The sequence below is a fragment of the Cibotium barometz genome, chromosome 55, assembly GCF_041138505.1.
Source record: "Cibotium barometz isolate CiBa-2024 chromosome 55, ASM4113850v1, whole genome shotgun sequence".
Taxonomy (NCBI): Eukaryota; Viridiplantae; Streptophyta; class Polypodiopsida; order Cyatheales; family Cibotiaceae; genus Cibotium; species Cibotium barometz.
In genome coordinates, this window is record NC_141100.1 from 19,231,143 (window position 1) to 19,292,090 (window position 60,948).

The 60,948-nt window shown below is 43.8% G+C and overlaps 3 protein-coding genes across 4 annotated transcripts; all 3 read left to right on the forward strand.

Annotated features, from left to right (window-relative positions):
- The first annotated feature begins 17,145 nt into the window (after nt 1-17,145).
- Nucleotides 17,146-23,188, forward strand: LOC147607469 (uncharacterized). 2 transcript variants are annotated; one of them, XM_086790260.1, is made up of 2 exons: nt 17,146-17,931; nt 22,528-23,188. In XM_086790260.1, the coding sequence occupies exons 1-2, from the start codon at nt 17,314-17,316 to the stop codon at nt 22,987-22,989; spliced, it is 1,080 nt and encodes a 359-aa protein (XP_086646386.1). In that variant the 5' UTR covers nt 17,146-17,313; the 3' UTR covers nt 22,990-23,188. The 2 variants fall into 2 exon arrangements, with proteins under 2 accessions (XP_086646386.1, XP_086646387.1); XM_086790261.1 differs by lacking the exon at nt 22,528-23,188 and adding an exon at nt 17,932-18,214 and having other exon boundaries at nt 17,159-17,806.
- A 20,231-nt stretch (nt 23,189-43,419) lies between these two features.
- Nucleotides 43,420-44,884, forward strand: LOC147607470 (methyltransferase FGSG_00040-like). Its single transcript, XM_086790755.1, has 2 exons — nt 43,420-44,712; nt 44,852-44,884. The coding sequence occupies exons 1-2, from the start codon at nt 43,420-43,422 to the stop codon at nt 44,882-44,884; spliced, it is 1,326 nt and encodes a 441-aa protein (XP_086646881.1).
- LOC147607471 (uncharacterized) lies at nt 44,492-46,025 on the forward strand. Its single transcript, XM_086790498.1, has one exon. It carries the CDS (start codon nt 44,940-44,942, stop codon nt 45,792-45,794), a length of 855 nt encoding a protein of 284 aa, XP_086646624.1. The 5' UTR covers nt 44,492-44,939; the 3' UTR covers nt 45,795-46,025.
- The last annotated feature ends 14,923 nt before the right edge of the window (nt 46,026-60,948 follow it).

Below are 60,948 nucleotides of genomic sequence, written 5' to 3' on the forward strand. Positions count from 1 at the left end.
AATGACGGACTACCAACCTCCAAGTTAGAACTAGTCATAGTTCCCACACAATCTCAGAGGCAAGTGAGCATGGCTCAGAGGCTAGTGAGCATGGTACAAATGACTCAGAGGCTCATCAAGCACGGCTCAGAGGCTCATCATGCATGGATGCATGAATAACTCAGAGGTCTAGACAACTGGAGCAACCTGAGATCCTATCAAAGCCAATACATGACTCCACAATACATCCCCCTCCTGACTCCATAACAGAATGGTGGGGAGTCAGACACGAAAAAACAGGAAAGATTACAACATTTTAGGAGGACAATCCAAGGCTGTGAACCTTTATTGACTCAACACACATGATTTATTTGCATTCATTTTAGGGGGACTCCCAAGGCAGAGTACCTTCAACACACTCAAAAAACAAAGTCAAGATCATCCGGTGCATAGACCTCTTCATCAAGAGAGAGATCTTGGATGTGAGCAGTGAGAGCATGATTTGGAGTAGAGGTGTCTGCATCGTCTTCGTCTTCGTTGGATATAGTCCCAACCAAGTTGGCATGGTCTTTAGATTGTTGTTTGGCCAGCTTCTGGAAGCAACGATCTTCGGTGTGACCAAGCTTTCCACAGTAAGTGCACTTGAAAGGTTTGAAGTTACCTTTCCCTTTAGGAAACCTCCCTTTAGAAAATAGTGCATTGGCGTCAGGAGTATCAATATGCCTTCTTTCATGATCAAGAAGCATAGCAACCATGTCATGGTAGCTCATGCTTGCCACTCTTAATGCTGGTATAATCTCCCGATACTTAGGAATTTCTTCAATGCTCGTGAGGAGCACCGCGACTTGGTCTTCATCCCCAACTGGGGCCTTCAACGCAGCAAGTTGAGTGATGAGAGACTCCATATGATTCAGATGAGCGAGAAGAGAGTCCTCATGCTTCATCTGGAGTTTGAAGAATTCTTGACGGAGGAAGACCTTAGAATTGATTACCTTATTGCCAAAGAGACCTTCAAACTTCTCCCATAATTCTTGAGCAGTGGAATCAAAGTCAAGATGATGAATAACTTCATCACCCAAACCCAAACCAATGAGAGAAAGGGCTTTGTCGTTTAAATTCTCCCAGTGTAGAATTTTCTTCTCATCCGATTGTGGCTTTTTATCCTTGCCACAAACAACATTCCACACCCCGTCTTTCATAAGGATAAGACGCAACTTTGTTTGCCATGTCGGAAAGTTCTTACCAGTGAACTTTTCAATGAAGGCACTTGTTTTCGAGGACTCCATGGCAATCACGGGTAGTTGGAGTAGATGAAGCAGGGCAGCGGCCTGTTGAAGATAAAGCAGGGCAGCGGCTTCATAAATTCGTGGGCAGCTCCATCATCACGAACAGATCAGCATCAATTCAGGACAGCAATGTGGGGCAGCTCCTGCATTGTCTCGAACAGAAAATTACGGGCAGCAGCTGGGCAGAGTGGCGGCCTGAACAGGAGCGGCAGCAGCACAGCAGAGTGTGGCGGCCTGAACAGGAGCGGCAGCAACAAACGGCTTGTTGCAGAAATTCGTGGACAGCAGCAACGGCCTGTAGAAGAGACAGGAGCGGCTTGCAGGGCAGCAACGTTGGGGCAGATGGTGGGCAGCAATTGGAGCAAACGTGGAGCAGAAATCGAGGCAGCCACTTGGAGAAGACGGGCAGCAGGTAGTAGAGGTCTTCAAGATGGAGGAGAGCATACTCTCTTGCACTTAGAGAAAGAGAGAGAGGGCATGGCTTCTCTTTTTGGCCTCCCTCTCCTCAATCTCTAGGAGCAAAGGAGCAGTGGCTCTGATACCACATGAAGGTACAGGAACGGAACGGAATGGAAATGAAATGACAATACAAGTGCAAAACAATGATAACCAAGAGTACTTACATGTAGACCAAGAGAGCTTGATGTTGATTGATTGTCTAAGACTAGAAAGTACAATGCCTTTATAGGATAGGCACACACACTCTAAGTGTCACATGTATATGGGATAAATCCCAATATGCCACATGGCACTTACACAAAGACTAGACATAAAACTCACTTTAGACACACTAGAACACTCACTTTGACTTCATGTTCTAACAATTTCAATGTAAGTTTTATGGAGATTTTAACAAGTTTATACCAACCAAAAGGGTAATTTTATTCAACTTTCAAAAAAAACTTGTTAGTTCATGAAGTAAATAGGGGTATGTTTATTAACTAATTTTTTTTAGTAAAGGGATTTTTTAAATACCCGTTGAACGCACGTTATGTGTAGGGTTTCTTAATAGTGAATCCTCCTGGGATATGACAAAGCACAGTTGACATATATTTATGAAGACAACTTTGATCGAGTTCATTTTCTGAATTGTTTTTTATGGATATCTATCTATTGAGATTTTGTTGTTATTGTTGTAGTTGACAGGAGTGATGTAACTCCTCATAAACATTCTTTGTAAATTCATTAATATAATATAGCGGTGGGTGTATAGAGCTGTGGATTTTTCCGTTGAGTCCCCAAGGGTTTTTCCATCCATAGTTAGGGACCTTTATTTGAGTGGGGGTGTTAGGCTTGTATATGATACAACTCTATGTGATGGCTTACATATGAAGCTACTCTATATTTGGCACTTGGGTCTTCTCTATATATACATCATCTCTTGTGTGTATTCTACATACTTTGGGGTTTTACTCTTCATGTATCGTTTCCCTATTCTTCTCCTTCTCTGTCTTCTACATAGCAAAGCCCACTTGTTTTGAGGATGGTGTTGGAGATCCCAAGTGGGATCAAGCTATAGAGATGGCTGCTAATGAGACATAGGTGTTTGTGCCATTGCCAGAAGGTAAGAATGTAATTGGATGTAAATGATTTTACAAGGTGAAGCACAATGGAGATGGCACGGTGAGCAAGTACAAGATTAGATTGATAACCATTGGTTATGCACAAACTTATGGCATTGATTATAAGGAGATGTTCAGCCCTACAGATAAGATGACTACTATCCATACCATAATTGACATGGCTGCAGCAAAAGGCTGAGTGTCGCATCAATAGATGTGAAGAATACCTTCTTACATGGTGACTTGCAAGAAGAGATGTATATGGAGTAGCTACAAGGATATGAGGATGAGAGACATACCGAATATGTATGAAAGCAAAGAAAATAATTTTATGGGTTGAAGTAAGCACCTAGAGCTTGGCATGTGAGGATTGCGGCCTATATGGTTAATATAGGTTTTTATATGGTTGATGCGGATCACTCTTTGTATGTGCGAGATAATGATGTAGGTATCGTGATCATATGCATCTATGTTGATGATTTGATTGTGGGTGGCAATCATGAGGCTAAATTTGAGCATGTAAATGGTCTCTTGAAGCAAAAATTTGACATAAAAGATTTGGGGGAGCTGCATTATTTCTTGGGCATTGAAATTATACACACAAAAGTAGGCATATGGCTGCCATAAAGGCAATATGCATTGTATGTGTTGTCAATGTATGGTATGGATGATTGTAAGCCTATTGCAATGCCCTTGGATCAAAATTTGAAGGTGCAAATTGATGTTGGTGATGTGCTAGAGAATGCCCCATGTACAGGAAGATTGTAGATAGCCTTATCTAACTAGCAATCTCACGGCCTGATTTGAGTTACACGATAGGACTTGAGAGTCAATTTATGTGGATTCCCAAGAAGCCACACTTGGATGCGGTGAGGTGCACATTGCGCTATGTGAAAGCTATCCTGGATTATGCACTCTTTTATGAGGTTGGCACACAGGCACAACACCATGGTTACATAGATGCAGATTGGGCTAGTAGTCTATTTGATTGGCGATCTACTTGCAAGTTCAAGTTTTCACTTGGGAGTGTTGCTATCACATACAGCAGCAAGACCCGGGGCATTCACCAAGTAAAATTTTCCTATATCACATGCGTTTGATAAATGGATTAAAAGTACCCCTTATAGGTCTTATGTACACATGTTTCTATAACTTTGCAAGAATATAAAATCCCTTCTATTGAACACACGTGCTATGTTGCATATACTTTAGTGAACTCCCCGGGTAACAAGAAGAAATCCATGGTTGCTTTGTCAAGCACAAAGGTTGATTACGGGGGTGCAAGGTGCTATACTAGCAGCATGTGAGGTAGCATGGTTGGAGATGCTACTTACACAGTTGGGTGTACAAGTTCATAGGCTAGTTGTCAACTACTACGATAACCTTAGCATCATAAAGTTAGCATGGAACCCAGTGTTCCATGTGAGGATGAAGCACATTGAGGTGCACTACCACTTCATCAGAGAGACAGGGTCTTGGCTAGTGACATCTATCTTAGGTACGTTAGGACAGATGAGCAGGTTGGGAACATTTTCATGAAGTCCCTGCTGGGAGCAGAGAAGTTGAGGCAATTTTGAGCTATGCTTGGAGTATGAGAGATGGTGTTGAGCTTGAGAGGGAGTGTTGAGATATCAAGCTCAACACATGGTATACCTGGATAGCTTTTGAGATAGCGGATATGAGAATCTTCACCGATGGTACTACAGCTAGTCTTCACCCACATGGTCTACCTACCAAGATTTAATGGATACAAGGTAGCGGATACAAGGATCTTTGTCAATGGTATCCAGTACAAGGGTCGCTTTGGTGGGTGAGAAGCTTGGGATCCAGCACATGTTTTCTTCTCTGTATCACCCTCAATGAATTGTTGGTCAAAATGGTTGGGATTTGCCAAAAATGCTGGTTTACAAGTGAATTTTGTAGCCCTCATTTTTGTGTCTCGCTTTACCGAGCATCACTCAGAGTTCAAACTGAGAAGACATGGGCATTTGAAGTTTTTTGAGGGCGGGTTTTGTTGCACTTGGATTGACTTTGGAGTGCATTTCAAGTTGATCAATTCAACTCATTGGTGCACTTTTTGGTAAACTTTGGTATGCTCTTCAAGTTGGGCTTTGTGAATGCCAATTGGATATGCGAGCAAAAAGTTATTGCGAGTTGAAGTTTGTACATGAAAGCGGAAAATATACTCGAGTTGATTTGCAAGTTTTTTTCGGTGTTGCTGGGTTGCATCTTGAATCTTGACAAGGGATTAAGTCATTAGAAATTAAAGACTTTGATGAGCTTTGCAAGCTAGGCTTTACAACTCCTTGATTGGAGCACCAAGCATCAAGTTGTGACACTATCAAGTTGGTGCCCAAAATTGGGGCTCCTATGAATTTGAGAATGAGAATTGAATGGTTGGAAGAGTGGGCATCAAGGCATGATAGCCTATTTGTTAGAGCCTTTGCATCTCAATAAAAGTTTGTTAAACCTTTAATTGATCACTTGGGTTAGCCAACCCTGGCTATAGCACCTTGGCTATGCCAGTAGCACACTTACACAGACAACAGACAGTATATGCAAAGTAACACAGCGAATACCCTTCATTTCCATAACTAGTAACTCCATAGATTAATACAAGAACCAGTGATGAAGCATGTCACTGCTCTAGACAGACACATACAGTGGCACACAGAGCTACCACACTCACACACCCAAGGCTCCAAGATGATTCTTCTCCCAAAACTCCGTCAACCCTGTTGCGCTAGATACTCTGGCTTTTTATCCTTCCCTGCACTAACCGTTTCTCTTTCTTGATTCTTGCTTCTTGACTCTTAATTGCCCATGGTTGTTAATTGACGGTTCTGGGTTCTCACCTTTAACACTAGTTCTGTAATTGGACACTAAAGTGTCCTGAGGACACTAAAGTGTCCTGAAAAGTTAGCATTTTTCTTGAATTTTTGTGGGCAATCTATTAAGAGTTTTGAAATGCTTAACATCCACAGATGTTTCTCAAGACCCAAAAAATCCTTGAGATTTTTTAAATTGCACTTTTCTTAGCTTTTGCAAGGCAATATTTTAATTTTCTTAGACACATGCTGATAAAACGCATGATTTTTGCTGTTTTCAAAATAGTAGTAATTTGGACATAACTTTTAGAAGGGACATAGTTTGATCATGAAACTTGGCTTGATGGAAAGCCCATGATGTAAACTAAATCCTGGAATCATCAAACGACAATTATTGGATAAATTTTTGACTCGCTAATATTGAAATTACGTTTTTTTTATACAGATGGAGCATGAATTTTTTTCCTTCCATATGCAAGCTAATAATGTAAAACTTGAGGTGCACCCATGTTATATAGGGTAAATACTACTTTGTTTTGAATTTTCCAAAACTTTAGAGCCACTTTTTGGACCTCTTCTCATACATGGCCTTTTGCGCAACCTGTTTTTAATACATAAAATGTCTAATTATATGAGCCTAATTTTGATTTTCATCAAAGGGGAAAGCTGTGTAAGTGCATTATTTGTTGTAACTATAGGTGTAGACTACTTGTGCAAGCATAGTTATGATTAGTTTTTGATAAAAGATGATCAAATTTTGTATTTTTATTTTTTACAGTTTTTTTAGAACTAGACGATAAGAACCTACTTAAGTGGAGGCTAAGTTAGTGTCATACACATCAAATTATGGCTTATTCATCTCATATCAAGCATGAAAACCAATAATCAACATTCTCATTGATAGGGCTACATTATTTTTTAGTGGCGTGATTGAGTTTTGATAATACGCGGCGTTACTTTTGCTGATTTTATGCAACTTTTTTGGAAAAAATTCTAGAAAAGGAAAATGATTTTTTTGGTGAACTTCTACCTCCTTGGACTGATGTATGCCTTGGAAAAAATGCTATTGATATCATTGGATTTTTTATTTGAGAGAATGATGCTTGCATATTTGGAAAAATCTTGAAAAAAGTTCATTTTCAAGACATATGCTACTTTGTTGCTTATGTACTTCCAAATAAAAAGGCATTTTATATGTTTAGCATTTTTTTCATAAGCATAGGGTTATGTTCTTCATGCCCAATGAAGCATTTTGGTTTTTAAAGCCTACATTAGGAGTTTGATTTTTTTTCGCAACCCCCAAAAAAGGACACTCAAGTGTCCTGTTTTGGTACCTAGTGTTAACATTCTTCTCGCTTTTGGTACCAAACTAGTGTTAACATTCTTCTCCCTTTTTTTGAATGAGCTTCTGCAGTATCAAATTTTCCAGGTTGAGACCAGTACATAAGGGTATCGTATATGGAAATCTAAAGAACTAGGTAGGTGACTGGAGGCTGGAGAGAGTAGAAGCCTCAAAAGGCCTTCCTCCATTTAAGAACCTGGTTTTTGAAGGACCCCTGAACAAGGTTATCGTACATGGAGACGAGACCCTACAGAGGTTTAAACGCAAGGAGGATATGCAGAACCAGAATCAGCGCACCAATGGCCCACTCCATCCCTCCTCCTCAGCCCTATCCTGAATCCCATTCCTCATCTGGCCGGTCTAGACCTCTCCATTTAGCCAAGTATTTAGCTCTCTTCCTGTTAGCCTCCGCTTCCTGGGTTGCTACAGCTTTTGATACAACATTGAGTAAATCTTGCTCATGTTCAGGGTGCAACCCTTCTGCTACTTGCTGATCATAAGGCTCTCCTTGTTCCCTCTCCACATCATCAGCTTTAATGATGGCTAGAATACTGGGTCGAGTGGACTTGCATATTTCAGCCGGTCTCATCTTCTCAAACAAATGAAGTTGCTGGTGTCAGCGCTTCCCATTCCTCATGAACTCTATTTCAACTGGGTATCCACTCAACCTGGCTCTGGCTAACTGGGTGCACCAGTATGCAATCAAGAACCATGAGCTGGTCGTTTGACCTCTACTCTTGCTTTCAGCAACCTTTCTACCAGCCACTGCACTTCCAGATCCATGACAGCTGTTTCCTACTTTTCTGAAGGTATTCTGTGATTAATAATGTGAGTTTGTAACATGTTGTTGTTGAAAGAACGGTAGAGGAGGAGGAGACACATACACAGGAGCAAACCCTAATGTATATTGCAAACCCTAACCATAGAGGGAAGCCATGTCCACTCTCACACAAAGCATAATGCACTAATCCATAATCCACACAACACACAATGAGTTGTGTCCACACTCTACTAACCCTAGCTAATGTCCACACACTATGACCAGCTGGACACGCGGTCATTTATGTCTCACACATGTTCCTACCTAATCTGCCAGCACATAGCATAGCTCGCTCACACTGACATCGAGCTTGAATCTCAACAGCCCCTCTCAAGCTCATGATGTACTGCTGATGAAGATGTAGATGAGCTTGGGATATTAAGACTCTCAACACTCCCCCTCAAGCTCATCCCATGTACTCCCAACATAGTCCGGAAGTACTCAAACTTCTCCCTGCTAAGTGGCTTCGTAAAGATATCAGCCACCTGCTCATCAGTCTTCACATACTGAAGATCAACTGTACCATCCAGCACCTTCTCTCTGATAAAGTGATAATGGACCTCTATGTGTTTGGTCCTCGCATGAAATACTGGATTCTTTGCCAACTGTATACTGCTCATGTTGTCACAATGAATGACAACTTTGCCATCAAGAGGCTCACATAAATCTGCCAAGAGACTCTTTAACCATATAGCCTCACAAGTAGCAATGGTTGCACCCCTGTACTCAGCCTCTGTACTGGATAAAGCAATTGTAGGTTGCTTTTTGCTACTCCAACTCACCATGGCACTTCCAAGTGTAAAAGCATATCCACTAGTAGATCTCCTGTCATATGTGCTACCTGCCCAATCAGCATCTGTGTAGCCATGTATGTCCAAGCTTTTACCACTCTCATAAAATAGACCATAATGTGCTGTGGTCTTCACATATCTCATGATGCGTCTCACTGCATCCAAATGTGGTTTCCTGGGGCTCTGCATAAACTGGCTGACTAGCCCCACAGCATAACTCAAATCCGGGCGTGTGATAGTCATGTATATGAGACTACCAACCATCTTCCTGTACATAGAAGGATCATCCAATTCCTCGCCATAATCAGCCTGCAACTTCACATTTTGCTCCAATGGTGTACTCATAGGCTTACACCCTGTCATGCCATACTTTGCCAACATATCCAATGCATATTGGCGCTGTACTAACCAAGTACCTGCATGATCTTTCACCACTTCAATTCCAAGGAAGTATCTCAACTCACCAAGATCTTTCATGTCAAATTGCCCACTCAAAGCTTTCTTGACATGCATCACATCTGCACCATGATCACCTGTGATAATCAAGTCATCCACATAGATGATTAGTAAAACAATCCCATGCTGTGTCTTCTTCACATAGAGTGAAGAATCTGCTGTAGAAATCTGAAAACCAAGTGAGATAAGATACCTGCTCATCTTATCACTCCAAGCACGTGGTGCTTGCTTCAAATCATACAATGCCTTTTTCAATCTGCATACGTGAGTGGGATATCTAGGGTGTACATACCCTTTTGGCTGTGCCATGTACACTTCCTCTTGTAGATCTCCATTCAGAAATGCATTCTTGACATCCATCTGATGCATTTCCCATCCATTAGCTGCAGCCATAGCAATGACTGCTCTCACTGTGCCCATCTTAGCCACTGGACTAAACGTCTCATCATAATCCAAACCTTGGGTCTGTGCATAACCCTTTGCTACCAATCTTACTTTATGTCTCTCAATAGAACCATCAGATTTGCACTTCACTTTGTAAACCCATTTACATCCAATAACATTCTTGTCCTTTGGTGGTAATGCAACCAAGTCCCATGTATCATTATGGACCAATGCGTCCATCTCTACATCCATTGCTTTCTCCCATACATGCTCTTCAATAGCCTCTGTATAGCATGTAGGTTCCACATGCTTCACCATAGATGTCATATATGCATAGTGCATAGCAAAATCTCTATATGTCAATCTGTCAACAGGATATCTGACTCTCTGGGATCTCCGTAATGCCTGCGGGTCACTCTGAACACCTGTAACTCTAGCATGTGGTGGCACATATCTGTCCTGCCTAGCACCAGGTGTGCGTAAAACAGGTATGCCAAGCTCTTCATCCAAACTCTCAGAACTAGATGACTCATAACCTGTGATTCCAATTCCTTCGACTTTCTTTTTACCTTTATCCATAGCACTACTCCCACTGCTCACACTCTCATGCCTCAAACGTCCTGACCATGGACGTACACTGCTACTCTCAGCTTCTGCTGCTGCTGCTGGCCCAGACATAGTAGTAGAACTAGAACCTGCTTGTGGTGGCAAGTTCACATGAACATCAGCCTCAAGTGACTCAATAACACCCTCATCTTTTGCTTTGTACCAACTAGCACGCTCATCAAACACCACATCACGTGAGATGACAACTTGCCTAGTTTGAGGATTATAACATTTGTAGGCCTTTCGATCCTGTGCATATCCAACAAATACACATTTCTCTGCTTTAGGATCCAACTTTCTTCTTCTTTCATCAGGCACATGTACATAAGCTATGCATCCAAAAACTTTAAGATGTCCAATGTCTGGCCTGTAACCTGTAAGCCGCATCTCTGGTGTGCTTCCATGAATGGCTGCTGTAGGTGTTTTGTTCAGAATATACACTGCAGTAGCACATGCTTCTGCCCAATAGTAATCTGGCATGCTCTTTTCATTAAGCATTGCCCTTGCCACTTCACATATGACTCTATTCTTTCTCTCAGCCACACCATTCTGCTGAGGTGTATACCTGCAAGTCAATTGTCTTCTTATTCCATGCTTCCTCAAGAAATGCTCAAAAGCTTTTGAGGTGTATTCACCACCTCCATCTGTCCTCAGACATTTAATCCAACAGCCATATTGCTTTTCTGCAAAAGCTTTGAAATCCATGAACTTTTCCAACACTTCACTCTTCTCTTTGAGAAAGTATATCCATGTCATCCTGCTAAAATCATCTATGAATATAACATAGTATAAACTGCCTTTGATAGATGGGTTTTGTGCAGGACCCCATACATCACTATGTACGATCTCAAGTGGCCTGTTACTCATATTTCCTTCTCTAGGAAACCTCAACCTTGCCTGCTTTCCAAACTGACAGGCTTCACAAACATGCATATGTCCATTATATTTGAACCTAGGCAATCCATTGACAATGCCTCTTGTTTGCATGTTCTTTAATCTCTGTATATTGACATGTCCAATCCTCTTATGCCACATATCAATGTCATGTACCACATTTCTGCTCTTTGAGAACATGGCTGATTTTAGCTCAGGAATTCCAGCATCCAGCTTAAACAATCTTCCTTCTTTCTTGCCTTTAGCAATCACTCTACATCCATGTTTGAAATCTTCAACGAAGCATCCATGCTCGTTGAAACGAACCTGTAATCCCTGTTCCACCATTTGACCAACTGAGGCCAAGCTTTTAGTGATCGAAGGCACATACAACACATCTGACATAGACTTTGTCTGACCATTATGCATGACCAATGGTACACTTCCAACATGTGTAATGACATGCTGGGTATCATCACCTGTTTCCACATAGCCTTTTACATCCATAGGCTTCATATGCTCAAACCATTCACCATGACATGTCATATGGTTTGATGCTCCTGAGTCCATATACCATGTATCATCATTCTCAGCATTTGTAGTCATAGAACCCACAACATGCTTCATGGCAAACAAATGATTTGCAGTTCCATCATTGCTGCTTGATGCATAGTTACCACCATGTTGTGCATAGTTTCCACCATAATGACCACCACGTTGTGCTCTTCCCCCTCTCAAATCATTCTGTTTGCGGAAACAATCTCTCGCCATATGACCATATTTGCCACAATAATGGCATTCCATATCTTGCATAGAATTTTGTTGGCCTTGCCAACGTCCTCGACCACGGGGGTACCTCTGCCTCGCTGAGGTGCATAACCACGACCACCTCGAGCACCATATGAAGGCTGAAAATTTTGTTGTGGAGGCCTATCCTGCCATCCACGACCATTACCACCACGTCCACGTGATGCAAATCTCTCCCTGCCTCTAAAGCCTCTCTGTGAGTAGAAAGCCTGATTTCTGCCATCATCATGGCTAGTAGATGCATCCAGAAATGAATCACTGAGCTTGATTTCCTCAACCAACAAGAGTGAAACCAACTCATCGAAGTCGGGTAAACCTGTACTCCTTACTGAGATAGATGTATCAAATGATTTATATTCCTTGCCAAGACCACGCAAGGTAATATCCACCAAATCATCATCAGGCATGGGGACATTTATTGTGGCCAATGCATCTGCAAACTTCTTGATTTCTTGCACATAATCATGTATGCTCCTTTTATTCCTTTTCACATTATGTATCTGCTGTCGCAACTGAGACTTGCGAGCACTCGTATCTGTATCAAACATCTTAACCAAAGTATCCCATGCATCTTTGGGATTCTCAGCATCCTAAATGTGTATGAGCATAGCATCAGAAATACATATAGACAAATAATGTAGCACTTTGAACGCTCTCTCTGACCATTGCTTATGAGCAATAAGCTGCTGCTGTGTAGGTTGTCGAGGTAGCTCTGGCTCTGGCTCAGCACCTGTAATGAGATTCCAAAATCCTTTCCCTTTCAAGAAACTCTTTATCCTGTACTTCCATGCCTGGAAGTTCTTCCTATCCAGCTTCTCACCAACAATCTGAACTGGATTATCCGACATGTTGCTCAATGCGTACACCTTCCACACACTTCAAATCTGTAAATGAGCCTTCCTCAGCTCAACCACACTCCAATGAATGTTCCAGATACTCCAAGATAGCAAACAAACTCCAAATTTGATGTAGAAAATCAATCTGTAATCATCCAAGATGAACTGACTCACTCAGTGCGGGATACCCTGAATTGACACGCCTTCCAAGGCTCCAAATCGCAATGTAATGGTGCAATCAAGTCTAGGCAACTTGCATTGACACCTAATGAACCTCAATGTTGAGTATCAACTCCATCTGACATGTGTAATTATCAATTTTTGAAAACTCATTTCTCTGTTTTTGAAAAAACCAAAAAAATCAGAAAAACCAGTAATGATTTGGCTCTAATTTCTTCAATATTTCACCAAATTGAGCAACCAGGCATTCATTGGCTTAGCAATAGTGTCCATCAACTCCATGTAAGAGAAATTTGTCCAATTGTAAAACACCAAAGATTAATTGCTCAATTAAAATGCTCTGTTTCTCTGCAACCAGTGGACAGCCTGTTTTAATCAGCTCATTCCCAGCTCAATTAGGTATCATTGACCAAACAAATCACATAGCCCTCTTCTCCAAAGTGTAAAGCATCCAATTGCTGAAGTAAACTTGAAAGGTATCAACCAACCAATGAGAATCGGACCTCCTCGTAGTCAAAAAACCAGAAAACAACTCTGTTTCTCTGTTGCTGGCTGCGCCGCCTGCTGTAGGGGAGTTTGGGAGGGTTTGTGATGCTAATTGAAGATGGTTTGAAGTCCCCAAGACACCTAGGCATGTGTGACCCATCAATGCTTTGATTTTTACCAAAAATGTGCTCCAAATGCTTCAATTTTTGACTTGCTTTTCACTGTTTTGTGTGAGCTCAAAAAACCAGTAATTTCACTCAATCAAATGCATGTAAATTGCTCCAAATTTTGTTCAAGGCTTGCACATGGGTTGCCAATACATCCCTCTTTGTCAAATACATATGTCTTTTGCCAGAATCACACGTATTTCCACCATACATCAATGTTCCCAAGCTTTAATGGAAAGCTTCAAAAACCAGAATTTCTCTTTGCTTTGATTTGCTCTATTTTGCTTTGTTTTTGCCTGTATCACCTGCAATCCGCTCAAGGATGTTTAGAAGACCTTACCCGGTAGGCCAAGCTTTCAGATCTGATAGTATTTGGTGTGCTCCAAGCTTCACAGCTCCAATGGCCAGCTTCACAGCTTCTTTTCACAGCTTCTTCTTCTCCCTCTTCACTCACTCACTCATAAACCCTAATAAACAACACAAGGCTCTGATACCATGTTGAAAGAACGGTAGAGGAGGAGGAGACACACACACAGGAGCAAACCCTAATGTATATTGCAAACCCTAACCATAGAGGAAAGCCATGTCCACTCTCACACAAAGCATAATGCACTAATCCATAATCCACACAACACACAATGAGTTGTGTCCACACTCTACTAACCCTAGCTAATGTCCACACACTATGACCAGCTGGACACGCGGTCATTTATGTCTCACACATGTTCCTACCTAATCTGCCAGCACATAGCATAGCTGGCTCACACTGACATCGAGCTTGAATCTCAACAGTTGTTACATAACCTCACCAAATTATTCTGGTGTTGGGTCAAGTTCTAGAACATATCTTTGTAAATTTCTTTCTCAGAGCCTTCCTGCGCTTGGATCATCTGCTCCATAGCTTTATAGTTCTCTTCCATTTTACTTCGCTAGCTATGGAACTCCTATACCAGCACCACGTATTCCTCGGCGTCAGTTGGCTCAGTCACCTCTGGATATAACATTGGATAAAATTGAGGCAGGGCATCGGGGGAGGTGCCATTGCATACAATAAAATCGGATTATCAAGCAGTTTCTTGATGCACGTTTCCAAGAAATTCATCTCCTCCCTAGCTAGCTGGTACCAATGTCTGAGTAGTTCACTGAGTCTAATCAGACACTCCTCCCATTTCTAGGGACTTTCTAGACCTGGCTGAATCTCCACTACATGCAACTCTCTTTCCAATTCTCTCCTCATCAAACTCATCTGTGCCTTGATAACCTGAATGGCCTGCCTACAGTCATCCATGCATGCATACTTTGGCCTGTCTCCCAATAGTAGCTCTACTGGTATCACCAGACTCTGAAGACTGAACGTTGTCGTTTTGAGTGTTGGACCCATTTTTGGCGTTGGTTCAATCTCAGGTGGCCTTTCTAGAACTTGAATGCATGCAAGATGTGGCGGTAATTGACATTTATCCTTGTTGTGCGGATACTTGCTGGGCCATCCCTTGAAAAAATTCCTGACCAGTTGTTTAAAATCTGCCAATTTGTGCTCATACTTCATGCCCTCCCTGGTCAGGTTGCTAAGCCTCCAATCCCTTTTGTATCTTTTCAGCTCCTTGTGCTCTCCCTTCAATTTGCAGATCAGATTTACTATGAATGGTTTCTTTTCACACCAGAGATCTGCATGCTCCTCTTTGCTCTCTTGTTCACCCCCCTTTTCCTTTTCAGCAGCCTTTTGCTTGCCCTGTTTTTCCCCCTTCCTCTGGGTCTTTCTCTGATTTGTCTTTCTTTTTGGCTTGCTGGCTTGACCCACCTTGCCCACCCCCCAGTCTTTGTCATTGCTATTGTCCGAATCTTGATCATCATCGTTGTCGTCATCATCCTTCTTTGATTCCTTCTCATTCTCAGTCTCTTCCTCCTTTTTGGAATCTTCAACCTGGGTCTGAGCTTTACCTTACCGTACTTGCTCGAGTAGCTCTTGGGTATGCTGATTTATCATGGTTAAGTGGTTTCCCATGATATTCTGCAATTTGTCTGCATCTAGCCAAAGCCCTTCCGCTGGAACAGCTTTCATTCCTTCAATTATTTTCAAGAGCACTCCCAAATTGAAATACTCTCAGCATTCTTTTGCCTTGGCAGTCTCTTCCTGGACTAATTGCCTCTGCTTGGTAGCTTCTTTCTGGGCATGAACTACCTGTTTCTTTAGTTTCTTTTTACTTTTTTTCCATTTCCTCTTCTTGCTTTCAAGAGCCTCTTTGTGAATCATGGCCTCCCTCGTTACGCTAGCCAGCTGCCCTTCCAATTGGCAAATTTTTACTTTTGACTGCTCATTCTCCTCTTTGGCCTTGGAGTTTGCCTGCCCAGCTGCTGCTGACTGATAGAGTTGTTCCACCTGGAGGGACATGGTGTTAAGAGCAATCATGCTTGGCCTCCAACATGTTTGATGGGCTTGCTTCTTCCCTAAGAGCTACTACTGGCATAGGTGGGAATGGCAGCCCTACTGGTTATTCCACGCCTCATCCTGAGAGTTGCTGAAGGCTCCGTTAAGCTTTGACGTTGCGCATCACAAGTCTTGAAAAGACTTGGCCCTTCTAGAGACTCCTTGGTCTCTTGATGACCCTGTTCCAGCTGCTTTTCCTCTTGAGCCCTTTTTTCCAGTTTTTGAGAAGGTTTAACCAGTGTTCCAATCAAATTCTTCAGGCTTTTCTGAGCAGTAACCTGAGATTGATTGGTTGCTCCTTTCCAAAAATATTGGAGCAACGCCAGAGCTCCTAACTGAGAACTGGTCGTTGCCTGGCTGGTCTCTTCAGAAGTTCAGGCAGGTGGCTCCATCCCAGTTTTAGCTTTCTTGATTGAACTCTCCGCCTTACCCTGGCTATCGATTTCTCGAGACCTTTTCTTCTCAGTGGTCCCATCTCCTTGGGTTTGCTTGTATAACTGGGTGCACAGGTGTAGAGCTTCTGGCCTTTTTTCTTGATTGTTGTTATCTGGGTGGCCATGGCTTTGTCCAACATTTTTGCCCAGTTGCACCGTCCCCCTGTGAAAACTATGGCCGCTTCCATGAATGCCTGCTTTGCCAGATATTTGTCATCTTTCTTCAGGCATACTGCCTGAGCCACAAATCTCATGAGCTTGCCATGTTCTTTCAATTGCTGAGTTGGGACCCCTTGTGCTCCTTTCTTCCTCTTGGCTTTTTCTTCTTCTGTTTCCCCTAGGTGCTGAGCCACCATCTCAGAGGTCCAGGCTTGTCCCTCTGCTAACTCTGATAAACCCAAATGCTTACTTCGTATCTCCTTGGTGGCCCTCACCGTTACCCCTTTAATCCTTGTCTGTTGTGCATCTTTGTCATAGTTTTGCACTGCTTCTACTGCAATCGCTTCATCTACTTGCTGCTGCATAATTTGGTAAAATTGCCATAACCCTGCTGCTTCAAACTCTGCTTTGTCCTCTTTCTCAAGCTCTGGTAGTTTGATTTTAAGAGCTTTGGGGATCGGAGAAGAAGAAGAAGAAGCCATAGTTCATTGTTTTACAAAAGCGGGAGCTTGCGATGTCATAGAAATGAGAGGAGACAAACATGAGAAGATGGTAGACACAAAATAGCTACACAGAGAAAGAGAGTGCAAGAGACAGAGCAAGTGAGAAAACACTTAGGTTATCATACGTGTTTTGTTCTTGACCTTGGTTAGCTTTCCCCTCACCCGCGCGCACAAAAAATCCCATCATGATCAAGAATAGAATCCCTATAAACGAAATGGTGGAGCTCGCATGCAACGGCTATCTGTTGAGAACCACCAGGTGTCGCCCATGCCATAGCCCTCTGCATGCTAACCCCCCTGCGCTTCTTCCCTGATTCCCTCGCCATTCTCTCTGCTGAGCTTCCGGGCGCTACTCCTCCTCCCCCCGAGAGGGGGGAACTCTGTTCAAGATGTCCTTGCAAGATGTCGTCCTTGCTGGGTCCGCATCCTCCTCGTATTCCAATCGTGAAGCTGCTATTCCTCCGTCTCTGGTCCTGCATCAGGTTCCTTCAAGGCCTTTGGAGGGCTCGATCGCTACACGCAAGACATCTGCTCCTGTCACTCGTCAACACAAAGGGCCGGAAGGTCTGGTCGTTTCTGAAGGTTCCCGGGGGTCCCTTCTTGACGGCCCCCCGCAGAGCCATGCTGGCCAGGCACGTCCGTCTCCTCCGATTTCTTTCGCAGAGGCTGTACGCCTGCCTCTATCAGGTCACTTCGTTCCACCTTATCCCCCTAAAGTTGTTGTTGATAATCCAATGTTTAATCTGTCACAGAACCCTACCTTTGAGGAAAAAACCAGTGATGTTGTTGTGGACAATGATGGTGCTGTAATGTGCGATGATGACGAATTGGCAGCGTGGCAGGACCATCTGTCTTCCCACGCTCTGATTGGGCTATGTCATGGTGCGAGACCGCCTGTAGACACCCTGAAATTCTGGATTAGATCTAATTGGGAACAAAAGGGAATCAAAGTTGCCTCTGTACAGCATCTGCCTAACGCGTATTATATGTTCATTTTTGAAGATCAGGTAAGCGCCTCTGCTGTTATAAATAGTGGACAGTGGATTATCAGAAATACCCCCATTTCCTTTTTCAGATGGTATGATTCGTTTGACCCCAAAGGACCAAAACCAACTAAAATTCCGGTCTGGGTAGAATTTACAGATATGCCCACCAAATTTTCCATTTGGGCTAAGAGGATAGGAGGTGCCGTAGGCAAGGTCCTAGGCCAAAAACCTTTTCAAGTCGTGAATCCTCAATGGGCTCATCAAATGCTCATTGAGGTTGACACCTCTAAGCCACTCAAAGAAAAAGTTCCCCTAAAAAACAGAGAAGGACAGATTATCTATGAGCAAATTTTGACCAACAAGAACCTCCCGAACGCATGCTTTAATTGCAATAAACAAGGGCATCTCATTAGAGACTGCCCTGATCTCGTTCATCCAGCTTCCAATGATAAGACCCCAGCCAAAGAGGAGGCCTTTGTCCTGCCTCAGAGGAAACATGTGTCCAAGGCTAAAAACAACAAATCTAATTGGCATATCCCGGCCAACAGGTATGCCCCCCTCTTAGCTGAGGTACAAGACGGTCTAGAAGTTCAATTTCAGGCCAAAGAGGCTGGCTGCTCAGCCCATATAGGGGCTAACCAACCATCCCCGGGAAGAGTCCCTAACAAGGACCGCGTTTTAGTTAGCCAAGATCTTGATTCCCCGATGGAATCAGATGAGGATTTCATTGACAAAACCCAGCGCGTTGATGAAGTTTTCAAAACCCAACTGGACGAAGAAGATGCTTCTTTGATGAGGAGGATGTCCCTCTCACCAATGAAACAACATGATGAGGAGGACTTCTCTCCCCTTCTTATGGGGTCGAAAATGAAGAGGAAAAAGGAAAAAAGCCAAGATGTCCTAAGAACCTCCGTATCCGCGGGGAAACCTTCAAAAACAAGTAAGAAATGAACTCTCTGAACCTTCTCTCATTCAATTGTAAAGGCCTCACCAATCCGGAGAGGGCTGTAGCTATTAATATGTGGTTAAGGGACTCTACTTTTGATTATGACCTTATCAGTCTTCAAGAGCTCAAAATCGGGGGGCAGCAGCTTCATATGAACCTTCAAAAAATCTCTAGGAACTCTAGGTGGTTTTTTACCAATCACCACTCTGGGAAAGGTGGGACGGCGATTGGCATCCACATGAAGTGGGATCATGCCATTTTAGATGCTTGGTCTGATGTGAACCACTCTTGGACCGCTGTTAGGTTGAGCATCCCCTTCAACTTCACTTTGGTGTCGGTGTATGCCCCCTGCTTGGCTAGCTTGAGAGCCACTACCTGGCAGTCTATCACTCAGATTGTGGGTCCCATCTTTCTCATTGGGGACTTTAACATGGTTGAGGCCCAGGTTGACAGAAGCAGACTTCTTGGCAGTACCATTAGTGGTTATGAAAAGATCAAATGGGATGGGTTAAAGGGGGAGAAAGATCTCTCTGATCTTTCTTCTAAAACTGGTTTCTCTTGGTCTAACAATCAAAAAGGCTCCTGTCTCACAGAGCTGCCAGATTGGACAGACTGTATGCCTCGGGGAGTTTGATTGATATGTTTTTAAAAACCAAAGTCACTACGGACCCCTCTCTAACCATCTCAGATCACATCCCTTTGATCTGCAACCTGTCCCTAGGCCAGGCCAAGGGAAGGGCTGGATGGCCCCACCTTGACCCCTCCCTCTTCCGTCTCCCTTGCATCCAACAGATGATCAGAACCTCCATTGCTGATGCTTTCAATCAGTTTGTTTCCCCATCCAAGGGATGGGAAAGTTTGGTGAATAAGGTTCATTCTAGCTGCAAGGAGTATAAGAGGCAGGTTTCTACGATCCGCCTGAATCGTAGAGTTCAAATCAGGAACCAGATGCAAGACATTTATCGGTCTAAGAATGGTGAGGTCAACCACTCTTTGATTGAGCTAAAGAACCAGCTCAGACTCGAAGAGTTGTTAGCGGCTAAGGCCACTAGATTGTGGTTCAGGGAGGTTTGGGCGGGAAAAATTGATACTCCTCACCCTAAGATGTTTGCGCTCCTTAAAAGGAAAAAAGTTAGGGATCTCATCCCTATGGTCAAGAAGCCCAATGGCCACCTTGCTACTGATGATGTGGAAAACTTGCAGGTTATTAAGGAGCACTTTTCTAACTTGTTCTCCACAGCCCTCCCTCCCTCTCACGAAGTTTCTGCTGCTAGGGCCAAAATCGCCAGCATTAGAAAGAAGGTTGTTAACCCCACTTTGGCCTTTAAGCTTGACTCCCCCTTCTCTGAAAAGGAGGTCAAGGAGGCTATCTCTCATCTCAAAAAAGGCAAATCTCCGAGAGAAGATGGGATTCCCAACGAATTCTTTCTTGTTTTCAGAGATGATCTGTCACCTCACATCCTTGACATCTGGAGGGAAGCCATGAGAAAAGGAGGATTAGCTGAAAGGACAAATATGGGAGTTATCAAGCTGATTCACAAAAAGGATGAGAAAGAAGATCTTGGTAATTGGAGACCCATAACATGTCTCTCGTCCCTTTACAAAGTCTTTGCTCATATTCTGACTAACAGAATCAGCCCCTATATGGACGAGTGGATCCTCAAGGAGCAAAAGGGCTTTATAAAGGGAAGGTATATTCTTGATGCTATCATTAGTCTTTGGGAGGGTATGGAGCATGCTGAGAACTCCGGTCAGAACTACATCTTCCTCAAAATAGACTTTGATAAAGCCTATGATAGAATAGACTGGTCTTTCCTCTTCCAATCCCTGCAAGATATTGGGCTCAATAGGAAATTCATAAAGTATGTCCAAACCTTGCTTGGTAATGCTTCTTCCAAGGTGGCCGTCAATGGATCTCTCACTGGTGCCTTTCCTCTGAGGAAATCTATAAGACAAGGCTGTCCCCTGTCCCCTCTTCTTTTTGCTATTGTTGCGGATGCTCTGGGATGGCTTGTTAACAAGGATATTACTGATAATAATATCAAGGGTATTGAGATCCCCAACAGGACCGATCCTTTATGTCTTCAGCTTTTTGCTGATGACACGAATGTGCTGCTCCGGAACGATGTGCAGACTGCTGCCCACTTTATGTCCTGCCTCGAGACCTTCTGCCTGGCCAGTGGCTCTCAGGTTAACCACTCCAAGACCAGCGTCAGAGTCTTTGAAGGGGTGCCCCCCCCCTCGATTCTGTCCGCTGGTTGTAAGAATATCCAAGATGGTGTTGTGTTCAGGCTTCTTGGAATCCCCATGGGCTTTAACATCTCTTCCAAACAAAGGTGGGACTATGTGCTTGATAAACTCAAGAATCAGGTCAAGAAATGGAGTCACATCAACACAGGGGTTGCTTCAAGAGCGTTTGTCCTCAATCACTTCATTATCCCCTCGGTTGTTTACTTCCTGGCCTGTTGGAGACCCTCTGAGACCCAACTCCAATCCCTTAACTCGATCATGGGGAACTATCTGTGGGGGGGATCTCTGGGGAGTAAGAGGATCAGCAAAGTAGCTTTTCAGACATGTTGCTTGGAAAAAGATCAAGGGGGTCTCGGCATCATCAACATTGGTTTGCTTGCTGAGAAGCTTGCTGCTAAATGGGTTCATAGAGCCATCTTGTCAAACGATGTCTGGGCTGACTTACTCAAAAGGGATATTGATAAATTTTGGCTCAAAGGTAAAAGATCTTGGAAGGGTTTCTCTCTCAATGAAGTTTTGTTCTCAAAGGCCGATCTCTCCCCTATAGGCAGTAAACTGTGCTGTAGGATGTGGGAGTCGTGGATGAAATACAAAAGGCTCTTCTGTTTCCAAACCTTTACCAAGAGAGGTAGATATGCTTATGCAGCTGACTCTGTGTGGTTTGGTCATCTCGTGTCTCCGATCTCCAAGGAACAGGTCCAGACCAGTCTTTCATGTTTCAAAGCTGGTATTAAGGTTTGGGGTGACTTATGTGACTCAACTGGCATGTTAAACAGGGATCAAATCTGCAATAAATTCATCTTGTCCCGTGGCGGAGTTGAGTTGGTCATTCAGAGGTGTAATGCTCTTAAGGTTCCCATTCCCACGGGGCTGATTTGTGATTGTATAAACTTTTCTAAAGCCATCCGGTGGGGTGACTCCAGTAATCTGGGCAAGTTACCTAGCACTCTTCAAGCTAGAAATCTGATTCTCAAGCTCAATAAGAGATGGTCTTTGGCCTGGAACAAACATCAATGGGCCTTCCGATTTAAGCTCATTTGGGCCTTCGCTCATGAAAGAAAACACGCCATTTTGGCCTGGCTTGTCATTCACAAAGCTACATGGACCCTTGAAAAGGCCCTGAAGTTTGGGCATGGTAACGGCCTTTGTCCCCGCTGTAATTCCAAGCTTGAAACTGTCCCCCATCTCTTCTTCTCTTGCCCAGACACTAAACAATTCCTGGATGTTTTGAACAAGGCTTTTAAGAAAATTAGGAAAATCCCTTTGAGCTGGAAAGAAGTCCTCCTAGGAGAATGCCACTCACTGGACCCTTTAACGTGGCAGTCCGTCAGAATTCTGTTTCTTTGGCATGTATGGAAGCAACGTAATGAAGCTCTATATGAAAGTAAAACTAATCACCACTTTTATCTTTTTCTTGACAGTGTACTCAAGCTAATCCATCAGCTTCAGCCGAGTGGTGTTCCCATGGAGGTGGACCGGTGGCAAGACCTACCTTGGAGGAAATGGAAGAGATTCCATGTCTCCTCGCATGGCCAAACAAAGGAAACTATGATACAAGAGCTTCATCTGGAATGTCAAAGAAGGCTTCAGAATTCCGAGTACTTTGTCCAGGATTCAGGAAGCTTCTGTGGGGTTCCTTAAGCCCCCATGGTCCCAAGCTTCTGCTCATGTTTTTCTCCCAGTCTCTCGCCTGGAATAGAAGTCAGGCTAGCTCCAAATGGGGCTGGTTGGCCACTCCTCAGTCTTTGCTTCAGGTCTTGTATGTCAAACTGGGTCATCAGAGTTGTTATGCTGCAGTCATGACCTCAATCTCCTGCACACTATGTTTAACTATCCTCTCTCCCGGAATTGAAGAGGGGCTGGTCATCAGGATTTGTCTTTGAACTGTTGTACTCCTTTTTACATTTACTGCTGCTGGCCGAACTGTTTAGGATATGATGTAGCACAGTTCCTGTTCTGTTTCAGAGTTTTACCCTTTCTTTCTGAAGGGTTCATCTGGTCTTAGTGTCTCCCCATGGACCTTCCACATGGGCTCTTGTAACCTCATTTTTTTTTAATATATTCCGCTGTTATAACTAAAAAGAATAGAATCCCTGTAATCATTATGCATGAAGGCCACCTCTTTAATGCAACCACTCGCTCATTCATTGATTTATCATGATGCGTTTGGACCGTTTGAATTGTTGCCACGTCAGCAGCCTCCCTCAATTGCCTAGCCCTCTGTCTTGTAATCCTTTGCCAACTAAGAACTGCCTGGTGTGTCGTGGTGTGCACTTCCACCTATGTATGGTCCCCTTTTGAATCTTCACATCTGAACTTTCTTGCTTCTTCTGACTGGATCCCCTCTGAGTCTCTTGATCTTTCCCTTTCTTCCTGATCCTAAGCTCTCACCTGGTATCGTCTGAGTTTTTTGATATTCACCCTCTCAGGAAGTTCCAAACCCTTCAAGTCTCTCAGTATGGCTGAACCATTCTCATATAATGTGAACAATTCATATGGTCGAGCCCAGCTTCTTCTGACTGGATCCCCTCTGAGTCTCTTGATCTTTCCCTTTCTTCCTGATCCTAAGCTCTGACCTGGTATCGTCTGAGTTTTTTGATATTCACCCTCTCAGGAAGTTCCAAACCCTTCAAGTCTCTCAGTATGGCTGAACCATTCTCATATAATGTGAACAATTCATATGGTCGAGCCCAGCCTGTTGACAAGTTTTTTCTCTTTCCATTGATTTTCCCCGGGTACCATAGAACCAAGTCACCCTCCTTGATCCTTTTTTGCCTTCAAGCCCTGATCATGGTATGCCTTCATTCTTCTCTTGGCAATCTCTTGTTCCCACAGTGCTCTTTGCCTCTGCTCATCCAACTTTTCAAGCTCTAACAGACGATGCTGCAGATTTGCTTCTGGGTTCAGCTAATGCTGAACTGACGTTCTGAGAGCCGGTATCATGAATTCAAATGGCACAATTGCTTCTTGACCAAAGGCCAGTCGAAAGGGAGTTTGCTTTGTGGAGACCTTGAAAGCTGTCATGTATGCCCATAGCACTGAAGGCAAATGCACATCCCAGGACCCTTTCACACTCTTGGCCATTTTAGTCAATATGCTCTTCAGTGTTTTGTTGGTGCTCTCTGCCTAACCATTGCACCTACGATAATAAGTAGTTGCTTTCTTGTGCTTGGTCTAAAATTCGTCAGCCAGAGCCTCCACCGTTTTGTTCAAGAAATGAGTTCCTTGATCACTGACCAATTCTAGCAGGCAGCCATACCTAGTAATGATGTGCTTGTACAAGAACTTGGCTGTCTTTTTTGCCATGTTGTCTGTCAGTCGTCGCTCGCAGCTACTATGTACTTATGCTTTCCTGAATTCTTGAATGGTCCCATGAAATCAATCCCCCACTTCATGAAACGAGCCAGGGGTTGAATGGGTTGGAGTGGTCCCATTGTGCTGGGAAGCGGCGTTCCTATACGTTGACACACATCACACCCCTTGACCCATTGCTGAGCATCTTTGAACAGTGAATTCCACCAGTAGCCGGCCTGGAGTAACTTTCTGGCTGTTACTTCTCCTGGCATGTGCCCCCCAGCCTCATCCTCATGAGCTTCCTCCAGCAGAGCTAGCTGCTCTAAACTTGGGACACACCTTCTCAGTATCTCGTCCTTTCAGTGCTCCTGCTGTACATGTGTAATTTCTGGCTTGAATAATCAGCGCATGTTTTTTCCTCATGGGCCAGCCCGCTGGCAGCTCACCAGTTTGCAAGTAAGTGGCAATCTCTGAGTTGTCAGCATCCACGTCAATTCTACATAACATTGCATCTGGGAACTCATCCTGGATACTTGTCCTTTTTCCTACTTGCACTACCCTAGACAAGAAATCCGCTCCAAAGTGATTCTTTCCTGGTATGTGGATGATCTTGAAGTCAAATTTTTGTAGCAGCAGCATCCATCTAAATAACCGACTCTGAATGACGACCTTGTTGATCAAATGGAGCAATGCTTAGTGGTCTACATAAAAAAACAAAGAAATTTCCCAATAAGTAATGGCGGAACTTTTGTACTGCAAACACCATCCCTAGCGCTTCTCGTTCACTGGTCATGTATGCACATTCTGCCTGAGAGAATCTCCTACTGGCAAAGTAAATTGGGAAATCTGTATCCCCTTCAGGCTGAGCCAGTATAGCTCCCAAGGCAATCCCAGATGCATCCACATGAACATGAAAAATCAGGTCCCATTTAGGTTGTCGCAGGATAGGCTTTTTTGAAAGTATTTTCTTGATGACCTGAAATCCTTCTTGGCACTCCTGGCTCCAGCTGAATATGGTATCCTTCTTGGTTAAGGCATACATCGGTGTTCCCAGTTCAACCAATTTTTTGACAAATTGTCTGTGAAAATTAACATATCCCTGGAAACTAGAAACCTCGTTTGCATTCGTTGGTGCAGAAGCTTCCAATATGGCTTTTATCTTGTCCTCTGACATCTCAATTCCTTTTCTGGTGGAGACCACATGTCCCAGTACCATCCCTCTGTAAGCCCCAAACAGACATTTTAACGGATTCAGGCAAACCCTCTTTTCTGTGCCTCCATCATGTTAGAAGGCTGAGAGTAAATTGCTTTTTTTTTATATTTAACCCTTTCAAGAAAATTCAAGGGTGCAGTTCTCTTGCATTGTCAACTATTAGCTATCCTTTGAGACAAGATGGAAATACAAACAGCAACCATCAGGTGGACTATTGGAACTCAGACCTATGTCATTACTATTTACAGAGCCTCTTGCCACCAAGTTACAATCTCATCTATTTGAAAGGAATAATAAATGTAGGTCCAGAAAGCATGGAAGTTGAGACATTTGGAGAGTGGAACATAGAAGAAAACAAGCACTACGTTCTGGACTTGTCACTTTCCAAAGAATACTTGATACACCATTCAAGAGATTTGCTTTACATTTGAGATGGTGTGGTGAAAGTGATTATGCCCTGGGAGCAATCTTTGTGATCCAAGTGCACAAGAGGACTGTATTTGTCATTTGTCATTTTGCACTTACGGGCAGAGAAAGGGCCATTTATTTATGATCAAGTGATGATGAGGGTTCTACTACAATCAAATACTTGAGTTTGTCTTGGATTTTGAAGAGTAGTACATCTCCAAGGTTGAAAAATATGCTTATAATCACAAAAAATAGTACAAGTGGCTGAGATTCCTCAGGTGTATAATGGTGATATTTCTTTTGAGCTGCCCCAAGATTTGGATGGCTTGAAGAATATGGAAGGAATGGAGCAAAGATTTTATGGTCACATTTGGACGAGGCCACATAGGACAAATATGTCAATTGATTGTATTGTTCGTCTCAGTTACCATCTTAGGTTGTTTGGTTGCCATAGAGTTGTTTGTCCTTATTTTGAAATGAATAAAAAATTTAACAAGTGTTATTTTCATGGCTACTTGGGATAGGAAAGTCAGCAAGGGGCTTTTGTGTAAGAATTGTACTTGGCTTTCAATTAATATAAATAGTACTTTTGAGGACACAGAGACTTCTTGCTATGGTTAATATGCTAAAAAGCATTTCATGTGGCAGTTGTCTTTGATTAAGTATTGATGCAAGAGATGGAAAAAGCCAATGTGGTTTTTCCATATACTCGTGCTTGTTCTATCCTTTATGTGTCATTTAGTATGGTACCAAGGATGGAACCTTACTTTAATTCATGAGAGGATTGTCTCACAAGGACGTGCATTGTAGGCTCTTGCTATTTCTTCTTCTTGAAATGCATGGAAACAAGGAGTAGGTGATGGGTTCTAGGGAATCGGTACGTGTTTGTGGTATGCAATTAAAGGGATGGATTACATGCTTGTATTGTGCAATTGATAAAAAGTTGTAATCACGTTCTAATTCAAAGCAATTTGTTCATATCAACTATGAAAAAGATCTAATTTTTGGACAAAAGCTATAAATGAAAAGCTCTCAAAAAAACCACACTCGCCTCCCACATATAATTTCATTCTGCTGGCAGCATTTGAACAACTTGTCTCTCACATATAATTTCATTCTAGAGCAACCTAAAAAAATGATCAAAAGAAGTCCCACAACCTTTTTCACCATCCCACAACATTCCCTTGTGTGCATTGGGTACAAAAAATGGGGTTTTCCAAAAAGTGCCCAACACTTGCCACTTGACTACTTTCCGCACACTTCCATCCATCCATCACTATCCAGCCAAGATTCTTTGATAAAAAGGAATACTTCAACATTGCATTTTTTATTTTTTGATAAATGATTTTTATCACGTACTATGGCTTCTTCTTATAATGGGGGCCTTGAAAATGTGCATTTTTATTGGGGTTAAAAAAAAAGGTTAAATCAGACTACATACTTAACAACATCCTCATATCCCTCTGACTGCTCCATATACACCTCTTCTTGCAAGACACCATGCAAGAAGGCATTCTTCACATGCATTTGATGCAGCACCCAACCTTTTGCTGCAACCACTACAACTATGGTATAGATAGTAGACATCTTAGTGACGGGGAATAATCTCTCCTTATAATCAATGCCATAATTATGTGCATAACCTTTGGCTACCAATCTGGCCTTATACTGGCTCACAGTGCCATCTGCATTGTCCTTCACCTTGTAAGCCTATTTACATCCAATCACATTTTTATCTTCTAGAAATGGGACTAACTCCCAATGTCTCATTAGCATCAAGGTAGTTATCTCCTCATCCATAGCTCAATTCCACTTGGGATCTCCAACAGTATCCTCAAAACAAGTAGGATGTCCAACAGTATCCTTAATGCAAGTATGTTGTACATCCTGTACAATCTTTGCTATAAATGCACAATGGCAAGCCACATAATTGTCATAAGTCAACATTTTCACATGATTCATCACTCTCTTGGATGTACATGTTTTAGGATCACTGCCAAGTGCCATATTTTTAGCCTGCATCCTTCTTATACTCATAGTCCTCACGGAGTTATACCAAACTCCTCATCAAGACTTTGCTCCGAGCGACTCAAATCACCATCATCATGACCTGCACTTAGATTTGGCATCCTTGGGGCATTGTGAACCTTCTCTTTACTTTTCCTTGATACATTTGAAGAACTTGGAGGACATACTCTTTCACATAACCTACCACTCCATGGATTCCTAGAACTACTTGCACTAGGTGATCCTTACGGTCCACTCAAAACCTTTGATTGTGCACCTGTATTTTTTGTAGCCACATTATCCTTTAAATCAACCGCAAATCCATCATTTAAGTCAACATACCAGCTCTTTAACTCATCAAAAACAACATCCGTACTCACCCTTACTTGATGTGTGGTAGGTTTCTAACATTTGTACACTTTTTTCTCTAAGGAATCACAATAAAAACACATTTTTTAGCCTTCAAGTCCAACTTGGTCTGCAACTCATCCGGCACATGTACATAAGCAATACATTCAAACACTTCAAGGTGTACAAAATCTAGCTTCTTACAAGTAAACTTAACCCTCAAGTGTCATATTGTGTACAAAACCAGTAGGAGTCCTATTCATAATATAGACACCCTGAACCTAATAACAATGAGGCACATTCTTTTCATTCGTCATCTCTCTTGGAGCTTTTGCAATGTGCCTTTTTTTCCTTTTAGCAAAACCATTTTGCTGCAGAGTATACCTGCATGAAAACTACCTCCAAATTCCATGATTCCTCAAGAAAATGCTAAACTTTTGGAGGAGTACTCTTCCCCTCCATTTGACCTCAGGCACTGTACATACTTATCTGTTTGCTTTTCAACCAAAACCTTGAAATTCTAAAAGTGAGTAAACACCTCACTCTTCTCCTTCATGAAATACACCCATGCCTTCCTTGTCTGGTCATCTCAATAAGAGTAACAAAAAATTTGCATCCACACATAGTTGCAGTCTTTGCAAGACTTCATACATTGAAAACCAATATCTCTAACACATTCTTGCTTACATGATTGTCATGATAAAATGACACCTTTGCCTACTTTCCAAATTGAAAAGCCTCACAAACCTTATGCATTTTAGCCATCTTAAACATCGGCAAACTTGTCACAAGCTTGTGATTTTGCATATTCTTTAGCCTTTGCAAACTTGCATGTCTAATATGCTTATGCCAAATGTCAATATCTGCAACAACTCCTAACCTTTGTGCGGACATGGTAGCTTTCATCTATTGTACATCTACTTTAAGAGTAAACATTCTGCCCACCTTTTTGCCTTGCACAACAAAGACGTCCATTCTTATTGTATTCCTCTATATAGAGGCCATTAGAATTGAACCTAACCTGCAAAGCCTACTCAACCATTTGCCCAATAGACACCAAGTTCTTTGTAATGCTAGGCACATGAATTACATCCGCCAAATACTTTACATTGCCATCTATCAAAGATAATGGCACATTCCATATATGCACAATAGGATGTGATGTACCATCCCCCAGTGTCAATATAACTAGGACTATCCAAGGTTTGCGTATCACAAAACAACTCACCATGGCTGGTCATGTTATTTAAAGTACCCAAATCCACATACCATACATTACCACCACATCTTGATACATTTGGAAACATAGTGTTCACCATATGCTACATGACAACCAATCACTCAGCCTCATCCATACCTCTACCAGTACCTGCAAAGTTGTTTTGCTACCTCCTTTCTGGACAGTCATGCTCGTAGTGATCTTGACTACCACATGTCCAATATCCCTTGCCATTATTTTGTACATTGTTTTTGCCAAAATTTTCTTGACCTCTTTGACTCCCCTTGCCTTGAAAGTTTCCTCTACCACCTGTATTCTGTCTATGTTTATAAAATGTATGTTGATTGCCATGATTCTAATTTCCTCGACCACGGCCATGTCCTCTACCTTTACCTCTTTTATTATTGTTGTTGTAGAATCTTGACCTGTTTTGTATTACTTGCATTTTGTGAAGATGAATCTTCACTAATGTTTTTTCTTCCACAATCATCAATGACACAAAAGTTGTAAAACTCAAAATGTTTTCTTGAGTATGAATAGGGGTCTTAAATTGCTTGTACACTAGTCCTAATCCATGCAAGCATGCTTCTACTTTGTTATCATCTTCAACCATAACACCAATTGATACAAGGAATTCACACATGTCCTTTATTTTAAGAACATAATCATTAATTAACAAGTTATGTTTCTTCACAGTATTTAGCTTTGTCTTAAACTGCACCTTCCTTGCTTTGTTGTTAGTCACATCTATTGCGAGCAAGTTCTTCCATGCCTCTTGGGAGAATAGGCATCCTATATATGTCCAATCATGGTATTCTCCACAATGACAAACACCCAATACACAACCTTCCATACTCCTTGAAAGCCTTGACTTATTGAGAAGCAGGACTCTCCTCGGGTAACAATGGTGCATTTTCTTGATCACCTTCAATGTACTCCCAATAACCTTTACCCATAAATAACTTGGTCTTTACAAACTTCCAAGCATGTAATTTATTCTTGTCCAGCTTCTCATTGGCAATAGCATTCAATCCATCATTGTTAGACATGTTTACAAAAAATCTAAAATCTACTGCAAATTAAAAATAGCCTGTATTTGTCACACTTGTGACCACACTATGCGTGCATACACCCAATGTAACACTTCACACTACTATATTGTAGCTGTGAAAGTTACAGCACCAACCAAGCTTCCTGCTACACCAAAATGTGAGATCTGCAAAAACCCAAACCTATGCGATCTTCCACACAAACGCACTCTTCCAAAACAGGGGTCAAAACGCGCTCAAAATGGCAATCTGGCTGCAACATTCAGTCCAAAGGAATGTAAAAAATCTTGAGCCACATAATCTTACACAAAAATTTCCAAAATCAAAGATTGTTACTAACGCTGGAAAGGGGGAATGGAAAACACACCCAAAACACACACCAATGCCTCTCTATAGCCCAGGATACTCACTACACCCCAATCCACTAACAAAGACACATAAAACCACACAATCTCTCTCACCCGATTACACAACCACTCACAAATATGCAATCCCACACCTCCAAACAATCACAATCCCACCTCCATGGGAGCAAGGCTTCTAGAGTAATGAACTTCAAGACCCAAGTACTTAAAAATGACTTACAATGACTAACCAATCACTTTTATATGACTTTTGAAAACCTTCATGATACCATACGTAAAAAAAAGATTGCTTGTCACAACAAACATGCTAACACATCCTAGCCAACATGAACCCATTTATATTGCATACATATTATGACATTTTATACTCAAAACAAAGGTTATGAATGGAATTTTTTTATTAAACTTAGCAGAGATTGTAAAGCAGGGGGATGCTTTAGAGATATGGATTGAGGGAAGTTGATTTCCCTACCAAAAAGGAGGGTGCCTTGTCTTGCGCATAGAGGTCCCATCTTTGAGAAAATTGTAGTCACCTCTCAATTTAAACTTGAGGACCAAGTGTTGTCAAGGCTTTGCCAAGCTCCAATTAGCATTTACTAAGATGTCCCAATAGTTGTCCCCTTGCATGCAAATATGAAGCTCCAATTGATCTGCCTTGATCATATTAGAATCCAAAGCTTCCTATTTGCCCTCTGTGAGTTTCCAACGTTTATAGGAAAAGTTGGTGGAGAGTTGTTGCACGACTATTTGGTAGCAAACTACTGCTGCCTTCTCAACCATCACCATGCACTTCATGGTGTCACCCTTGTGTTTGATAACCTTTGACTCCCATGCATATGTAAGAATGGAGATTAGTGCCCCTCAACCCTCCACAATTCACTAGTCAATGTGTGATGCACATCATTGGAATCGAGCAAAAACACAAACAAGTGTGAAGGCATGAAAATGGCGATGGTTGCACGATGCAATTCATGTGCACATTTCATCGCATTTTGGATGTCATTCCCAATATTTTGAATCATGAATGTCACTGATGCATTGTGAAGGATGGGTCACTAAGGGATGGCAAGGGTAGACACCAATGCTGGCTTCAAACTTCCCTATCCATTGATTGTTGAGGAAACAACACTGAGAAAAAGACTTCTTGCTCCATTATCTCTAATGTAGTGCACGCTGAGTAAACCAACTATTCAAAGTTCTGGGTGGTGCTTGAGAGTTTTGTTGAGAGCTTCTAAAGGCTCCTATTCTACAAAGGTAAAATTGAACACTTTGAGTGTGAAACAATAATCGTTTATCATTCCAAAAAGATACATCTCATAACACATCATTGAATAGAAATAAATAGCATCTATTGTATTTGTGGCTAAAAACTTCTAAACTTGAAGTGGTCATTATATCCAAACATGAATGATGTTATTTAACTATGGGGATTCTAACAACCGTTCTTTGCTCTTCTAGCACTCCTTAGCAAAGGACAATTTTGGACCCTTGAAACCTCTAGCCCTCCTGTCACGTAGGCTGTAATGCCTGTGACCGACGGCAGACCGGATGGCCATATTCGGGGTTCAGTGGGAGAGGACGCCCATGCGGAGTCATGGGCGGCTAGGCTAGTGTGGACGGCAGGCCACACACTATATAGCCTGGGGGATGAGGGGAAATCCTCATTCTTCCTCTATGGCTGGGTGGTGAGCCAGAGGCCGTCCCCTCTTGTGGTAACGCCCGTAGAGCGGCGTTACGGATATCTAACACTGGTATCAGAGCATGGTTCGAAGGGATCGTGAGAGTCCGCGCGCGAACGGGGGACCGGAGCCCACTCGTCGATGGTTTTCATCCACAATCTCCTCACCCTTATCTCCACAAGGGAATGTGTGGAGGAAGGAGGGCCAAGACTTTTGAAGGGAAGAACTCTTTCTCTCTCTCTCTCTCTCTCTCTCATTCTCTCTTCCCGTCACACACAGCATCGAGGTAAGCAAAATTTGTTTGTTTTCATTTTTTTCTGCGTTGAATCGCTTTGAAAAACTTTGCGTTGAAGGTTTTCAAAAGAAAAAGCCTGTGTGTCGAGGTGGGGGGGGCGCAGACCAACCCCACGAAACCTGTGTGTGTGGGGGGAGGGGGGGCGAACAGCAGCCCCCTACCTCTCGTAATGCTGTTGTGCAAAAGGGGGGCTTGGCGCTGTTGTGCAAGGGGGGGCCTTTCCTTGCTGAAGCGAAGCAAGCCCAATGCCGCCTAGTAGCTGAAACTAACAACTCTGCGTGGAGAATAACCAGCGCAGAGCCCTGCTATAGCACCGACTTGCGTGAGCGAAGAGGCGTACACGTTCAACTGGGGACGCCTTGCGTAAAGAAGAAACCCGTTGAAGTGGGGGCGTGTAAAGGAGAGGCGGCTGAGCTTGTCAACGTGTTTGGCCAAGTAGTAAAAAGCGGCGCTGTCTGGAGCTATCGCTGAAGGTCGCTGTCCGGCGACGGCCAGCCCCGACGGCCAGACACGACCAGGCGGTCGGCCATGAAGAGCTGAGACGTCTTTTACGGAGGTGTGCGTGGGTGCGAAGACCAGCCACCACAGGACGTTGCTGTCCACTTGTGAAAGGGGCGTAGACGGCTGTTGTGCAGAGGGGGGGCGACGGCCTTATGTAGCAGGCGGGCGACGACCTCACGTAGTAGGCGGGCGCTAACCACTACCAGGCGGCGCAGTCAGGCTACGCAGCTGCGGCCAGCCAGGCTACGCAGCTGCGGCCAGCCAGGCCACGCAGCTCAGCGGGCGATCAGCCTGGCCACAGCGGGCGGTTGCCCAGCGGGCAGCCTGCCCAGCCCACAACGGGCGACGGGCGGGCGACCAGCCTGCCCAGCCCACAGCGGGCGGCGGCCAGCCCACAGGTGACGGCCAGACGTCCTCTTTTACATTACAACGGGCGACCAACCCACAGCTAGCCGACCAAAAAATAATAATAATTTTTTATTTTTGTTTTTTTTGTTAATCAAACGGACCCTCTCTCTCGGCTGTGGTTGGGAGGGATAATCCCGGCAAGGGATAAGTGTTTCCGGAGATTAATTTTTGTTATGAGTTGCAGACATATTTTCTCGTGAATCGGAGCATCCCGGAAGCGTCCTTGTAGGGGCTCGCAACGCAACAAATCGACAGGCGACCGTAAAGGGGGGTGACTATTATTCTCTCTCCACCATTGCTCATTTTTATTAGCGTTTTTTTTTAGTAATTTCCGAGTTCTCGCATTATTTTTTGCAAGAATTAAAAATGTCTGCTAGGCGTAGTGTGTCCCCACCGCCTTCTACTTCTCTAGGTTTTTCCAGTCTCTTGTCCTCGGTCGCGGGTTTGACCCCGACCGAATTGTCAGGCCGTACACGCCCGATCATTGTTCGGTCCGGAGTGCGCTTTTCGATCACTCGTGATCCACCAGCGCCCTCCTCATCTATTGACCCCGTCTTAGGACCCAACGAGCCCGCAGCGGCCGCATTGGCTGATGACCCCTTTTTGGCCGATGAGCCAGAGGACATGAACACTGACGTCGCCGAGGCGACCGAGGAGGACCTCTTGGATTATGACGACGATGACTATGACCTATTGGACCCTGCTGATGTCCTGACAGAGACGGAGCTCTCTAGTGGACTGTTTAAATATCTTAATGCCAAATTGAACACTATGGGTAAAGTCCAGGTTGATTTAGTCACGATGCTACAGAGCATCTCCACACGGTTAGATGCACTGACAGCCGCCTCGGCTAATACTCCGACTCCTCGTGGTAGCCGAGCTCCTGCGGCACGGGTGAGCGTAGCCTCGCCAGTGGTTGTAGGAGTACAGGCCGATGCACCTGCAGGGCCGTCCGTAGCGACAGCTTCGTCGTTGTTAAAAGACTTAAAGCCGCCTAGTTTTGGTGGCGAGGAAAAGGAGAGAAACAAGGACTCAGTCAATATGTTTCTAGCGAAGTGGTCAGATTTGCACGCGCTGCGACAGCAGCCTAGCCGTATACAGCCCGTAGAGGCTAGCCTCTCTTTAACCGGCAAAGCGTACAAGTGGTGGATGAGTCTGACAACTCGCCCTGCCACTTGGACGAAATTTGAAACAATGTTTCGAAAAGAATTTTTGCCTGTTAATGAGGCAGAGAGAAGCTGGGAGTTATGTGACAAGTGCTCGATGGAGAACAAATCCCTAACTCAGTACATCTCAAACTACAGGGAGATAGTACTCAAGCTAAAGGGAATCGATGCATTCTAGACATTGCGAGGCTTTAAGAGAGGCCTCAAAGATGATTACCTTGAGTACGTAGAATCCCTACAGCCTAAAGACTTAGCAGAGGCAATTCAATATGCACAGATATTCGATGACATCAAGCGCCGTAGTGCGCGTGGTGGTTCTAGCAGGGCCGAGAATAGTGAAAAGAGGAGGTCAGGCCTCAAAAGAAAAGGGTTCCGCAGTGACAAACAAGGGGATAGGACAGACCAGGAAGGACAGGGTGGTCATTGGTCTAAAAAACCGCGACCATCCAGAAAAAAAAGAGACACCGAAAACCAAAAGAAAGAGCAATATATTAAAGCGCGAAAGGAAAATCGCTGCTTTAATTGCAATGAAGTAGGACACACGAAGGCTGAGTGTCCAAAGCCTAAAGCCAGCACGAGTGGCAACGAGCCCAAAAAAGATGGTAAATCTTCTAGGCAGTTGCATACAGTGCAGAGACTCCCTCTCAGTTCCGCAGAGTTCAGAGAGGTGACAGTGTGTCATTGTGATGAGCATCACGCTTGTTCAGTGACACTAGCGATGTGGCAGCCTACTGTAGGTCCGCATGACATGGTGCGCATGTATGGTACCATAGGTGGCCGTAGAGTCACAGTTTTTATTGATGATGGAGCTAGTCACAACTTCTTGAACTACTCGTTAGTCAAGAAGTTGGGATTGACTGAGACCCGGAGTGATCATGAGTATACTGTTGGCCTAGCCAACGGATATGACAAAACGGTATGGAATACCATAGTATTGGGGGTCCCATTATCTATGCAGGACTACAAGGCTCCGCTTGACTTTCAAGTCATGTACTTAGCCAGAGCAGACGTATATCTAGGCAGGGAGTGGCTGTATGGCTTGGGCCCTAGTCTAGCTCGGAATTACTTACATAATACGCTATGTTTTGAGCATGGAGGTAGAGTCATCACCCTGCAGGGCGACCGTACTGTCCCTGCCACACCACTTATTTCCTCCATGGAGTTGTGTACAGCGGTCCGCAGAGACCAGATAGCAGAGGTATATGCTTGTTACCCTCTTTTGAATTCTGTTTCCGTAGATGAAACGATAAATGATGTTTGCGTAGACAAACAAGAAAAACAAAATAACCTTGGACGAGACCCACTGTTTGAAAACCCTGTTTGGCATGCATGTGATTCAAACAAGAAAAAATCCAAGGTGAATGAGACATTAAAGAAAAAGTACGTAGATACTTTAACGAATTTATTAGAGGAATTTCAGGATGTTTTTCCTGATGGTTTACCAGATGGTTTACCACCATCTAGGGAAGTAGACCATGGCATCGAAGTTATGCCAGGATCAAAACCTATAAGCAAACCTGATTATAGATTAAGCCACTCCGAGACATAGGAGGTGGAAAAACAATTAACGGAATATTTGAACAAAGGCTTTATTCGGCCTAGTTCAAGTCCGTGGGCATCGCCTATTCTTCTGGTAAAGAAGAAAGACGGATCTATGCGGATGTGCATAGACTATAGGGCTCTTAATCAGATAACGATTAAGAACAAGTATCCGATGCCACGCATGGATGAGTTGTTTGATCAACTCTATGGATCGAGATACTTCACAAAAATAGACCTGAGATCTGGGTATCATCAGGTTAGAATTAAACAAGAAGATGTTGCGAAGACAGCATTTAGGACCCGTTTCGGGCATTTTGAGTTTTTGGTTATGCCATTTGGGCTAACCAATGCTCCAGCAACGTTTATGACGCTGATGGACAATATTTTACGTCCATATCTGGGAAAATTCGTAGTAGTTTTCCTAGATGATATTCTTGTGTACAGTAAGACACAGAAAGAACACATAGAGCATTTGTGTCTAGTGTTCAAGTTGTTGCGAGAGCACAAATTATTTGCAAAGAAAAGCAAATGTGAATTTTTTGAAACAGAAATTCACTACCTTGGCCATATTATATCCGCCGATGGTACGCGGATGGAGCCAGAAAAAGTAGAGGCTATTCTTAAATGGCCAGCGCCGAAGAATCTCGAGGAACTGCAGATTTTTCTTGGCATGTCGGGGTTCTACCGACAGTATGTGAAGGAATACGCGAACATTAGTTGGGGGGACGCCCAACAGAAGAGCGTTGACAAGCTCAAGGTGACCGTAGCAGCTGCACCTGTTTTGACAATTGTCGATCCAAATGAGCCGTTTGTTTTGGAAACAGACGCTAGTAATGAGGCCATTGGGGCCGTACTTATGCAAAGGGGATGCCCAATTGCATTTGAAAGTAAAAAGTTAGATCGTGCGCAGCGTAACTACTCGGCTTACGAGCGAGAGTTACTAGCGATAGTTCATGCACTGAAAAAGTGGAGACACTATTTATATGGTGCCACTTTTGCGGTCCGGACGGACCATGAAAGTCTGAAATGGCTTTCAAGTCAAAATGAACTGAAGGGTAGAAAAGCTCGGTGGGCGGAGATTCTACAGGAGTTTGACCTTCAGATACGTTACCAGAAAGGTAAGTATAACGTGGTGGCAGATGCACTTAGTCGCATGCCACAGATTAATGAACTTAGTTTCACAGTCTTCAAGAATGATTTCTTGGAGTCCCTACGTGGTTTATGTGAGCATGATCCATCTTTTACAGAGGTCTGGCGCGCTGTACGCGTACGCACTTCTTCACAGACGCGACCACCTCCCTCGTTGGCACGTATTGCTAGTCCGGAGAGACTGGCCGAAGGTGCAACGGGAAGGGAAGCGAGAGTTAGTCCGGAGAGACTAGCCGTGTCTTCTGGGTATAGTTTGGAACCGGAGAGTTCTGACGTAGGCCCTTCATCACCTTTGACTCCCACGGCTTCAAAGGGGAGTGATAAACTTTGTCGGGGGGAGAAATATGCTAATTACTCCATTGACGATGGGTACTTACTCTACAAGGGTAGAATATGTGTACCAACTATTGGTGACTTTCGGGCCCAAATTCTTAAAGAAAGTCATGATAGTCCAAGTGCGGGTCATCTCGGGATTCAGAAGACCTATGCACTAGTAAAAAGACAGTTTTATTGGCCTAGTTTGTTTAAGGACGTCCAGACTTATGTGCTGAAATGCAATAAGTGCCAGGTCAATAAACATGAACGTCTTAAGGTTGGAGGACTACTCCATCCGCTGGAGATTCCTCAAGGGAAATGGGAAAGCACTTCCATGGATTTCATTACTGGTTTACCCAAGACGAGTCGAGGGAATGACTCGGTGTGGGTGGTAGTGGACAGGTTAACTAAAATGGCAAAGTTTATTGCCACGAAGAAAACTGTTAAAACGCCAGAGTTGGCAAAACTCTTTATTGAACATCTGTACAAGCTATATGGCCTGCCCGCAGATATAGTGTCGGATAGAGATAGAAAGTTCAACAGTAATTTTTGGAGGGAAGTCTTCAAAAAGCTGGATACTACTCTGAGTATGAGTACGGCAGATCATCCGGAGTCTGATGGTCAAACTGAAAGAGTTAACCAAATTCTAGAGGATATGTTGCGTTCTTATGTTAGTAAGAAGCAATCTAATTGGGAAGAGTACTTACCCTTACTGGAGTTTGCCTATAACAGCTCCAAACACTCAGCAACTGGATTTACACCATTCATGTTAATGTATGGATTCCAGTCGAGATCTCCAATGGCTGTAGGCCTAGAAAAGGAGAAGATTCAATCTGTCAAGGATTTCCTTGAAGATATGAATGATATGCTCAGAGCCGCACGTGAGAGCATTCGTAGCGCTCAGGATCGCGCTAAAACTTATGCGGATAAAGGACGAAGAAAGGTGACCTTTGCAGAAGGTGACTTTGTATTCCTCAAGGTTCCTGCGCAGTCAGAAACCATGAAAACGGGAAAGTGTGATAAACTTTCTCCGAGATATTGTGGTCCTTTTAAAATCCTTAAGAAGATTGGGGACGTAGCATATAAACTTGAGTTACCGGAGAGTTCTCAAGTCCATCTTGTCTTCCATGTCAGTAAACTGGAGAAATCAGTTCACGGGTTAGAGAACGCAGTTTCTCCAGAGATTTTGGTGGACTTGATAGAGCCACCAAAGATACCACATGAACCTGAAAAGATTCTACAGTATCGTGATAGACAAACCCGACATAAAGTGTACCAGGAAGTACTTGTTAAATGGACAGATAGGGATGAGGAGGTATCAACCTGGGAACGCCGTAGTGCAATTTCCAAAAGGTTTTCCCAGTTTGTTTTCGAGGACGAAAACTCTTCTTAAGGGGGGGTAATGTCACGTAGGCTGTAATGCCTGCTGACCGACGGCAGACCGGATGGCCATATCCGGGGTTCAGTGGGAGAGGACGCCCATGCGGAGTCATGGGCGGCCAGGCTAGTGTGGACGGCAGGCCACACACTATATAGCCTGGGGGATGAGGGGCAATCCTCATTCTTCCTCTATGGCTGGGTGGTGAGCCAAAGGCCGTCCCCTCTTGTGGTAACGCCCGTAGCGGCATTACGGATATCTAACACCTCCTATATGTATATGATGTCTGATTTGTCCATCAAGGAAATCAGATTCACCGTGTAAACCTTGCGTCATATACTAAGTCTTTGGAAATAACATCTCTAACGTCTTTGGATGCAAATGAGTAATTGTAGCCTTGATATCAGGATGTAGGCTAGAAGAAAATCTATAACGTTGTGGAATTCATCTAACTCATCCAACTTAAGGATGATCTCTCTATATTTGGAGATATGACTGGTCAAAGAAGATTTATGGAGGTGTCCCATGCATTCCAATTCTTCTCTGCTTCATTACTGGGTAAAAATTCTTTATGAAAACATGCTTAAATTACCCCCAAGTCTTAGATTTTTGTGCAGGTGGAATAGACATCCACCACTTGTAGGCCTTGCCTTCCAAAGCTAGATTGGTCTTTGTAGGACGTGCGGCATCTGGTTTCGCTTGGAGATGATTAACATTTGTCCATTTATGCACGAATGTGTCGCCGCATCTTTATTCTGTTCTTGATCTTCACCTCTAAGACCGACGGCTTTGAATCCTTCATCCATGATGAAGGATGATTAACATTTGTCCATTTATGCACGAATGTGTCGCCGCATCTTTATTCTGTTCTTGATCTTCACCTCTAAGACCGGCGGCTTTGAATCCTTCATCCATGATGAAGCTTTAGGATTTCATTACCTGTTGTTAGTGCTCCACACGTGGGAACTATTATATTTGTGGAGCGATTGGTTCCTAATTGCAGCACGAACTTGTTAATGGCTTCCATGAGGGCCGATGAATTGGAGCTCATCGTGGGTAGATTGACTTCAATCTGTTTTGCACGCGTTTTGAAATCTGATATGTCAACAAAATCGTGATCGTTGTTTAACACGTCGGTGTCTTCTGTTCTCACGTCTTGGATAGCCACATCCGGTCCATTTGTGGATGATTATCAAAATCGAACTCGTGTTCATCAAGAATATCATGTTATGACATGTTTGAAGTATTCTACATAAGCATGCTCCGTGAACAAGCTCTTAAAGATTAGTTGTGTAAGATATAAAGTAGGCAAGGGAAATTTTTCAACCTAAAAATGGAAAAGCCCTTGGCTATTTGATAAACTAAAGCTGTGCTCAAAAAATCAAAACTCAGCCGTGCTTCAAATTCAGGTTAAACTCAGCCGTGCTTCAAATTCAGGTTGACTAAATTCTTGAAAACAAAGTTGGTCGTTGATCAAAAAATGTGCTTATGCTTGCCAAAGATGGCTCTAGACCTTCATAAGATTTGTTCATGGTCTCGTTGAGGACTGAGTATTGTGCATTGTTAACTTGCCAGCAAGTAAGAATCAGAATCCCATCTTGGAGATGATAAGTGAGGAAAATATTGAACAGCAAACACACACATTATGTGTTTAAAATTACCTTCAATGTGAGCTACATGTTCATAAGTTATTGTACCTTATTTGTGGGCAATAATTGATAAATGTTATATGCATTTCTATTCACGACAATGACTCTTATGTATTAAAATTTTACTTTAGGCATGACATTTACAAGGAATAATATGCAAGTAGTATGTGTCATTGTTACAGGTAACATTAACAGCTCAACCAATTGTCCATATATTTAAAAGCACACACAAAGATGGTGTTGAATAGCAAACACGTGTTATGTGTGTTTGAAATATATATGATCTATGGATCATTAAATGTTAATGCTTCTTTGTTTTACTATAATGTATTAACTCTCTTTCATATCTTATGTGTGGATAGTTAGAGAGCATGCAAAAAGGAGAACATTAAATGTTAAGACTGCAAACCTTCTTGAGTATTTGCTAATGTGATGATAGAGCTTCCTTGCTCCAAGGCATGCATGCGAGGTAAAGTTCTTCCATTTCGTTATATGCTTGGTAGAAACTCCTATGTGAGGTAGGAGCTCGTGTGGGATTGCCCCCTTAAAATAAAAACACTTGGGCCACAATTCACAAAGAGACGACCAACCATGGAGTATGAAACTGAGCTTGTAGGGGTTGGCTATGGCGCATGAGCGTGCTGCAAAAAGAAGATGCTCATGCAAGGTGCTATAAGTGATTTTCGACCATTGGTGCAATGTTGACTTTGCGCGCAAATGCTCTGGCGAAGCTATTTGGCAGCACCACCTCCTCATTTGCTCTTGCACCCCTCCTGCGAACTCTCAAAGCATAAGAGAGAAACCGAACTTGCGCTCTAATACGACTGTGAGGAACAGAAGGACTTTGGCTACCATATCTTCACCCAACCATCTCCTTTTCTAGAGCCCTTGGCCATGCCCTAGCCCTACCTTTTTAGGAACCCTTACTTGGTAGCCTCTCCTTGGCCTTGCACTTAGTACCCTTGTCCTTACAAAAATGCATGCGGGCGTGTTAGTTAAACCAATGGCTTGTCATCTTTGTGGCAAGGGTTTGATTCCTGTTATCATGAGAGGTTAGGGCAATCAAGATTGGGGCCTACGGGATTCCTTTCCTGAAATCAGTTTCTTGTGGGAACTTGAGAATAGTTTTTATAAAATGATGGCCCCGTCTTTGAAGCAGGATTGTTAATCCCAAATTCACCATCCCATAAGAGAGGGAGAGCTGGGGTGATGGGTAAGTGGTCGCCAAAAAATCGGGGTTAAATTTGCAAAGGCTAGGCTGGCTTTCAACCTTGCCTTGAACAAAATTGGTAAAATATTAAAAATTATAATGCATTTTACCAACAAATTTGAATCTAAAACCAGGAAAGCTTTCAAACGGCACTTTTTGCACTTTGGTCGGGAAAAATGTTTTTGGCAAGCCGTGCGAGTATCGTGTGGACATCCCTCTCTACACTATATCACACGGGCATGTTCAAATAAAATCAATGGTGGAGACTAAAATTGAGGGGGGGGGGGAGATTGTGGGCTAGCTGTTCGTGCCGTCGGATTTTTGAAATTGCCCCGAATATACAATTTCGCTTGCCTTTTCTCTCTCAAATTTCAGCAGTTGCACGCGGGTGTAGTGGTTAGAGCACATGGCTTGGTAGGGAGAGATTGTGGGATCAAGACGCAGGAGGGGTGGATGACGCAATTTTTCTAACGCACCAAATTTTTTTTATATATAGTTAAAACGGTGGAATATATTAGAAAAGAATATGGTTACAAGGTCCCATGTGGAAGGTCCATGGGAAGACACTAAGACCTGATGAAACCTTCAGCAAAAGAGGGAAAACACCCTGAAACAAACTGAACTAAATCAAATCATGAACGGCCAGCCAGCGCCAGTTAAAGGAAGGAGGAATAACAAAGACCCTACAGCAGAATGTCCTGATGAATCAGTTCACGGCGGCCAGCCCCTCTTCTAATCCGTGAGAGAGGATGATGAAGCATGATGAGCATAACAATTCTGATGCACCCGTTTTGGCAGCCAAATTCTGAATCACCACCAAAATTTTCTTTTATCCCCAAATTTACAAAGTTTACCCAATTTACATGTGTGCATCAGACGGCCCACATGCCTCCGCGTGTGATATGGTGTGGAGGGTCATGACTCATTCCCCCATCATCCATATATAAGCCGTTAGAATTCGAGCGGGAAATTCTGGCGGGTTCTCGACCCGCTACTTGGAGTAATATTGCCGCGTGTGACGGCGGGCCTCGAATCCTCGATTCTCCCCTGCTACTCAAACCCGCTTATTTTGTAAGTCCTTTCTTCCTTAGTTACTAGTCACTGCTGCTCTGGTCAACATGGATATGGGGCTGCCAGAAATGTTTGGCATTAGCACAGGAGAGTTGTTAGCCAATACAGCAGCATGCTACCATAGCCAGGATGATGTTGGGAGAGATGACTACGAGGATGACAGTAGCCTTGACGAAGCAGATGACCTTGTGCCTTTGTGTTTTAACAGTATTGAAGTACTGGAGGTCCATGAAAGAGGTCTCCGGCATGCCGAAAAGGTGGACAGAGACTGTAGGGTTTCCTCTGTGGAATGCCCTCTTTCGCTTGAGAAGCTCCGTCCCATCCTGAAGCTCCCAGACTTGGAGCTTGGCCAGCGTTTCCACAGAAGGGCCCTTTATGGTGTTCTCGACGCAGATGCCTTTCCGGTCTATGGCAATAAGATTATGACCTGCCTGCGGGACGAAATGGGCCATGTTGCCAGGGTTTGTGTGAAGCATAGCCATTGTGTGTCTTGCAAGGAAGCTCAGGAGCTCTTTCCAAAGGGATCGAAGGTAGCCATCAAGGAGCCTCTTCTGAAATGCAGCACGCGTGGGATACCGTTTCTGCAGGTGCTTCATCCCTCAGACCTTGTAAATGTGGACACCATCAAAGGGAATGGCGCTGCAACACTTTCACAACTTACCCACTTAAGAAGTGAGGGCAACAGATGCTTCTCTTCAAAAGATTGGGAAGGAGCTGTCTCTTTCTACTCCAAGTGCATCGAGATGGGAAGGTTTATGGGACCTGAGCTTTTGGGGATGGGAGGTGAGGTGTCTCACTCCCTTATGCTAGCTTATTCCAATCGTTGCGAGGCATGGATGAAGCTTGGGGCGTATGACAAGGCGCTTGGTGACAGTGAGGAGGCATTAAAGATTGACCCTGGGCATGTGAAGAGCATGTACCGCAAGGGCCGAGCTTTGCATCTGATGGGCTCTTACACAGAAGCTTGTCTGTGCCTTTCATCTGCTTTGAAGAAAGAGCCTGAGAACCTGCAACTTGCGTCTGCGCTTGAAAATAGCAAATGGTTCTGCACTCATGGTGGCGCCAAGGCGGCAGTAAAAGGAGCTGATATAACGGCTTTTCTTTTGGGCGGCTGCAAGACTCATGATGCCCCCAAGTGTAATGATTTTGTTGGCCCTGTGGAGATAAGGAAGTCCAATGACTACCATGGAAGGGGTTTGTTTGTCAAATCAAATGTGAAAGCTGGGGAGCTGCTGCTTGTAAGCAATGCCCTTGCAAGGTTTAGTGTGAACTTAGGTACAGATGAGTGTCCTCATAGCAAGAAGGTGAGCTCAAAGGCTTTGAAGAAAGTGGCCAAGAAGGTAACAGAAGCCGCAAAGACTTCCAAGAGGCTAGTCCAACAGCTTAGGAGCCTTTGTGGAGGTTCAAGCTCGTCGATTTCTTTGGAGGTGCCTTCCATTGAGCTCTTCAGTAAAACTGAGTTTTCTGTCGACTCTGAAGACGGAAGTTTTGCTAGAATGGATATGGAGGTGAATGTAGATTGGGTGCTTGAGAAAGTGAACAGAACTTTGGAGTGCAAAGAAAGTTTATGTTTCTTGGAGATAAGGACCGCATTAAGTCCGAGCAATGGGGTGAAGAACCTGAATGTGGCTTATGGCTTCTCCCTTCTTTCATAAATCATTCTTGCCTCTCGAATGCAAGCCGGTTAGATGTGGGAGAAGCTGTGTTCATTCACGCAGCGAGGGATATGGTGTCGGGGGAGGAGATAACACTGCCCTATTTCGAGACATTCATCCCCTTGAGGGAGAGGGAGGAGGCGTGCGAGGCATGGGGATTCAAGTGTGGATGCAAGAGATGTGTAAAGGAGAGGGCAATGTGGAAAAGATTAAGGCCCATAAATAAGGAGTTCTTGAAATTGAGGGATGCTGCTGCGCAGGAGGCGGTGTTCGCAGGGACTGTGGGGGCGGAATTTCCCACTGAGCTACCAGAATGCTGGATGTTGGCGAAGCTGGGTCATAAGCTGGATGATTTGCTGACGACATGGCGGTTGAGTAAGAAGCATGCGGATTGGATTCGGGCTTCCTATGCACCCGCCTATCTGGTAACAAGCACAGCAGACATGGTAACTTCGCAGCCAATGTGGGCAACTGCACTTATGATGCCTCTGTTAAACATGTGCATGACATCTGGCAAGCTGTTAATGGAGTGCTTGCAAGCTGTGGAGCCAGGAAATGTGAGGGTGCTAGTGCTGGTGGCGAACGCTCCTCAGGGCGAGCGGGAGTTGGCCGAAGAGGTTCGGCCCTTGGGTCGAGATGCTTGTGCTCGTGCCTTTGGCTCTCGAGCACCTGAAATTTTGGACAAGCTGGTATCTCTCTACTCTCATTTTCTTCCTTTCCCTAAGAGGCCCCTCTGCAGACCTTACATTGTACAAATTTTTTGTTAAGCAGCCCAGATGGAGGTCCCCTCCCATCCCCTCCTGAAGACCTTCTCATTTTGTTCAGACTTGAGAGTCTTGGCTTTTGCCCATTATTTAAGTAGGTTGCCACTTTTGGAAATGTACACGGCGAGCGCTTATTTATTTGATTTTCTAGGGGTAATGGGTTTTTTTTTTGGCATGCTAAAACTTGCCTTAAGAGTAGGAGAGGTAGGTGGGCATTCTTGTGTGTGTGTGTGTGTGTGTATGTGTGTGTTCTTAGATTGTGTTATCTACACAGACAAAAGAGTAATCGCTTTTGGAGATGGAAGGTGCTGATTGCTACTAATACTGTTAGGAAGAGCCATTGGCTGCATAGTTTTATCACTATTAACAATGATGGCCTTTCTTGGTCTTACTTTGTCCTACCATATGTGCATTTTGTAAGCCTGATTCTGTAACATGTTAGCTTCAAGGTTTTTTTAAGATTTGAGCTTCACAAGTGGGAGAAATTGGAAGCTTTTGGCACGGTGTCATTGTACCTTTCTCCCACTTGGAGACTGATCTCCAGTAAAACCTGTGACTACTTTCCATCCTAGCTTCTTATCCATTTATACCAATTGAAGGTGAGCAAAAGCTCAGCTTCTCCTTGTTAACCACCTTTGTCAACATGTCTGCAAGATTCTTGCTTGTGTGTACTTTATCAAGCTTTAGCTGTCTCTCTTCCAAAAGAGTGTGTATGAAGTGATACCTTAGTTCTATGTGCTTCATCCTTGAGTGAAAGGCTAAATTCTTTGCTAGGCGAATGGCACTTTGATTGTCACTGTACAAGACACAATTGTCTTGCTTACTTCCAAGCTCCTCAAAAAACCTGTCAAGCCAGACAATTTCTTTTCTAGCATCTGTGAGTGCTACATATTTTGCTTCTGTGTGGTAGAGAGAAAAACTATCTTTTGTAACTTCAAAGCCCAACTTACTACTGTGCCTCCATTACACAGTAGGGCTTGAGAGATAGTTTATGTAGGTTCCCAACCATGAAGCCACATTTAGATGTGGTGAGGTGCACATTGTGCTATTGAGTGCTACCTTAAATTATGCACTCTTTTATGAGACTGGCATAAATGTATAGCTTTATGGTTATAGAGATGCAGATTGGACTGGTAGTCTATCTAATCAATGATCTATTAGCGACTTCATGTTTTGACTTGAGATTGCTACTATCACATGGAGCAGCAAGAAGCAACCCACCGTTTCTTTTTCAAGCATAAAGGCTGAGTACAAGGATGTTGCAGTAGTAGCATGTGAGGTAGCATGGTTGGAGATGCTACTTACAGAATTGGAGATGCTACTTATAGAATTGGAGATGCTACTTACAGAGTTGGACTATAGGTCACAGGCGGATTTTCATGTACTGCGACAACCTTAGCAGTATATAGTTGGCACAAAACCCAATGTTCTATGTGAGGGAAAAGCACATCGAGGTGCACTACCACTTCATCAAAGATAGGGTCTTGGCTCGTGACATATAGGGTGCACTACCACTTCATATAGAGTGACATATAGGGTGCACATCGAGGTGCACTACCACTTCATCGAGTATGCATATAGGGCTACACGCATTAGGCACTCTTACCACCACCCATGCACATACACACCTTGACCCAACAAAGTCAAGATGACTTTGGCAAGGAGGGGGGGAGAATGGCTGCTATTGCAATAACTGTCAATGTAAAAAAGCTTTGAAGAAAACACAAAAAAAGAGCAATTCAAGATGAAAATTGTTACCATATTATAGTAGTGATGTGTGTGAACACACTTAGGACCGCCGGGGCACTTTTTCCCTCACTAGGAGGTTTTTTCCCTCGTGCATTGTATATACGCCCATTATCTTCTAGGGCTTGTAATCTTTCATTTTGGCACTCATAATACACTACTGTGTTGTGCTCAAGCTTCCTCATCTTCTTGAAGTTGTGTGTGCATTCCTGCAACCCTAATTCCAACAATTGGTATCAGAGCAGGCTTCCTTCTCCCGGGCAGCATCACCGGCACCTGCCGCTTCATCTCCTCCGATTGCAACGAGGTTTCACGAGCGTCTGCAGGTTAGTATATGCCGTGGGTGAGCCCGTAGGGCTCGTTTTTCTCAGAATTTTGATCTGAAGTCGTTTCGCCCTCCGTTTTTGCATTCCAAGTACTGCGCAGGCAAAATCGTCCTACTGTGCAGATTTTCTGTCAAGATTAAAATCTGCAGGACAGGTGCCCATTCGTCTGTTTTGGGCTGTGCTATATAGCACAGGTCGATTTTATACAGGTTTACCTCTTGCAGACAGCATTTATATCTAGTAGTACAGTCATTGGCCATGGCTGACAACAATGATGTATTCCGCATGTTGGCTGCTGAGGATAAGTTGGATGGCACCAACTATCCATTGTGGGCATATATGATGCGACATGTATTGGTAGCAAAGGGGTTATGGAATATTGTGCAGGGTATTGATGCACGTCCTATTGTGGCTGGAAATGCTGCAAACACATCAGAAACAGGTACTGTTGATGATGGTGCAGGCACAAGTGCTGTAGCAGCTGTTCGAGAACCACCACTTTCAGCAGAGCATATTCGTTGGGATGGTAGAGATGCGCAGGCTCATGCCTTGATTGCGCTGTCTGTCAAACGTACCATTATCCCACATATTCGCTCCTGCAGGACTTCTAAGGATGCTTGGGATGTACTTGCCACATTGTATCAGGCAAGAAATGAGGCTCGTGTTGCTTACCTCCGAAAACAGTTGGAGAATGAGCATATGAACGAAGGTGATTCTATGGATAGCTTTTTGACAAAGATCAAGGATTTCAAAGAGCAGCTCATTTCTGCAGATGAAATCCTGTCAGACAGTTCACTTGTGCAGACTGTTTTGAATGGTCTACCAAATTCTTATCAGGGTTTTGCTTCCACTCTTCGCTTGATGATGAAAGGCAATCCCAATGCCTTATCATTTGAGGAGTTAGTTTCTGTTTTGTTGCAAGAAGACCAGTCAAGGCAAAACAGGAATATTATGCGTGTCGCAGATCAAGCTTTCGGTGCTAGTCAGAGAAGCGGGAAAGGTAAAGCTGGCTTTTCTTCTAGTAAGCAGAAATCTGCAAATGCTGCGCAACCAAAGAAGGAAGACAAAGATGAGAAGAAGGGTGACAAACAGAAGACATTTTGCAAGTACTGTAAGGGAAATGATCATGTCATCAAAGCGTGTCCTAAGCTGGCTGCGAAAGAGGCTAAGAAGAAAGAGGCTGGTATGGCTGTTGCAGATGCCTCTCCTTCTAACAATGAATCTGCTAATGTTGTGCTAGATACAGAATGGGCATTCAATGCGCAGTGCAGTTATGACCCATCTTTGCATGACACATGTATGTCTGCAGTAGATTCAGATGTATGGTACTTTGACAGTGGTGCCACTAAGCATATCACCTCGCAGCGCAGTTTATTCACTTTCCTTGAGTCTGCTCCCACAGGGAATACTGTCACTTGTGCCAATAACTCCTCTTATCCCGTTAAAGGAGTTGGACAGATTGTGCTGAATGTTGCAAATGGCAACACCTTTACACTTTTTGATGCATTGTATGTGCCAGGGATCAAAAAGAATCTGCTGTCAGTCTCCGCATTTGCCAAAACAGGTTTGGTTGTAAAATTTGTGGATGACAGATGTACTGTTCATGATCTCTCTTGTGGTGACATCATTGTAGCATCTGGTTCACTATGTCGAGGGCTGTATAAGCTCAATATGGATGGCAAATGTGTAGAGGATTCAGCATGTGCTATTATGGATACGCAGGCTATTTCAAATGCAAAACTGTGGCATGCACGTTTTGGTCATCTGAATTTTGCAAGTTTGCTGCGCCTGCAGAAATCTGAAATGGTGTCTTCTTTGCCTAAGCTTGAGGCACCTGTCAAGCATGTTTGTGAGGGCTGCATATTGGGTAAAATGCAGCGTGCTTCCTTTCCCAAAGATGGATCAGTGAGAGCTGAACGCAGATTGCAGCTTGTTCACAGTGATGTTTGTGGTCCCATGCAAACTCCATCATTTGGAAACTACCTTTACTTCGTGACTTTCATTGATGATTTTACCAGACATGCATGGGTATATCCTTTGAAGGCAAAGTCCGAAGTGTTTTTGTGCTTCAAACAGTTTTTGGTTATGGCTGAAAATGTGTCAGAAAGTAAGATGGGCACCCTCCGTTCAGATCGAGGGGGGGAGTATATGTCTTCAGAATTTAATGCATTTCTGGCTGAGCGTGGGATAAAACACCAATGTACAGTGCCGTATACACCACAGCAAAATGGTGTGGCTGAGAGGAAAAACAGGTCTCTCATGGAAATGGCAAGATGTATGGTTAAGAGTCAAAGTCTACCACATGGTTTTTGGCTTGAGGCTGTCATGTGTGCCACTTATGTACTAAACAGGTGTCCCACCAAAGCATTACAGGTTGTCACTCCATATGAGGCTTGGCATGGCCGCAAGCCATCTGTTGGCCATTTACGTGTTTTTGGTTGCCTGGCATATGCATTAGTGCCTGTGCAACATCGCAGAAAATTGGATGACAAAGCTGTCAAATGTATTTTTGTTGGATATAGTGCTGACAGCAAAGGCTATCGTTTGTATCATCCACAGACAAAGCGCATTTTGGTTAGCCGTGATGTTGTATTTGTGGAAGATGCAGTTCAGCCCTTGGTTTCATGTACTAAGGAGACAGATATCAGCTCACGTGATGTCTATGATACATTGTTGCCTCTTTTCAGTGGTGCACAGTCAAGTGCAATACCTCATGAGGCAGTTTTTCAGCCTATGCAGGTTTTAAATGATGGCACAGATCAGCCTATATCTGATGCAGATGTGCATGATGCACTTGAGGATGAGAGACAAGAGATTGAGGGCTCTAGGAATATGCCTAGATGGCTGGTGCAGACTTTGCGTGACAGCAAGTTGGATGCCCCTTTGTCTAGTCGCACTCGTTCTGGCTCTCATGGTGCCTCTTATGCGTCAGATTGTTATGCATTGGCTGTTTCTAGTATGTGCGATGAAAGTGAGCCTGTTTCATTTGATGAGGCACAAAGTTCAGAAAATTGGATGGCTGCTATGCAAGCAGAATACGATGCTATTATGAAGAATGGTACATGGTCTTTATGTGACTTGCCTCCTGGCAAGAAGGCCATTGGCACTAAGTGGGTATACAAATTGAAGCGTAAGCCTGATGGCACAGTGGATCGCCATAAGGCTAGGCTTGTTGCAAAAGGTTATGCTCAAGAGAAGGGCATTGATTTTGATGAGACTTTTGCTCCCACATGTCGTATGACCACTGTTCGTAGCATCTGTGCATTAGCAGCTCATAATGGTTGGAATGTACATCAGCTGGACATAAAGACTGCGTTCTTAAATGGAGATTTGCATGAGGAGGTGTATGTATCGCAGCCTCGTGGTTTTATTCAAAGAGGGCAGGAAAACAAAGTGTGCAGGTTAAAAAAGGCTTTATATGGTTTAAAGCAAGCTCCACGAGCTTGGTATGAAAAAATACATGCATATTTGACTGCACATGGGTTTCAGAATAGTCCAACAGAAAGCACTTTGTATGTTAAACGTGTGGATGGTGTACATCTAATCATTGCTCTCTATGTCGATGACATGCTGCTCACAGGACCAAATGAGAGTCATATTGCTGATTTTAAGGCTGATTTGAATGCCTCTTTTGAGATGTCAGATTTGGGGCATTTGCATCATTATTTGGGGATACAATTTAAGCAGTGTGATGGAGGTATTGCTTTGTGTCAGACAAAGTATATTGAAACATTGTTGCGGAGATTTGGCCTTGAAGACTGCAAGCCTATTGCTACTCCAATGGAGACAGGTTTGAAGTTGAGTCTTCATGATGCTGGAGATCACTTTGATGTCACACTCTATCAGACAGCTGTTGGTTGCCTCATTTATGTATGCATTACGAGGCCAGACATTCAGTTTGCAGTCTCACAGGTGAGCAGATTTATGCATAGCCCAGGCATTAAGCATTGGCAGGCAGTGAAGCGTATCTTTCGCTATTTGAGTGGTACTCGGCATCTTGGGTTGTTTTATCCCAAGGGGGGATCATTGCCGCCAGATTTACATGCTTTTTCAGATTCTGACTGGGCTGGTTGTTATGACACACGCGTGTCCACGAGTGGTTTTTGCTTCATGCTTGGAAGCTCATGCATATCATGGTTGAGCAAGAAGCAGCCTACTGTGGCCACTTCTAGTTGTGAAGCTGAGTACAGGGCAGCTTTCACAGCTACGGTTGAGTGTGTGTGGCTCAGACGCCTTATGGCTGATTTGGGTGTTGGGCAGCCATCTGCCACCACCATCTTCACTGACAGTCAGAGCGCATTGGCAGTTGCGCGGAACCCAGTGTTCCATGCTCGTACGAAGCACATTGAGGTGCACTACCATTATGTCAGGGAGAGACTCTCTGCAGGAGAGATCAGTTTGGCTTATGTGCCAACACAGGATAACCTTGCAGACCTTTTCACAAAGGCTCTGCCTCGTGAGAAGTTCGAAGCTTTTCGCAAAGCTTTGGGCTTACTCCCTTTTGTGGATTCGTCCACATAGCTAGACACTTCCCTATACATGAGTGCTAGCTCTTGTTCACCGCATCACTCCAGGGGGGATTTGTTACCATATTATAGTAGTGATGTGTGTGAACACACTTAGGACCGCCGGGGCACTTTTTCCCTCACTAGGAGGTTTTTTCCCCCGTGCATTGTATATACGCCCATTATCTTCTAGGGCTTGTAATCTTTCATTTTGGCACTCATAATACACTACTGTGTTGTGCTCAAGCTTCCTCATCTTCTTGAAGTTGTGTGTGCATTCCTGCAACCCTAATTCCAACAAAAATCAGGCTAATTTGGCTTTAATAAGCCATGCACAAGCACTTAGAGGTAGTTGGGGACCACTCTAATTGAACCCCTAGGTGTGTGTACGCACGTGATGTGGAAAAATCAGCCGCCGTGAACAGCTAGTTTGTAACCCATAACTTAAGATGTTGGCCAAAAAATGATAAAATTGAGCGCCAAATCTTGAGAACGTCAACTATTTTGCTTTGATTTTACGTTATATTGACTACAAAGGGTTTTCAAAAATTCCTGGTGGGTGTTTGTATTTATTTGCTGATTTTTGCTATTTTTTTGCTATTTTTGCTTAAAATTTAATAACAAGAAGCAAAAATACCAAAAAATTATTTCAACTGCAAACGACTAAACTACACACTATGGCGGACCAACAAGAAAGTTGGGGCGTGATTTGAGCAAACTTCAAAATTTCACTTATCCGCCCACAACGCTTCGATTGAGGCAAGACTCGACCCGTAGCGTAAGTATAAAGTCTATTGGGCACATTGGTGCACAAAAAAACTAGGGGTTAGTTGGCAGGCACATTTTGGAATATAGGCACATAGGCTCATTTTCTAGTCATTTGCGACTTGAGAGCTTTGGAGAGCACGAAATCACCTAGAGCGACCTGGTTTTTTGCCCTCACATACGGACTACGAGCTCCGCAACATCAACCCATGACATACAACATAAGGTTGATGTCTAAATATGTGTAGTGCATGCACACTAAAGCACGAGACCGTACAAAGCACGAGACCGCCACGAGACCCACCGCACAAACCTCATGGATTCACATAAGTACAATAGTCCAAATCACTCCAAAACTACACACAAGGACCACACACATGTCAAGAACATGGGGCACCTGCTCCAGTTCAAATTGATGTAAAAAATCGTCGAAACGCGTTTCGACCAGATCAACAGCAAAATGCAAATTGAAACACATCATCTCATTCACCACCTCACTACCATCATTCTAATGCATAGATTTCAAAATCCACAAAGCTATACAATGTCAAAAAGATAGGAAACGGATGTTGGATCTACCCCGCCAAAATCTCACATTTGAACATCAAATGCATGTGCCAATTCATATCCAAGTATGTCAAAATAATGTACATCATGTGTGCAAATAGAATATGTCATTGCATGTCAATTTTAGCCCAAAATTAGTCAAAAGCGTTTCGACCAATCAAAACGCGTTCCAACCATTTATGTTGTGAAATGGCTTGTAAACTACTCTCACACAATCAACACATGCATACGCATACTATCTAGCATTTATTTCATAAATCATCATCAAGAAAGCAAGAAAATCAGCAAGATAGTGTTGGAAAGTGTGCGGAAGGGCTCTCATGACTCATACAAGGCTTTAAAACAGGGAAAATATCATAATAACCCTAAAAATCAAATAGATACAGCTTCCAAGAACCTACAAGGGCAGACTTGACATCTTAGACCCTCGGGACCGATCTAAATTGCTAACCAATCATTTGGCTAGCCACCCTTGAAGATAGAAGGCCATACTTACTATCAAATACAGCAGCCAAACAAGTAAAGAAGCCAGGGCAGGCCTAAAGCAGCTGTCGGAGTCCGCAGGAACAGAATGGGAGGGAAAAAAGAGTTGGCATACCATACCTTCTTGCATGCTTGCATACATCATGCACATTGCATACCATCTCACTCACCATACACATATCATCATTGCATAGTGCACTCGATGCTAACTTCTGACCAAACTAACAACTAATAAAGCAAGGACGCAATGCAAGAAAGCAAACAAGCTTACAACGCTCGATTCTAATCGCTTTAAGTGTTGCTTATGACAGGAAGCATCTCTACGAGTAGTCCTAAGGTCAAGCAAAAGGGCAAAAAGAAGCAAAGGCCACAGGAGCCGTCGGGCATGGATCCATACGAGCCAACTGATCTACGGATTATGTACGTGAGCTACATTGATACAAAAGCCTTGGAAAGCGAGAACACGTGCTTGTTCAAAGGCTACTTCATGGACAAAGAAGACAAGAAGGTGGGCATTGTGTTGCCGCTAGAGAGCTTCTTCGAGCTTCATGCCAAAGAAGAATGCAAGAAGGCTTTCGCCCAAGTAGGCCTCGATGGCTGCTTCAAATTGCCATCATGGGGAATAGACGCCATGCGCGCTTATGAGCTCATGACTACAATCAACAAGGACAGCACCGCAAAATTAACAGATGCAAATGGGAATAAAGTACAAGTAAATATTACAGAGGATGTTATCAGTGAGGCACTCCACTTGCCCACAATAGCAAGAGCCATTCCCATACCCCACCACCACAACAAACAGGAGAGGAAACAAATATTTTGCAGATCTCATCCACAAGGAGATTGAGCTTCCCATGAGGCTGTACTCTCAACACTTTGCCATGGGAAAGCCACAACCCAACAAAAGGATAGCTGGATTCCTCACAAAGGCCCTCATGCAAAATCAAAGGGTGGCAGGAGATTTCAGCAGACATATCAGGCAGGATATGATTTCATACAAGCAAAGCAAAGGCATGACCACCCATCCCCACTTAGCCAATGGTTAATGCTCACCCACATTGCTTATCAAGCATTGAGCATGATTGACAATCTCCTGGTACCTTTGAATCAGAAGCCAAGCAAGACGGCACAAACAAGGCCGATTTTTGCAGAAACAACTCAGAAGGAACAGCTCACCAAGGGGATGTACCAGGCACTCAAGAAAGGCATGAAGCCCAAGGACCCACTAAGCAAGAGAGAGAAGGAAAAGCTTGTCAACCCAAAAAGAAGAACAAAGCAAAAGGAAGACCCGAGGACCATCCGGGATTGTGCAAAAAGAATGTCCATACTTCATGAATAGAATATCTTAGAGAACAAAGGCAAGAACATTGTCCAAGAGTAATTACAAAGGCAACAAGAGGAAGCTGAAGCACCTAAAAGAAAGTTGATAGAAATACTTGACGAGGACGTAGACCAGCTTAGCAAGAAGATGAAGACGATGAAGGAGAGAATGGGCTTACTGATCAAAGAAGAGGAGCAAACGCCGCAGCAAACAGAGGTGGAATTGAGGTTACAAGAGGAACATACATGGGCTCAAGTGGAAAAGACTTCCTCAGTGGAGATCATAAGCCCTGTAACCTCAAAACAAATAAGAAGAACTGATCAATGGACTCCTTCCCCAACAAGCACAACACACGCAAAATTGACGCCTAAACCTACCCCTATGGAGGTAGAGAGTGCTCAACAACCTACTGTGGAGGAGCAAGAGGAGCAACAACGGGATTTACCCAGCACACCACCTACGACACAAGAGGAGGCTCTAACAGCTCCTATGTCTACAACCCAAATAGAACAAGCAGTCCAGGAAGAGCAGCCATTAGAGCAAGCCAATGGCATAGCTACTGCAACTCCGCCAACTCAACAAAACGGCTCAGATACATCACAAAAAAAAGAAGTAATTACTAAGCCTACTAAAATTTTGTTGCCTGTGCAGAAAGAAGAAGAAAATGAAGAGACTTTAGACTCAACTTTAATACCCACATCTACTGAAGAAGTTCTAGTCATTGAACTCCAAAGAGTAGATCCAAACCCGGTAATGCCGGAGAGACCAGCTATTGAGGAGGAGAATGTCAGAATATGCAGCGGAAGTGATATGCAAACTTGGGTAGACAAGAGCACAAGAAACATTGAGAGATGTGTGTAAACTCTTCTCTATACACAAGATCCCGGAGATAACTGAATGAGAAAGTGGAGGAGGATGGGGGGGAATATATACAAGCCCATGAGGGCAGTCGGCCAGCTCTGGAAGAGGCCCACGACTGACAAAATGTCCACGACTGCTGAAAAACAGCAGTCGGCCAGCATCTGGTGCCCCACGTCTACATAGAACAAAGACTTATCTGGTGAAGCCTTCCCTTTGCCCTTGTTGGTATTACGGCCTTTCGACCGTTGGCCAGTTAAGGCCTCCGAACCTCCGCCGTGAGGAGGGTTCGTGAAACGTTCCTCCTGGTCCAAGACCATTGGCACAAGCTCCTCCCAAGTAATGGTGCTGAGCCTGCTACTCGTGATCAACGAGGAATAGAAAGCGGAATACTGACCAGGCAAGTGGGAAAGTAACGTGATGGCCATATCTTCGGACGATATCTCTTTCCCAGCTTGAAGGACTTCCTGCTGAAGGGCCTGCAGCTTGTTAATGTGTTCTCGCATCGTCGAAGACTTTGCAGGGTTCATAACCCGCATCTGCACTTCCAAGGATATCCGCTTCATGGGTGACACCCTGTTGTACAAAGAAGCCAAGTGCTCCCATATGCCTCTCGCCAGCGTCATGTGCTTCACATGGTTGATCACCTGTGGTGTGCAATTGAGGAATATAAATGACCGGACCCTGGCGTTGACACGGTCCCACATTTGTGCCTGTGCCTCTCGGTCCTTCCTCGCTGATAAAACCTTCCCTTCCTCAGCTTCCGGCCTTGGCACCCCTTTGATAATAAAATCAGCAAGATCATATGACTCTAGAACTGACTCCATCATGACCTTTCAGATGCCATAATTGGACCCGTCCAACTGCCGATCCACTGGGAACGTGGGAAGAGTCGGAATCTTCACGTGCTTCTCTGCCATCTCGAGTAAATCCGCCATCTCGGAGAGTAACCTGAAAGGGTGGGTGGGTGGGAAAAATCTGAAAATCAGAATATATGCAAGTGGCTGTCCAGCCCCTCTGCCCGCCTTCCTCTTGCACCTTCACTTCCCGTTCAGCCCGAAACAGTCCACCGATCAGCAACCTGTTGCTCCCCCTCTTGCTCAGAAAAACGCCCAAGATCTACTAGAGCCTAGGGCTCTGATACCATGTCAGAATATGCAGCGGAAATGATATGCAAACTTGGGTAGACAAGAGCAAGTAGACTGCAGAAAATAATCAGCACAAGAAACACTGAGAGATGTGTGTAAACTCTTCTCTATACACAAGATCCCGGAGATATCTGAATGAGAAAGTGGAGGAGGATGGGGGGGAATATATACAAGCCCATGAGGGCAGTCGGCCAGCTCTGGAAGAGGCCCACGACTGACAAAATGTCCACGACTGCTGAAAAACAGCAGTCGGCCAGCATCTGGTGCCCCACGTCTGCACAGAACAAGTCGGCCAGCACTCAGATAGCCCACGACTGCTACAGATGCAGTCGGCCAGCCTCAGAGTGGTCCTGGCATCACCTGGCAGCCCTCCAGCCACTAGGAAAAAATGGGAAAAATAGGGAAAAAAATACGAGGAGTGTGGAAAAATGATATACGGGCGGGCACACCCACAACAGAGGCCCTGGTGTATACAAATAGATAGGAGATGACTTCTAACAGAGAAGACGCAGGAGAAGAGCCCAGAGCAGGCAAAAAGGGGATTGATACTCAAAAGAAAAGGCAAAGCCTCGTTGGAAATACCAGCGATAGATCTTGAAAGCAGCACGGGTATCACACTGATCAAGAAGACTATTTGAAAGGAAAGCCACAAACATAGGCTCCCAGCTGTCCAAGTAGGAACTAGCACATAGCCTCAAGGGCCAGAGCAAGCTAAAAAAGAAAATTCAGGCAAGGATTCCGATGGAGAGGAGCCAAATCAGGAGATTGAGTACTACTTAGAAGAAATTTATAAGACAGAATGGTAAAGATCAGTAAAGTTAACGCACATCAAAGAGAAAATGCCAAGGATATTGTAGACTCTGAGATGGTTGAAGGCTATAAGGCTGTGGACGCTTTACAAACCACGCAGATAGAAACCTTGCAAGAGCAAGTAGCAATCAAGTCCAACCTCTTTGAAGCAAAATGTACAAGAAGTAAAGAATTCTTAAATGAAAGGGCGATACATGTAGAAAGCCAGCTAAAAATCAAAGAAGCAGAAAGTCAAATGATGAAGCTTGCTTTGCAAACGGCGAATGAAAGACGCATGGCAGCTGAAACTACTCTTGACAAATTACTAGCTGACCCCGTCCTGGCAGCTCCTGCAGCAACAAGCACAGACACTGCTCTCAAGAGAGAATGTGAAAATCTCCAGGGCCAAGTCAAGTCCAAGGAGCTGCAGCTGGATTATCTTGCTGAAGTCTTTATTACAAGCAAGGAGGCAGAATTCAATGCTAAACTCAAAGAAGTCCAAGCTCAGCTGGAAAGTGCTCAGAAGGAATTGCCCCTGCAAGAAGCGGCTCCAAGTTTACCTGCCCCTGAGCAAATAAAACAAGGAATGGAATTTTTAGAAACAACCACTGATGAGCCGCCAACCCAAGAAGAAACAACCTCAGAAGACCCACCTATCCAACAAGAGGAATATGATGCTTTGGTGAGGCAGAGAAAAGGCTGTACAAATTGCTAGATGAGGCCATAGAGCCAGTACAGAAGGAGTGCATAGAGTGGGAAAAGAGGATACCCCATAGTGCAAACCTTGCATATTTCAAAGAAGGAGAAATCACTAAGCTTTACAACAAGCCAAGTACACTGCCATGCGCCTTAATGAAGTTTGAAGTTATGAAGACAAAAGAGCGACTCACACCAGACTGCCCTCTGGGGGAAGGGGTGGCTATTATCCCATCACTTTGAGTGAGTGGCAAACAAGACGGTCATGCAAAATCAGCCTAAGTGGAGGCGAGCATTCTTCAAAAAGGTACCAGAATGACGGACAGTCTATGCAAGGGCCCCTGTTGAGCAGCGCATTGATCCGACATACTGCCCAATACAAAGATGCAAGACATGGGAAGACTTTGAACGTAGAATCAAAACACAGCCTACATGGCTAAATTACCCACTACTGCCAGGGCCAAAAGCCAACAGGGATCCCAGCAAATGATAAACATGCTCAGTACAGGAGTGCCTGACCTAGTGTGCATTATGCTAAGCAAAATAGCCCGCGTGTTGCATGTCTGCATCACGGAGTTCCACGACAACATAGCTAGCAGGGCTCCTTGGACTAGATTCTTAGAAGGTAGGCAAGGCCTTTCATGGGATCTACATACAGCACCAACGCCCAACATCATGGGGTTGTTTGCTCATCAACAATTTTTGCCTTCTTCATGCAGACATTTGAAGATGCCTTCTACACCAGTTTCTTTGAGTATCAAAGCCACATGTTCAGCCCAATGGTTGATGACCTAGTAGCCAAGCTAGTGGCCTATCAAGCGCAAGAACTTAAAAATCCCCTCAGGGATATAATGGAAGATGCTCAAAGAGAAAGATACTTTTACAAATACCAACAAGTATTGGAAAGATTAAATTAGCTTGCAAGAAGCGACAGCAAGGCAGGGACCTCAAAGCGTCCTTGAAGCAGCTAAACCAAGCCTCCTACTTAAACGCCAGAATCCGAGGGGGGGAGTGTTTGCGAAAGTGCAAAATAGCAACAAAAAGAAAGCATAAGGAAGCAGCCGAAAGAAGGAGATCAAAGAAAAAGAAGCTAGCGGTGGTGACCAAAATTTTAAAAATTCCCGTAACCAAAAGCCTATTTTGTAAAAAGCCCAGCTTGTAATTAAATCCATTTGTAAAACAGGGCCAAGGGCTTCCAAATTGTAATTATCCTAGATTTAATTAAAGCCATGTAATTGCAGGACTCTAAAAAACTAAGCCTAGGCTTATAAGTGACTAGTTAGGGTTTTTAGAGTCATAATCTCACTTGGCTAAAACTAGTGGAGCTATCAAAGAGAAGAGAAGGTTTCTTGCGGCGCTTCCTATGTGCGCATTTTGTATCCATTTCCTAATCTAATGCAAGGCAAGGTTTCTCCATGTGTTCTACTCTCAATTTCAAGCTTCTTTTCATTGGTTTTAATCAAGGAATGAGTAGTTTTGATGTGTGTATGCTCTAGGTAAAGAGAGTGTGTGAAGGATGAATCAACGATTAAGTGTGTGTTTAATGTGTTTGTGTGCATGAATGATGTAGCAATAGGTTGCTAGTAAGTCTTGAAGTGTGAATTTCAATACATGCTAAGCGGTTAGTGAGCCCCAAGCTTCTAGCTCTATGTGTGTGTGTGTGTGTTAAGCTTCTTGATAGTGTCTATTTTGGCATACGGTGAAACAAGCAAACAAGGCAGCAGAAGACAAAGCAGAGACAAAGCAGAAGAGGTCAAGAGGAAAAGCAAGAGTGAAAGGAGCAAGTGCAAGAGTGGCACTGCGGTGGACGCGAGAGCGGAAAAATACTAAATTTTTTATAATTTTAGCTTGTGATTAAAAATCTCGCCAAAGTGCAATGTAATATGTGTCAAGATGTAAAATGGGCTCGTGAAGAGTTACACATTGTATATTTTCTAGCCTATTTTCCTAGGA

Excerpts from the sequence above, each read along its gene's own strand:
- LOC147607471 (XM_086790498.1), top strand. The coding sequence starts at position 44,940 with ATGTTTCTTGGAGATAAGGACCGCATTAAGTCCGAGCAATGGGGTGAA.
- LOC147607470 (XM_086790755.1), top strand. The coding sequence starts at position 43,420 with ATGGATATGGGGCTGCCAGAAATGTTTGGCATTAGCACAGGAGAGTTG. Across the intron at positions 44,713-44,851 it reads TGAAGAAAGTGGCCAAGAAG|ACGGAAGTTTTGCTAGAATG; the intron begins GTAACAGAAGCC and ends TCGACTCTGAAG.
- LOC147607469 (XM_086790260.1), top strand. The coding sequence starts at position 17,314 with ATGTCCTTGCAAGATGTCGTCCTTGCTGGGTCCGCATCCTCCTCGTAT. Across the intron at positions 17,932-22,527 it reads TGTTCATTTTTGAAGATCAG|TGTACTCAAGCTAATCCATC; the intron begins GTAAGCGCCTCT and ends TTTTCTTGACAG.